Source organism: Taudactylus pleione, unplaced genomic scaffold, assembly GCF_031769625.1.
Source record: "Taudactylus pleione unplaced genomic scaffold, aTauple2 ptg000202l, whole genome shotgun sequence".
Taxonomy (NCBI): Eukaryota; Metazoa; Chordata; class Amphibia; order Anura; family Myobatrachidae; genus Taudactylus; species Taudactylus pleione.
The window spans coordinates 7,933,097-8,005,185 of NW_028284604.1; the positions used below are offsets into that span (position 1 = coordinate 7,933,097).

At 42.9% G+C, this 72,089-nt stretch overlaps 1 protein-coding gene across 1 annotated transcript; it reads left to right on the top strand.

Annotated features, from left to right (window-relative positions):
- Window positions 1-24,180: 24,180 nt before the first annotated feature.
- Window positions 24,181-46,742, top strand: DCP2 (decapping mRNA 2). Its single transcript, XM_088477724.1, has 11 exons — window positions 24,181-24,352; window positions 28,239-28,390; window positions 29,566-29,693; window positions 32,913-33,011; window positions 35,852-36,004; window positions 36,263-36,375; window positions 37,347-37,454; window positions 41,639-41,768; window positions 44,662-44,772; window positions 45,113-45,164; window positions 46,224-46,742. Exons 1-11 carry the CDS (start codon window positions 24,300-24,302, stop codon window positions 46,379-46,381), a joined length of 1,257 nt encoding a protein of 418 aa, XP_088333850.1. The 5' UTR covers window positions 24,181-24,299; the 3' UTR covers window positions 46,382-46,742.
- The last annotated feature ends 25,347 nt before the right edge of the window (window positions 46,743-72,089 follow it).

Genomic DNA, 72,089 nt, shown 5'->3' on the forward strand with positions numbered 1-72,089 from the left:
ACTTACAAATCCCATGGAGCCACAGGAGGGACAAAAGGAGGTTGTATTCGTAGAACACCCTGCATGATGGTGTGAACATCTGGTATAGGAGCAATTCTGCGCTGTAACCAGATAGACAAAGCAGAGACCTGCACTTTCAGAGATGCTAGGCGGAGGCCAAGATCCAATCCAGCTTGAAGAAAGGCAAGAATTCTAGAAACCTTAAAGACTTGAGGGTCATAGTTTCTTGGCGCATACCATTGGGAATATGTATGTCATATTTTGTGGTAAATCCTGGCTGAGGCTGATTTACGTGCTTTTAGCATGGTCTGGCCACAGATCTGGAAAAACCCTTAGCCATTAGGATGGAAGAGCCAAGCCATTAAAGACAGACAGGCTAGGTCCGGAAGTAGACATGGACCCTGAGACAACAGGTCTACTTGTAGAGGAAGCTGAAGAGGAACATCTATGGAGAGCCTTTGAGGGTCGGAGTACCAGTGATGTCTGGGCCAGGCCAGAGCTATTAATATGACTGTGCATCTCTCCTGTCTGAATTTTCGAAGCACTCGAGGAAGCAGGGATATTGGAGGGAAGAGATATGCTAAATGGATGTACCATTTCACCAACAATGCACCTATGAAGACCGCGTCTGAGTATTTTGTTCTGGCTCCATAAATTGGAAGTTTGTTGTTGTGTCTGGAGGCCATGAGATCCACCTCTGGAAGACTCCATTTGTCCATTAGAAGCTGAAAGACTTCTAGATGTAGAGACCATTCTCCTGCATGCACGTCATGATGGCTGAGAAAATCTGCTTCCCAATTGAGAATCCCCGGGATGAACACTGCGGAGATGGCTGGGAGACTGCGTTCAGCCCAGGTGAGAATGCGGGACACTTCTGTCATTGCTGACTGATGTCGAGTGCCCCCTTGGTGATTGAGGTAGGCCACAGCCGTGGCATTGTCAGACTGCACTTGTACTGGCCTGTTTTTCAGAATATTCTGAGCCAGAGTGAGAGCTCTGTAGATGGCTCAAAGTTCCAGGATGTTGATTGGCAACACTGCCTCGACTGGGGCTCATCGGGCATGGAAGGAGTGCTGGCTGGTTACTGCACCCCATCCTCAGATTCTTGCATCCGCAGGGATGTAGCTACGGTCAGGGTAAGTTGCAGACAGTGCATCTCCAGGGACATAGCGGAGGTCGGGCCGGTGGCAGACAGCACTTCTCCTGGGATGTAGCCGAGGTTGGAGCAGGCAACAGACAGTATATCTCCAGGAACGTAGCCGAGGTTGAGCCAGGTGGCAGACAGTGCATCTCCTGGGGCGTAGCTGAGGTCAGGGCAAGTGGCAGACAGTGCATCTCCAGGCATTTGGCTGAGGTTGGGGTAGGCGGCAGATAATGCATCCCCAGGGACATAACCGAGGTCAGGACAGGCTGCAGACAGTGCATCTCCAGGGATTTAGCCAAGGTTGGGGCAGGCAGCAGACAGTGCATCTCCAGGGACATAGCCGAGGTCGGGGTAGGCGTCAGACAGTGCATCTCCAAGGACATAGCCGAGATCGGAGCAGGTGGCAGACAGTGCATCTCCAGAGATGTAGCCAAGGTTAGGGCAAGCGGCAGACAGTGCATCTCCTGGGGCACAGCCAAGGTCTGGGCAGAAAACAGACAGTGAATCTCCAGGGACGTAGTCAAGAACAAGGCAGGTGGCAAACAGTGCATCTCCTGAGATGTAGCCAAGGTAGGGGCTGGCAGCAGAGAGTGCATTTCAAGCGGTGTAGCTGAGGTAGAGGCAGGCGGCAGACAGTGCATTTCCAATGACATAGCTGAGGTCAGAGCAGACGGCAGACAGTGCATCTCCAGGGATGTACCCGAGGTTGCGGTAAGCGCAGACAGTGCATCTCCTGGGATGTAGCCAAGGTCAGGGGAGGAGGCAGATGGTGAATCTCCAGGGACATAGCTGAGGCCTGGGCAAGCAACAGACAGTGCATCTCCTGGGATATGGCCGAGGTCGGGGCAGGCTACAGACAGTGCATCTCCTGGGATGTAGCCAAAGTTGGGGCAGGCAGCAGACTGTGCATTCTGGTTCGTGGTAGTAATCGGTTCTTTAAAAACTTTACTATAGGACAAAGGAATTTACTGTTTTTCATCTAGATCCATGGAGCATTTGTGCAGCATAACTGGAAATGCTATTTTTCAGTCTCTGTGGCTGCACAGTTAATTAAAGAGCAAAAGGGGTGTTCTCCACGAGCAGGATGGACTGTTCCTTACATAGGAACTTCGTTAAAATGTATTTTGTTATAGGATCAGTAAGCCCTGAATATGTTGGTTCTTGTGTAAAGATCATTGGGCCTGATTCAGACCCACTCGCGAGCGGCTGTCCGCTCGCAAGTGGGTCGATGGTCTGCACTGAGCATGCGCACGACGGAGGGAGCTCCGTCGTGCGCATGCGCCAGACACGACGAGCGAAGGACTTTCCTTCGCTCGTTGTGTCCGATCAAACAGGGCGTGCTGTCAATGTTGATTGACAGCACGCCCCCTTTGGTGGGCGTGCCGGGGGCGTGCCTCCCTGACGGGGGCGTTCCCACGGGAACGCCTCCCGTCAGAAGCCGGCCCACTGACATCACTAGTGATGTCAGTGGGAGTGATTTTGGCTCTGATAGAGCCAAAATCACTCCGGAGCTTGCGGTTGAAAACGACCATCGCGGCCATCAAAATGCACGCTCGTATAGCCTGTGGGTGGTGACCCACAGCTATACGAATGTCCAGGAGGACGCTCCATGAAAATGGAGCCCGGCCCTCATTCAGAGCGTGCGCTCTGCTCAGAGCGTACGGCTCTGAATGAGGGCCATTGTGTTTACCACTGACTAGCTGACTGGCCATTAAAAGGGTATTATCATAGTGTGAGTAGATATAAAATAACACCAAATGCTAACCAGTCCACACCAGCACTGTATGGCAAGTAATAAATTCTGGAGCATTATAGCCATTAGTCTCACCAAGTATTTGGCTTTGGTTTCTCCATATGCATTCAATAGAGCCAGACCAAAGTCTGTGATCTTAACATGACCTTCCTAGGTTAGCAAAATGTTCTCCAATTTTAGGTCTTGGTGAATAATTCCACTTGAATGCATGTACTGCAATCCACAAACCAGTTCAGCGGCTATAAATTTTATTGTGGTTGGGTGCACCAATGAGGTCTCTTTCACAAAATCGAACAGATCCCTCCGCCGGCCAGTTCTATTACACAGTATAGATAGCTCTGTTTGGAAAGCTGCATAACCATGGTTAATAAAAATGCTCTCATGTGCCATTTCAAGGACCTGACACTCAACCAAACTGTTCTCATGTTCTAAGATTTTAATTGCCACTCTTTCCCTACAAATAGCATGTTGCCAACATCACTATGCCATAACCCCCCTTTCCAAGCAGTGAGTGGAAAGTAAATTGTTCCACTGTTAAAGGGACAGTGTCTGTGCTTTGGTATCTGGTGGACATAGTGCAGCTCTCTTTTGCAGTTTTCTGTACTGGTGGGATGCCCGGGTGTCCTCTGCTAATTGCTGTTATGAATTGATTTTTCTTATTTTTTAGAAATCCAGCAAACCTGTCCCAGCATCTCTGTATAGCTGCTTTGCATGATCTCTCTTTTGTCATCTCTTTTTTTGAAAGGTTTGTCTGGCCTGCTCATTGACTGCATCCTACCCCTGAATCTTCAGCAATGTCAAAGTTTCTCCTGGGTCTCACTCGCCAAAATCTGGGACATCTGCTGCATGCTCTTATGAACTGATCTCTTTTCTTTTTTAGAAACCCAGAAAACCTGTCCCATCCTCTCTGTACACCTGCTACAAATGTGTTGTTTATTCTCACCTCTCTCTTCGCTAATTTTGCTTGGCCTGCCTTGTATCCTATGCATCTCTCTGCTTTTTTGGTCTATTTTCCTTGTTTTTTCTGTCTCCCTGCTTTGGAGGTTTTTTTCTGTTAATAGTTCCCATGTTATGTCAAAAGACAACAATAGGGCTCTTAAAGAATAAAACAAACTTGCAATATCACAAGATGTAACTGCGCAGTTTGGAGTTTCTGAAAACAGAGATTCAGCGGTTTCAGCAGCTGTACAAGTAGATGTGTGATGTCACAAGCAGCTACAGTGTGCAGCTCAGCTTAGTCCTAAAGGTCACATACATTATGGCAGTTAATGAGTTTCAACCTGTCCAAACTCTAAACAGTATAAGATATAGAGAAAGAGTCCTTATTTCTCCTATCTAGAATATACTTTTGCCCATATTAAGACATTAAAATTAATAATCTATAAGAAAGAAGGCATTTTGTAGGTGGGATTAGACTGTATTACTGTCAGTATTTATCAGAATAGAGAAGCATTTGAAAGAGCCTTTTCTCTCAATTTTAGACAGTGGGTTCCAGTCAGAAATACCACAGACTGATCTTTGTGATACTTCCTACTATGTATTACAGAACAAATGACCAGTAACCTACCAGGCTTCATTTTAACTTTGACAATTTGGGGCCTATTTTCATAAACAGCCCTTTTGTAGCGATATGTGAGCCTTTATGTCAGTAAGCGTAAGATGTCTGCCAGATAGAGATGTGACCCCACAGACCAATAGGAAGCTGCAGAGAGATGATTGGTCTGCGCAGTCACAGTTCCACTGGGTGCATATGCAGCACATTACTGCCTATCATATGTATCCTCCTAGATGTCACAACGCTTCTGAAAATCATATTTGTAAAACCTGGACTGTTTTATAGAAGTAAAATAATAATGATGTTAACATATAACCTGGTGTGAAGTGAACTAAGGGCCTGATTCAGACCCGCTCGCGAGCACTGAGCGCTCGCAAGCGGGTCGATGGTGGCCCAGTGTGCATGCGCACGATGGAGCCGGCTCCATCGTGCGCATGCGCGAGACCCGGATAGCGACGGGCAAACCGTTGCTCCGGGTCTCGTACCAAAGGGGGCGTGCTGTCGATGTTGAGTGACAGCACGCCCCCTTTGGTGGGCGGGCCAGGGGAGTGGCTGCCCAAACGGAGGCGTTCCCATGGGAACGCCTACCATCTGGGGCCGGCCCCACTGACATCACAAGTGATGTCGGGAGTGCTTTCGGCTCTGTTTGAGCCGAAAGCACTCTAGGGCTTGCGGCAACGAGACCCTACCACAAGCCTGATGGTTGCGATGGTCTTGACCATCGCGACCATCTTCCTGGCCGCTCGCTATAGCTGTGGGTGGTCACCCACAGCTATGCGAGCTGCCAGGAGGCCGCTCTAAAAAAACAGAAGGCCGGCCGTGATTCAGAGCGAGCGCTCTGTCAGAGCGTCCGGCTCTGAATCAGGCCCTAATTGACTAATACTTAGTAACAGTATGCCCTTACTTTCCACACTTATTTTACAATTTTCTTAAACTGGCTGAATAAAATATTGATGGTAATTTTGCTTTTAGTTAACAATACTGTTATCGGAATAAAGTGTAAAATGATGGAGCATATTATCACCACTCACGCATGCAGTGGGGGTTTCTGAGTACCTAGAAACCACCCCTGGCTGCCGATTTATCACAGCTTACTATTTAAATTTGTAATATTTTAGTTTAGGACATCGCCGCTGGAGCAGCGCAGCCACTGCAGTACAGTATGTCACTCACTCACTGCGTGGCTGCAGAGCTCCGGTGTGTGAGAGGCTGGCTGCAGCTGGCAGGTAGGGGGAGCTGCCCTCAGCAGCTCCTCTCAGGCTGCTCTGTCACGTGGGACAAGCGGCGAGTGTCCTGTGTCCTCTGAGGTGGCTACTCAGTGCAGGCGCAGGTAAATTTGTTCACTCACGCCTGTATGGGGTGAGCGGGCGGGTGCCAGTAAAAGCTATCCATCAGCATGATAGTCGGGAGGCAGGGAGGGGGGGGGGGGCAAGGCAGATTATGGTGGTAGTACTGTTTGTCTTTGTATGGGTGGTGCTGGACATGGTGGCTGTGCTGTCTGTGTATGGGGGTTGGGGGTGCTGTCTGTCTATGTAGGCGTGGTGCTGGGGTGGGAAGGACATGGTGGCTGTGATATCTTGTATGGGGGTCGGGGGTGCTGTCTGTGTATAGGTGGTGCTGGGGTGGGAATTGACATGGTGGCTGTGCTGTGTATGGGGGGCTGGGGTTACCATCTGTCTATGGAGAGGGGGGGGTGAAGCCACATACTTTAATTTCTGATGGCAGCTCTAGTTAATGCACTTTTTTTCCTAGCGTTTGCCTTTGGCTTCGCTCACGCGGATGTCTATTATTGCTCAGCAGAACTAATTTTATTGTTATTTATATTAAAACACTTGAAGTACACAATAAAGTGTATGTTGCAGTCTTATTCTGGTTAGACTTTTTTTGTCATTGGTTCTGTAACCAATTATTTGTAAACCCCCCTTTCAAAATCCTGCGTTTGCCATTGATCACTATGGATAGGAACTGCTGGATCATCTTGTTCTACACAGCGACCGATAGGCAGTGGCTGGCGTAGACTGGATGGGCCTCTAGTGATCAGCCTGCCTGAATATGCGCAGCATGAGACAGGTTTATGAGGAAAACTTTGTGCATCACTTACCAGTTATGTGTACTCAAATATCCCCCAATTCTGCAGCAATGTATTCCTTTGTCCGAGGTGTGCACTTGTGGCTTCTCAGCTGCTGCAGAACTACAACTCCCAGTATGGTGCATTATGTATATTCATGAATTAGCAGGTCTAGCCAGGGTAACAATTGCTGAAATATAATGCCAGTACTTTTAGTTCCATAGCAGCTGGAGAATCTTAACAAGAACCAGAATGCAAGGCGCTAGATAGATGCACTCGCAAATAATTTGTTATACAATTTCACAACCTAGTGCAGCAGCTGTTAGGGACTACTGCAATAATCCCAATATGAGGAAACCACAAAAAGAAGAAATGTAGAGCACCGCTTAAACTAAGTAGTGGTCAACTTGAATCTTAGGTAAATTGTAATTAAATGTATTCTATAGATTATAAAACATATAGTGGGTAAAAAGAAACATAAGTTAATGTAACAACATGTTATATAGGAATACTTATGTTTCAATATAAAATAAACTTAATCCAAAATAACAGTGGCATAACTAGGATCTTTGGAGCCCAAAGGCAAGATGAAAAATGGTGCCTCGCCCCACTTTGTGTGTGTGGCATAGGCACAGACATGGCCACATGCCACAAGGAGCGTGGCCACGAAAAATGGGGGCATGACACGCCACCATTTCTTGTCACTCTGGGAAGATTCCTTTCCATTCCATATGCACCTTAATGCTCCCGGTAGTAGTGTCCCCAGTAGTAGTGCCCTTTATGTAGTGCCGCCAGTAGTAGTGCCCTTTATGCAGTGCCCCCAGTAGTAGTACCTCTTATGCAATGCCCCCAGTAGAAGTACCCCTTATGCAATGCCCCCAGTAGTAGTGCCCCTTATGCAATGCTCCATGTAGAAGTGCCCCTTATACAATGCCCCCAGTAGTGCCTATTAAACAGTGCTGCCAGTAGTGCCCCTTATACAATGCTCCTTATGCAATGCCCCCAATAGTGCCCCTTACATATAAAACATACAGACACACACAACACATAACAAAACAAAATACTTACCCAAATCCCCGCTCCTGCGCCCACCACCGTCCGCTCCTCCTGCTTGGCGTCTTCACGTCTCTCCCTTCACCCACTGTGGGAGTCGGAAGGTGGAGCTCATGAGTGAGCTCCAGACCGGCTACGGCCATGAGTGCAGCAGCCAATAAGAGTCTGTCTGACGCTCATTGGTTGCTAAAACAAACACACCACCGAGTGTACTACCCGGCGCTGGCGGCGGTGTGTTTGTTTTACTGTGTAGAGTGGATCGCACTGAGAGTGTGGTACGCACTACACACTAAAACCACTGACCTGGACGGCGGCCGGCAGCATCCCCTCGTGCCAACGGGTCCAACAGCACTCAGGGCATGTGCCTTGCTCGACCTCCATTAGTTACGCCACTGCAAAAAAACACATCCACTGTGCAGTTGATTGTATTATTAAAAAAGAAAAAAAGAAAACTTCCAGTAAACTAGCAATCAGAGTTAATGTGCTCTATTTTACCTAAACTTCAATTGCACAGTATAAAATGTTATATTTTTTATGTCTTCCAACGTAGATATGGTAATTGGCCGATGTATATATATATATATATATATGGAAATAATGGTCTCAGAATCTTTTTTATCCTGATAAGTGTGAGTACATTTAGTAGAAAGAGATTCTGGTGGTGTCCCTTGTAAAACTGAAGGCAGCTAATATGTAAGGGGCTAATTCAGCAGTGCACGCAAATGCACTGCTGAACACAGATTCCCAATTATTGGGAACCTGTGCATGAGCAGGACCCATTCTGTGAGTGTGCAGAATGGGTCCTACTAACACGCACGCTAGCCCTTGAATGCCTCTGCCTGATTTACAGGCAGAGGCATTTAAGGGACGGTGCAGGGGCAGGGCGGCTGGCGTTCCAGAAATGGGGCATGTCCGCCTCATTTTCCCGGAGTAGCCAGCACTGAGACTGCGTGGACATACGCAATCTGCTGGGCTCGCAAGCCAGCTGTCAAGATGTGGACTGGGATCGGCCGCTACTCACCTCCGTGCTGGTGTCCTTGGGCTTAAGTGCTCAGTTACTGGGAGTGGAGGTGAGTGGTGACTGAGTATTCTCCCCAGGGTCTGCTAGGGCTTCCGTGTGTGTGTCCTGGTTTCCGGGGAGCCGGGAATGGGTGCAGCCTTTTTAGTCCATATCACCTGACTAGTTTCTCCCAATGGTAGTCCTGCAGTCAATCAGCTGATGCTCTGACCAGCTACCTAAGGGTATTTAAGTCTGACTCCAGGAACAGGAAGCTGCTGTTCAACTTCGCTGTTCCAGTGACTGTGATACTCATCAGTGATTCTCCGTGTTAATTCCTCAGTGTGTTGCTTCAGCCTTCTCACTGTTCTCTAGTGTTATTTGCATAAGCTCCCAGGCTGACTTCTAGTGTGTGATTTCAGTTCTCTCACTGAACTCCAGTTCTTTTCATAACAGCTCTTGTGTTGTTATTAGTGTGCTGTTTAGTTCCCCAGTGGCCCCCCTGTGTTACTGGTGTCTGCTTTCATGCTTTTTACTAGTTAGCTCTCAGCTGGATCCTTAACAATTCTCAGTGCATTCCTGTGTTACATTTCCCTGTGTTCTCAGTGCAAGTCAGCGACTAGTTCCTTTACCATTCTCAGTGCATTTCTGTGTTACATTTCTCTGTGTTCAAGTATTCAATTCATACGCTGTTCTCCTGTGTTCAAGTATTCAGTTCACACGCTGATCTCCTGTGTTCAAGTTTTCAGTTCATAAGCTGATCTCCTGTGTTCAAATATTCAGTTCATATGCTGATCTCTTGTGTTCAAGTATTCAGTTTACACGCTCATCTCCTGTGTTCAAGTACTCAGTTCATACACTGATCTCCTGTGGTCAAGTATTCAGCTCACTAGCTGATCCCATGTGTCCTAGTTATTTAGTTCTTACGCTGGCCTCTAGTGTTATACCTTTATTGTCCGTGCTGGTTTCCTGTGAAATAACTCTCATAAATATAGTTACTCATCTTCCTGCCACTCCTAGATACCTGTCCAGAGGGCCGCGACCTGCTCACTTGGTGTAGCGAAACCCATATCCCCTCTGCAGGGGTCACTGGTGAAGACCACCAAGTGAGTTAGACTTCACGCCTCTGGGCAGGTCTAGCCAATATGGAGACCTAGTACTGTCACTCACCTGCTTGTTCCCTAGCTACCCTAACCCCCTGGCTTCTATCCTCACCTGAAGAACTTCCCATATGGTTCCTGACAGTTTGAACAGCCCAAAACATGCAAGCCGCTAGGTTACAGGATCAAGCAAGTTTTCTGGGATTACTTTCCTGAGTGGAAGCTCATGAGACCAGTCTGCAACTCATGAAACAACAACTACAAGAATTTTCTGGTCAAATAAAAAAATTTCTTCCGTTCTTGCTGCTTTGACTCCAGTCACATCACAAGTTCCGCCTGTGAATTCTCCTGTGTCTTCTTCTCCGGAGTTTTGTTCTCAAGTTTCAACTACTCCTATGGAAGAAAATTTTTCTGTGTCTACTAGTCAATCTCTCAAGTGTCCTCTGGCCTCCAAGTTATATGATATTTGTGACCTAGAACAGTTCAAGAGTTTCTACGGGCTTCTTGAACAACTACTAAGTCTCCTCCCCAAATTTTTTCAAGTTATTCCCAAACTTTCTAGTGCTACTTCTGACTCAATTAACATCTCTTCAAAGCAAACTAAAGTAAGGCATTAAAGTAACCTGCACCTTAAACTTACTGAGATTGAACATCACCAGTGCTGGGAACTACATCTTTGCTTTATGTTGTGGTTATGACAATCACTTTCTTAAAGACTGTGCTCTGTGCTCTGCGCCCACTGAGAAGTGGTGGCAAGTGTGATACTCCCAACGTATGAGCTTTTGGTTCTTCCCATCAGCCATCGGTGGTTCCTGTTTCTTCAGTTTTAGACAAGGAAGTGATGTCCACCAAGCAAAGAAAGTTCAAGTTTTCGATTAGAGCCCTGTTACGAGATGCTTCTACCCTCATCTAGGGAATTTTGGGAGAATAGTTCAACCACCTAAAGTCAGAGACACATCACACACTGTTTCTTCCGGTCATAGCCCGGAGTTTGCCTTTGCCGGTCTCAGCCCGGATATTTCCTGTTCTACTGGAAGTCCCCAAATGGCCATCGCTGGAGAACCATCTGAACTTCCAGATCTAGGCTCTTCAGTTTCGAGTTTCATACCCCAGGAGGGGGTTACAAGTTTCATGCCTGAGGAAGGGGTTTTTGTTTTGAGTTTTATGCCCCATGAGGGGGGCTCCATTTCGAGTTTCAGACCCCAGGAGAGGGTCTCAGTTTTGAGTTTTATACCCTAGGAGGGGGTCTCCATTTTTAGTTTCACACCCCAAGAGAGGATTTAAAGTCTCATACCCCGAGAGGGGGCTTCAAGTCCGGTACCCCGGGAGGGGGTTTCAAGTCCCATACATCAGGAGGAGAGTTCAAGTCTTGTACCCGAGGAGGGGTTTTCAAGTTCCAAGCCCCAAGAGGGGGTTTCAAGTCTCGTACCCCAAGAGGGGTTTTCAAGTTCCATGCCCCAGGGGGGGTCTCTGTTTCAAGTTTTGCACCCCAAGAAGGGATTTCAAGTCTTGTACCCCAGGAGGGGGTTTCAAGTCTCATACACCAAGAGGGGTTTTCAAGTTCCACGCCCCAGGAGGGGGTCTCCATTTTAAGTTTCATATCCCAACAGGGAGTTTCCAGTGTTATTTCAGAAAAGGAAGTCTCAAGTGACTTGTCCATCCCAGTCAGAATGACTATTTCGTCTGAGGTATCCTTATTTCAAGAAGGAAAGGGTTCTAAGTTAAAGACTAAGAAAACTTCATGTTCACTGTCAGATCTTTCATCTTCTTCTGAAAACAAGATCTGTCCTGCCGCTAAAGCTCTTAACGCTAAGCAGATTCCCCAGGGAGCAAATAATTGCATGAAATTTTGTAATCACAGGGGTTTTGGAATCCATTAAGAATGATGAAGCCAAGTTATTAATCAAGAGCTATGGGGGCATAGTTACCGAAAATATCAGCAGAAAGACCAACTACCTTATCCTGGGTCATGATGGTGGAGAATCCAAACGAGTGAAAGCAGCGAGTCTTGGGGGTAAATTTACTAAAGTGAGAGTTTTTAGAAGTGAGTTTTAAAAGTGATGTTGCCCATAGCAACCAATCAGATTCTACTTAACATTTATCTACCTTCTAGTAGATAATAGCTAGAATCTGATTGGTTGCTATGGGCAACATCACTTTTAAAACTCACTTCTAAAAACTCTCACTTTAGTAAATTTACCCCAAGGAGTCAAGATTATTGATGTGGATGGCTTGTTTAGATTAATTGATGCCTCGTCTGACAAGAAATCTCAGGATAGTTCTATTCCTGCTCCTGAGCATAATCCTACTTCCCAGGATTCATCGAACACTCCTGCGCACATTCTTTTTGATGGAGACATGACTCAATATTATGCACTACTTGAACAATATATGGCCTTAATGTGAGCTGATCCTTCATGCAGCATTACAACCTCCAACCTTGTTAAATTCCTTCTTCTTAACTTCAGAGGAAAGGTGTTAGAGTGTGCTAATCCACTCATAGAGTCCAGAGACCCTATACTTTGAAATCTGAGGGCTTCTAGTGTGGCTCTCTATAAAGAATTTTCTTCCTCGTGTCTGCCTTCTTGTGCCTCGTCTGACGAAGTTTCTAATGCAAGTTTACCATCCTATTCTACAAAATAACAACTAAGATTGGTAAATCTACAAGTTCCTCATACCAAGTTTTTCTTTGGTTTTCTCAGTTTTTCTGGTGTCTCAAGTTTCGAGTTCTTCAAGTTTTACTGAAGATTGGTGTATCTATAAGTTCCTCATACCAAGTTTGACATTTTTTCCAATGTTTCAAGTTTTGAGTTCTTGAAGTTTTTCTGAAGACTGGGAAATCTACAAGTTCCTCATATTATTATTATTATCCTTTATTTATATGGTGCCACAAGGGTTCCGCAGCGCCTTACATAGTGCACAAACATAGTACATAAACATAGTACATAAACAGTTGAGCAGAACAAGAAAACAGTGTCATACAGTTTAAGACACTACAAGACAAGTACATGGTATATAAACACTGCTGCAACAGAAGCAGGATTGCAAAAGTCACGGGTTAGGTGCTTTTGAGTATAGAGCAGATAGTATAAGTAAAGAAAGGATAAGCACAAGAGGATAGAGGGCCCTGCTTGTGAGAGTTTACATTCTAAAGGGGATGGGCAGACAGACAGGGGTGACACAGATGGGGTAGACAGTGAGCATGGGACAGAGGGTTAGGATGACAGATGGCTGGATTCCTATTTTACAGTATGTGAGGAAGTCATTTGAATTAAGATTTACGCCACTGACATTCTACTTTAAGAGGCAGTATTTGTAGGTGTCTGTGGAAAGCCATGGCTGTTATATCAGTTTACGTGAAGTCTGACGGGTGGCTGAAGCGACTTCATGAAGGGCTATTTAGAGAGTTTGGTTAATGTGTGAACCAGCAGTCTCAGGTAAATGTAGAAATTGGTGAAAGTAGTTACTGTAAAGAGATGTTCAGATGTAAAATAATAATTGTGAATTCTATAAGGCACATTTATTGATTTGGAGGGTGATGGGAGACATGTGAGGTTTGCAGGATATTTATTCCATAGTAAATCCGCCGTATGTGTGTGGGGCCTGGATTTGGTGATATGTCACCAGATAATAAAAGCAGGAGGATGGAGAAGTAGATATAGTTGTAGGTGTGTAAAAGTTTTTTATAGTGACACAATGAGGCTGTAATTGTAAATTTTTGATGAAAAGAAAGCTCATTAGTTTTTAGAGGAGGTGAGTGACTCAATAGGGCGGCAGTGTGCCCAGAGAGGGGAGATGCAGGGAGAGTTAGGGATGTTATATCCTTAGAGAAAATACAAAGGAGGGACTTGATAAAAAGAAATGTGTAGTACATGGTGAGTTTTAGGTTTGTTATTTTTAGACAAATTTTAAAGCAATCAGTTTCTTAATCTGAAATTACCTTAGATGTTGGTCAATGTTTGTTTAACTGTTTGATTAACTGTTATGTTAGTACACTTTGTGCATTTAACACTTGGTGCTTTTAACCTCAGCTGCAAACAGCCCCAGCTGCCCCTAGACTGAATATAAGGAGTGGTATCCCTTGATTAGGACAGGCTACAGCTGACTCAATTGGTTTGCTGATCAAAGGAGATAACTTGCTCTGAGTTGAAGCATAAACCAGGCCAGATATATACCATAACTATGATTCACTGACCAATACAGACTATACAGGAAAAAATAAAAATAAAATAAAAATCTATGCAAGAGAGACAGTCACGTACATTAAATCCACACACAATTGCAAGCCTGAAGTTCTATGCAGAATATAGGTGCAATAAGCAGGATGGGACAGTCACGTACATTAAACCACACACAATTGCAAGCATGAAGTTCTATGCAGAATATAGGTACAATAAGCAGGATGGGACAGTCACGTACATTAAATCCACACACAATTGCAAGCTTGAAGTTCTATGCAGAATATAGGTGCAATAAGCCAAGTTGAATTTTTTTTCTGGTGTCGTAAGTTTCAAGTTCTTGAAGTTTTTCTAGTACATTTTCTAGGTGTATAGAGTCCACCCTGAAAGGGGGGGGGGTACTGTCAGGATGCGGCATGTGATCAGCCACTACTCACTTTCGCGCTGGTATCCTTGGGCTTAGGTGTTCAGTTGCTGTGAGTGGTGGCAGAGTATTCTTCCCAGGGTCTGATAGGGCTTCCCTGCATGCGTCCTGGTTTTCAGGGTGCCGAGAATGGGTGCAGCCATGTTGGTCCATATCACCTGACTAGTCACTCCCAATGGTAGTCCTGCGGTCACTCAGCTGATCCAATGACCAGCTACCTAAGGGTATTTAAGTCTGACTCCAGGAACAGGAAGCTGAGGTTCAACTTCGCTGTTCCAGTGACTGTGATACCAGGCTGACTTCCAGTGTGTCATTTCAGTTCTCTCACTGAACTCCAGTTCTTTTCATAACAGCTCTTGTGTTGTTATTATTGTGCTGTTCAGTTCCCCAGCTGCCACCACCTTACTGGTGTCTGCTTTCATGCTAATTACTAGTTAGCTCTCAGCTGGATCCTTAACAATTCTCAGTGCATTCCTGTGTTACATTTCCCTGTGTTCTCAGTCCAAGTCAGCGACTAGTTCCTTTACCATTCTCAGTGCATTTCTGTGTTACATTTCTCTGTGTTCAAGTATTCAATTCATACGCTGTTCTCCTGTGTTCAAGTATTCAGTTCACACGCTGATCTCCTGTGTTCAAGTTTTCAGTTCATAAGCTGATCTCCTGTGTTCAAATATTATGTTCACATGCTGATCTCCGGTGTTCAAGTATTGAGTTCCTATGCTGATCTCCTGTGTTCAAGTATTCAGTTCACATGCTGATCTCCTGCATTCAAGTATTCAGTTCATACACTGATCTCCTGCATTCAAGTACTCAGTTCATATGCTGATCTCCTGTGGTCAAGTATTCATCTCACTAGCTACGCTGGCCTCTAGTGTTATACCTTTATTGTCTCCGTGCTGGTTTTGTGTGAATTAACTCTCATAAATATAGTTACCGGTCTTACTGCCACTCCCAGGTACCTCTCCAGCGGGCTGAAGACCTGCTCAATTGGTGCAGCGAAACCCATATCTCACCTGGAGGGGTCACTGGTGAAGACCACCAAGTGAGTTAGACTCCGCACATCTGGGCAGTTCTAGACAAACCTGGGTTTGGCCGCAATAGGGAGATCTAGTACTGTCACTCACCTGCTTGTTCCCTATCCACCCTAACCCCCTGGCTTCTATCCTCACCAGAAGAACTTCCCATATGCAGGGCTGGTGCAATGTTTCCCTGCACCCTAGGCAAAACTTAAGCCTACCGCCCCCCCATCACTACCACTAAATATAAACTTATTTACAAGACTAAATGATTGTCCTAAAGATTGTATTTGCAAGTCAAATGGAATAAACATAACTTCAAAAATAAAAAAATAAATAAAAAACAAGTTGATTTGGAATAGAAAACCCAGACAAAATTTTAGGCATGAAGTATCGCTACAACACTCTGCACCTAGAGTGAACACTACATATGTGTGTGTATACTTGTGTATATTATATATGTGGTCACGTTCCCTCTGAGTGACGTAATGCACAGGGTGCATTGTGCCCTGTTAAGGCTCTGTATACAGAGCCATAACAGGGCACAATGCACCCTTCGCATTACGTCACTCAGAGGGAGCGTGACCGGCAGCTCCAATTAGTGCAGTGCTGACCGTGCATCCACAGGATGCCCGATTGGCTGCATATACTGTGAAGGGTGCCAGTCTGTATAATGTACTGTATATAAATGTGCCAGTATATAAATACTGTATGATTATATATATATATATATATAAATATAAATATATTTATATATAGACATATACATACAAATACAGTATATACACATATTTACATACATATATACACACACATAGTATAATGTGCCAGTATATAAATACTGTATGATTATATATATATATATATATATACACATATACATACAAATACAGTATATACACATATTTACATACATATATACACACACACATTATATATATATATATATATATATATACAGTCAGGTGCATAAATATTGGGACATTGACATAATTTTAATATTTTGGCCTCTATTCACCACCGCAATGGTTTTGAAATGAAACAAACAAGATGTACTTTAATTGCAGACTTTCAGATTTAATTTGAGGGTAATTACATCCAAATCAGGTGAACGGTGTAGGAATTACAACGGTTTCTATATGTGCCTCCCACCTTTTAAGGGGCCAAAAGTAATGGGACTATCAACTCAAAAGCTATTTCATGGACAGGTGTGGGCTATTCCCTCATTATTTCATTAATTAAGCAGGTAAAAGGTCTGGAGTTGATTCTAGGTGTGACATTTGCATTTGGAATCAGTTGCTGTCGACTCTCAATGTGAGATCCAAAGAGCTGTCACTATCAGTGAAGCAAGCCATCATTAGGCTGAAAAATCAAAACAAACCCATCAGAGACACAGCAAAAACATTAGGTGTGGCCAAATCAACTGTTTGGAACATTCTTAAAATGAAAGAACGCACCGGAGAGCTCAGCAACACCAAAAGACCCAGAAGACCACGGAAAACAACTGTGGTGGCTGACAGAAGAATTATTTCCCTGGTGAAGAAAAACCCCTTCACAACAGTTGGACAAATCAAGAAAACTCTCCAGGAGATAGGTGTATATGTGTCAAAGTCAACAATCAAGAGAAGACTTCACAAGAGTGAATATAGAGGGTTCACCACAAGATGTAAACCATTGGTGAGCCACAAAAACAGGAAGACCAGATTAGAGTTTGCCAAACAACATCTAAAAAAGCCATTACAGTTCAGGAACAACATCCTATGGACAGATGAGACAAAGATCAACTTGTACCAGAGTGATGGGAAGAGAAGAGTATGGAGAAGGAAAGGAACTGCTCATGATCCAAAACATACCACCTCATCAGTGAAGTATGGTGGTGGTAGTGTCATGGCGTGGGCATGTATGGCTTCCAATGGAACTGGTTCCCTTGTATTTATTGATGATGTGACTGCTGACAAAAGCAGCAGAATGAATTCTGAAGTGTTTCGGGCATTAATATATTCAGTCAAATGCTTCAGAACTCATTGGACGGCGCTTCACAGTGCAGATGGACAATGACCCGAAGCATACTGCAAAAGCAACCAAAGTTTTTTTTAAGGCTAAAAAGTGGAATGTTCTGCAATGGCCAAGTCAATCCCCTGACCTGAATCCGATTGAGCATGCATTTCACTTGATGAAGACAAAACTGAAGGGAAAATGCCCCAAGAACAAGCAGGACCTGAAGACATTTGCAGTAGAGGCCTGGCAGAGCATCACCAGGGATGAAACCCAGCGTCTGGTGATGTCTATGCGTTCCAGACTTCAGGCTGTAATTACCTGCAAAGGATTTGCAACAAAGTATTAAAAAGTGAAAGTTAGATTTAGGATTGTTTAGTTTGTCCCATTACTTTTGGCCCCTTAAAAAGTGGGAGGCACAAATAGAAACCGTTGTAATTCCTACACCGCTCACCTGATTTGGATGTAATTACCCTCAAATTAAACCTGAAAGTCTGCAGTTAAAGCACATCTTGTTTGTTTCATTTCAAAGCCATTGTGGTGGTGAATAGAGGCCAAAATATGAAAATTATGTCAATGTCCCAATATTTATGCACCTGACTGTATATATATATATATATTATAGAAGTAAGGTTTGGAAAGGACATGCGCCTGATAGTGTAGTCATTTATAAAAAATTAGCACGTGCTCAAATATAAATGTGCGTACCAGAAAAAAAACTTTTTCGCTTATCTGTGGTGCTTTTACTGGGACTCCATGTGGTGAAATGGACCAGGAACTCCAAGGTGTCCAGAAACCTTAAATAGGATAGGCTCAAACAGAGCCAGAAAAAAACACATATAGTGTAGTATTTTCTTTGAAAATAAATAGCGTAATTAATATATAGACATGCGTACCAGAACGATACTTGAATCTCTGCATATAGTGCTATGTGTCTTGGTGACTCCTTCAACATCCCATAATGGACCCAATGGTTCACATGTAGATAGAGTAGGTCAGCTTCAAATAATCAGAGAATGACCCTTACTCAGAAAGATTTTTTCACAAGGGGTTTTTAATAATACTTAATACAAAGGGTGTACAGGATACACAAAGAGTTAACAAAACATATAAATAAGATAATGTGCCTAACCTAAGTCCCCCCCGGGTGTGCTAAACCTAACCCTCCCCCTCGCGGCTGTCAGCTCACGGCGCCCGGCATCCCTTCGATCAGGATGCCGGGCGCCTGTCTCCCGGCGTCGGGAAAATGACAGGCGTCTAGATATAGACACCTGTCATTTAACCCACGCCGGGATAAAGCAGTAGGGAAGCCGGCTGTCGGGATCATGTCAGCCGGTTTCCCGATTGCATCCCATATATACACAATCTTGTCAGTACCTGGTGATCAGCAGTAAGCAGCCAGCATCACGTGTTGCTGGCAATCTGAAAAATGTCCTATTCTCTGTGGCCCCAATCAGCAGCAGTCAGCAGACTTTTTCCACAGTTTGGCAGGGCAGGTGGGCAGCAGCCATTCTTTGCGCTGATGACCGGCGGTGGGGTGACACACGTGACGCCGCACATTGTGACACACGTGGTGCTGAGAAACTGTGTATGCCGCACAGGGAGGGCTAGTGAAGCCCTCTTCTGAGCCGCAGTTTTTTGTTATTATGCTGGCCGGAAATTTGATCCACCACACGGGAGAGGGGAAGCGATGTCACGGCACGTGGTTGGGAAGGAGACGGCTTCAGATGGAAAAAAAATGGGTATAGCAGGAGCATCTAAGGCTCTCTTCATTTTTCTCCCAGCCTCAGAGACCCGGTTCCCATAGGTCCTGAGTGCAAGTCAGTGACTGGTTCCTTTACTATTCTCAGTGCATTCCTGTGTTACATTTCCCTGTGTTCAAGTATTCAGTTCATACGCTGATCTCCTCACCCTAACCCCCTGGCTTCTATCCTCACCTGAAGAACTTCTCATACGGTTCCTGTCTCCGGCCAGCCTGAGTAAGCTGAGGCTTACTCAGCTGACCGGCCGCCTGGTGCTGTACACCATCACGACCATTGACATCCGATGGTTGCAATGGTGATCCCAGCACTGTGACCTCCTGCTGCATTTGCATTATTGCAAGGATCACATTGCAAAGCTTCCAGCTTTGCAATTGCGATCCTTGCTGAATCAGGCACTAAGTCTTCTAATAGTTTCAATCCAGCCTGAAAGTATTATAATGTGCTGGAGACTGTCCTTATATAAGTAGATCAAAGCAAGTGTATACAAACTCGCAGCAATGGTCGCAGATCCTTCAACAGTCAACCATCTCAGGAACCCTATGATCAATCAATCAAAATGTATTCTCACATCCACATTACAAATGTATCAGCAAAATTGCGATGCAAAGTGGCTAGAAGCAACAACAATCTTTTGCTTTTACTATACACCTTTTCAGCATAAATTTCTTCTAATCTAGGCAAGGATTGGCCGATGGTTCTTTCAGATGCGTTAAACACCCTAACTAACGAACCACAGTCATTTGGAGTACCCATACCATACAGTGATAGAATATGTTAAAAGACTCAATTACACAACAGTAAAAATTTCCAGTAACGACCTTGATAAACCACGTGCTCTAAGTTTTCTTAGGAAAAAAAGGCATTGCTGAGCCTTTCTAATTACTGATGAGGTATGTGAAGACCACGATAGGTCATTAGAAAAGTTAACTCTCAAGAACTTGAAACCACTAACCCTCTCTACCTCAACCATTTAAAAATAGGGGAAGGGGGGCAATTTTCCTAGTCCTCCTAAAATCTACCACGACCTCCTAGGCTTTCTTACTATTCAGCAGCAGATTGTTATCCTCACGGCAATTTACAAGTTGATCCACCTCTACCCTGTAACTGTCCTCATCCCCATCACTTATAAAACCCATTATCGTGGTGTCATCTGCAAATTTTAGAATTATATTCTGTACTAGACACACAATCCGATGACTACAAGGAGTAGAGATTTTTCCCTGCCAAAAATCGGGTCTCAGAAAGAGTCTTCTTTCATGGACAAACATCATCTTTCATGGACTGTTGTTTGCCGGGCATGGTAAGGGAAGAAAAGCATCATGGTCCAGATTCTAAGTCGGACATAGTGTCAATGGCACTTGCTGTTGGCTGATATTTTAAGTCTGCCCACAATTCCCGATTTTACTGCTCAGAGATGCACTACAGAACGGGACACAGGATCTGTGAATTTTAGTCAACTTTTCTGGGCGGTAACGGGGGTGTTCAGCCGACGTAGGTGTGTCGCTGAAAGTTGCTGCCTCCAAAGACGCTGAACTGCTCACACAGGAGTCCATATTTAGATGGAGAAAATGCACCTACGATAGGGCTGGTGCAACCAATGGTGCCTCGAAAGATGTACAAAGGCGGACATGCACTTTCCCAAGACACTGCAAGTGGGCGTCTCAGTTTGTTAATATCGGTTGCAGCATTATGTTGTGAGGGGCGGACCTAATGATGCAAAATGTCAGACAATGCCCTAGTCAACAACCTACTGTGCTACATAAAAAATCTATAAGGCTATGTACACAATACAATCGTCTGACAGATGATCCGATTTCAGACTCGTTTGTGAGATATCTTAAGAGTGTGTATGCACTTACATTCATGTTTTATCAGAAGGTAATATATTGCATCTGAAGATATGGAGCTTGATTCAAAGATGTACGTTCATCTGACGATGAACGTACATCTCCGATTGTTAGGGGTCTGCGTCTACGCAGGACCTGTTCTGCGCATATGCAGAATGGGTCCTGTGATCTCGCTCGTAGATCCCCCAAGCCGCAGCATGATTGACAAGTTGCAGCATTTGGGGGGCAAAGTGTGCCTGGTCATCAATCCAGTAAACGAGGTCATGTTGCCCCCATTTTCCTGGAGGGATGAGGCTAGGGTTTTTCATCTACGAACGCATATTCCGCTTGTGTGCGGCTCTGCAAATCCGTCCATCTCTGAATCAGGCCCATAGTTTTATGGGCGTCTAATATTCATCAGATGCGATGGTATGTGCCCTTTTTAAAGGCACAGACTTACGAAATAATGTCTTTGAAGTTCTTACTAATTAGGCTGCTGTCTTTTAAGAAGCAAATGACCCCCTCCTGTTTGTAGTGCCCATGATGATGTCATAAATGATCTTTTAATCCATCCAAATAAGCAACACCTCCTGCTGGCAGTAAAAAATCAAATATCTATTGATTCTTGCACAGTAGTAAACAAATGTTCCTTGTGTTTGCCTACCAGGTAGCAGTGGCTGCCTTGTGGTGCTGACAGTAAAGTTATAGGCGCTCGCTTGCCGCTCAACCGTACGCAGCGGCACCACGTACAATGCAGACACAGGCAGACCTAAGAACGGCACAAACTGCGTTACCCATTTAATCCATATGGGAATCAGTATGTCTCTTGCAATTAAGGGACGATCCTGTATGATACAGGATGGGTGGCAACCCTACTGGTGTCGGTCTAGGGATGGACATCAGAAACCGATGGCTAGCAACAATCAATGTTCTCGATTCAATTGGAAGTACTTTTCCGGACAAATTGCAGGTATTCAATGGTTGCCAGCCAATGTTGCTTTCCGAGGGCTGAAAGCTTGAAGTAGCTGCGTACACCAGGAAGTGACGTCCACAGCTTAGTTTGCCTTATATGCGCATTTGTTCGAAGCTCCGACTGCTTCTGTGTGTGCGCACTTGGTAACTATAGATTGTTACACGATATTAGGGGCCAAAATTTAACAACAAACCTAAATACCAGTGGCATATTTTGTTTAGTATTGCAGTGATACAAACTAATATGTCACTTGTATTCATCATTTACCTCGCCAGCAAGGTCCAGACATATATCCCTCATCGCCGGAATCCTCCACTCAGTCACTGCCAGCGACAGGCTACCATGTCATGCGTGACGGTCAGTCTGAGCATGCACATCCATGCGGTTTCACCAGGTGGGGACCCAGCAATGCCTGTAAGGTTTTGCTGAAGCTGTAAAGGCTGCTGCCTTTGCTAAAGATGGCGAAAGTGATACAGTGACAAACAGCAGGGACAATACAGAAATGTTGACATAACCCATTTAGCGAGTACTAAAGGGCTTATGTATAGACTTACCATATCATCCCTTTAAACCGGTACACACTCATGAATTACACAGGTTCTGTGGCTCATTAAAATCAGGTGATATCCAGACTTGTAGTCAGCCAGCCACAGAACCTGTGTAATTCATGAGTGTCCCGGTTTAAAGGCATAGGGCTCTATTTAGCAACATTATTATTAACATTATTTTTACTAAAATAAAGTGAAAAAGGGTGTTTTCACACCCTTTTCACACTATTTTAGTTTACCTAAAGTTACTAAAGGGCAATTGGAGTAGAATTCGTAAAATTCTACTCCAAGCCCTAATTATCACTTATTTTTAGTAAGCAGATCACAATTCCCATATTTGTAATGGGAAATGACATCTGGCCAAAGTTACTAAAAATAAATTGTGAATAAAATACAGAGGAAAGTCCTGTGATAATAACGCCACCTGGAGGGTCTTCCCTGGTTACCGGACTCCTACTCTGCTCTAACAGGCAGAGCAGAGCCCGGAGCCGGCCCCAGTGATCAGCTGTGTGGTCTAAACAGACCACACAGTGATACACTGCAAACAAACAAAAAAAAACTTACCAGAGTCCAGGGCCAGTGATCGGTGCTCCGGTGATGTCCTCCCTCCAGTCAGTTAGTCTCCCATCCTGCACTGGGGCCCGGTCGTCACCTGACCGGGTCCCAGTGCAGGATGGGCTGTCAGCTGACCGGAGCCACGGAGACATCACCGAAGCACCGATCACAAAAAGTAAGTGTAATTTAGGGAGGGGTCGTGATCGTAGGGGGCGGGGCAGCATAGCAGTGGGGGCGGGTCTTATCAGCAGCCGGTTGGCGCATGCTCGGGCACTTGTCACGGTATTTTTTCGAAAATACTTTGATAAGTGTGCGGAGGGGATTCGCAGGGACAGAGCTTTATCGCAATGAGAATTCAATCGGTAATATCACACTGCAATCTGCATTCAAAATGCGGATTGTAGTAAATAGAGCCCATAGTATGGTAAGCCTAGTTATGTATCGTTGATAAATGGGGACCTAGATCATTAGATGCCGGGCATCCGATGTCCATCCCTATGAGTTATGGCAAAAGGTATATTTCCCCTTCTGTATTTGTACCTGTAAGTGACGTGCAGTGAGGAAGTGCGGTTCCCTGCCCACAAAGTTCACTAAAAAAAGAAAATTGTCCCCTTGTGGGCTCGCTTCGCTCGCCACGCTTCGGGCTCAGTTGCTCGCTACAAGATTATATTCACCCTCTATGTCCACTTGGATGGTAGGGAATGGAATGAGATAGATCTCCTTCCGTTTATGTACGATGACGTCATCAGCCAGTGTCCGTCATTCCTTACCATCCAAGTGGGCATAAAGGGGGCCGAATTTATTTTCCTGGAAAGTGTGGGCAGAAACCTCCACTTCTGCCCTCACTCACGTCACTTCCAGGTACAGCTACTGAAGGGGTTTTATACTCGTAGGGAATGACGTTGTACTGTAACTGATGACGTCAGGGTATAGAAACCGAAGGGGATCTAGCCGTAATGAATGATTCTCCGTCTCTCCTAGTCACATCACTATAACGCCACACCTCCCTGCGCGGCTTCTCCAATCATTATGCGACTTGTTGCCAAGGGCAGCCAAGGGATTTCCTGAATGCGGGGCTGTGATTGGTTAGAGTGTTCCCTCTGCGTCACTGTGTGAGTCCCTCTCTCCAGAGCTGATTGGTGGACGGCGCCGGTGTCTAGCGATGCTGGTAGAGCTGATTGGTGGACAGCGGCATTGGCTGGCTGGCTGCGGCTGGCAGCGGAGGTGACGCAGCGCGGGTGATGTTATTGTTGTTGTTTCGTTTCCTCCCCCGACTCCTCCTCCTATCGTCTCCCGCTGCTGCCTGCAGGCTCCTGGGTCTTGCTGTCTCCGGGATGTGCCTGTGTACAACATGGAGAACAAGCGAGTGGAGGTTCCCGATGGGGTGTTGGACGATCTGTGCAGGTTGTCACTCAGTACTTTATATAGACAGATGCACCTTTGTAAGCTAACGATCTGTGGCTACCCCTCACCTGTGCAACTAGCAGTGTCAGCATACCCTGACTTCCTGCTGGGACTTGTAGTTCTACAACTGAGGAGCCAGAGGCGTATATTTATATCACACAATGGGCTGCTACATGACCTGTGCCCAATTACATGTCACTTTTATGTAGCATAATAACAGTAGTGGGCACAACATGCCAGCATTGGAGCATCATTGTACCCATACATGCACCAGTAACATGCATTTGTCTGGTTGGTCAGTTTTTGTATGTTTTATGTTTCGTTTCGATTCTTAATCTGGGCTGGAAGGGCTTTATTTTTTCTTAAACTGGGTACACACTTGACTACTTTTTAAATGCCCCAACCAATAACGACCAATCGTTAAGACAAATTCTTTAAATCATTCAGTGTGTAAGCACTATATAGCTAGCGATGTGTACTCGCGTTTCGCTGGCAACGTCGTCTGTACATGCAACTCAATATCGTAAAAAAGCAGCTAACGACTAGGGGCCTGATTCAGAGCCGGTCGCTATTTGCGCTCACTCGTCCAGAAAATAGGGGTGGCTATTCAAATGAACCGTTCGCTGTTTGCGGTCTGTTCACGCCTCTAGGTCTGAACGAGCGAACAAAACTTGCGGTCGTTTTTTGGGAAACTACGCCCCCTGTCCGCTCGCATCCTACGTCATGTCCGCTATTTATTAGATTAATCGAGTACATCGAACAGGGTATGAGCTGCTCGCTATTCTTGTGGTTGGTTTTTGCTACCACAATTTTGCGAGCAGTTCTGGCTATAAAATAACCCAGTAACGTGGTCAGTGACGCTGCTGTTTTAAATATGCACACCCATAAAACGCCCGTTTTGACCTTTAAGCACGCCTGCGATCGGATCTCCACTCCCCGTTTTCAAGCACCTTCCCCTGTTACCACCCACATACGCCTCATCCTGTCACTCAAATTAGCAGGCATTCGCTATTTTGCGAGCACATGAATTTCGGCCGCACTGACTGGTTCGCGCATGCGTATAACGATCCGTACGCATGCGCAGTTGGGCAAACATCGCTTGGAGCGAACGAGCTGCCACTTACGAGTGGCTCTGAATCAGGCCCTAGGAGCAAATTGTGCAGTGTGTAGCTAGCAACAAACGATATGTCTTATCAGCCAGAAATCCAACAATTTGGTATTGTCGAACGTCTCGCGTATATCGTTTGGTCATTTGTAAAATCGACTCGCATATATCGGTGGTCCGGGAGTTCCAGGGAAATTGTGAGTGACATTGAATCGTTTACATATCGTCTAATGTGTTACCCGGTTTTAAACTAATAGAGCACCAGCTAAGTTACCCCCCCCCCCACCCCTGCATTTCATTTAACTCTAATGTCGCTGTGTAGGGCAGTGGTTTCCAAACTGTTTCGAATCACAGCGCCCCAAAGTATCAGTATTTGTTCCAAGGCACCCTGAGCCAAAAGTTTCTTATTGAGAAATTGTGCTTATATGTCACCCTAAATCTGTGTACACACTGACAGATATATTGGCCAATATATCTGGTGCCCGTTGGCCAGTGTGTACCAGCATCGTTCACAGACATATCACGTCCGCTGTGCTGCACAGCCGATGGACAGATATATCTGTCCATCGGTGAGTGTGTACGGACGATCAGCCAATCGCCCGTACATATGCAGCGGGGTCGCTGTTCGACTTCCGGCCAGCGGGACCCGCGGCTGCCTGGAAGATGATGGTCATTCAGTGTATATGAATGGCCATCATCTACAGATACAGTGGGTAAAATAAGTATTGAACACATCAACATTTTTCTCAGTAAATATCATTGTAATGGAGCTATTGTAATGACATTTTCACCAAATGTCAGCAACCCATGCAATCCACACATGCAAAGAAATCAAACCATAGATGTCCATAAATTGTTATGTGTAATAATAATCTGAAGTGAAACAGGGAAAAAGTATTGAACACATGAACAAAGGGATGTGCAAAAAGGAATGGAAAGCCAAGACACCAGCTGAAATCTATCAGTAATTAGAAAGCATTCCTGCCACTTGTCAGTGCAAATTAATAGAAGATGGTTCAGTCCCAACTGATGTTGATGTGTTCAATACTTATTTTACCCGCTGTATATCTGCAGATCACTCGATCTGCAGATATATCTTTGCAGTGTGTACCCACAGCTCAGTTATGTGATGATTGACAGGGCTGCGCTTTTTTTCATCACGTATTTTTTGATTGGCAGCCGTTAGCACTGGTTTACCCTGGTGTATGGCTCAGTATGCATGGCCTTTTCAGCAATGGTAAATGTGTATATGGCAGTGGTTCCCAAACTGGGTGACATGCCTCAGGGCACTTGCAGGGGTGCCTCGGGTTGGTGGTCCAGTACCAAATAAAATTATATTTAGTCAGTGTGCTAGGCATAATGGCTGCCAATCAAAAAATGTGTGGATAAAAAAAAGAGCAGTTTTGTTAACCAAAACATAACTGAACCTCAGGGTGACATATAAGCACAATTTACTTTATTTAATTTGTGCTGAATTTCTCAATAAGAAACTTTTGGCCCAGGGGTGCCGCGGATAATGCTGATTCTCTAGGGCGCCGTGATTCAAAAAAGTTTGGGAACCACTGGTATATGGAAAGTATAATGAGTGCTACTGGTGGTATTAATATGGGTCGTTGGTCTCTCTTTGAAATTCATTTTGCATATGTATAGAATTACTTATTTCCGATATACGCATATGCCAAATTCTACCCTGTGTGTGTTTTTGCTAAATGACCGCTGGGAAATGTTCAGATGAAAGCTATGTATTATACAGTATGTGGTAGTTCTGGATAAGGAATTTAATAGTTCCCTTAGCTTTTTTTAGCTGGGTGCCATCATTGCCATAGAGCCACACCGCCGAGCAGCTTTGATGTCACTTGGCTTTCCGCACCAAGAGAGCTCTGACACAGCACCACTAATGGAAAGCCTTAAAGCTGTTGTGGACCTCTTCTTCTTTTTTTTTTTTTTTTTTTAAAGTTAGAAAAACCCTTTAAAGACAAATATACTAACGTGCCAGCTCTTCTTCATAACCGTTGGATCAATGTGCATGTTCATTTTTATTTTCATGCATCTGCATTGTGTATATATATTTGAGTTGTGGAAAGCAATTGTAAAACATGAATTCCTCTATAAAGATGTTGCAATCAATTGTTTTCATGCAACACTTAGTAGATATTTCTCAAATAATATTTGTTGGTACTATGGGCCTGATTCAGACCCACTCGCGAGCGGCTGTACGCTCGCAAGTGGGTCGATGGTCTGCACTGAGCATGCGCACGACGGAGGGAGCTCCGTCGTGCGCATGCGCCAGACACGACGAGCGAAGGACTTTCCTTCGCTCGTTGTGTCCGATCAAAGGGGGAGTGCTGTCAATGTTGATTGACAGCACGCCCCCTTTGGTGGGCGTGCCGGGGGCCTGCCTCCCTGACGGGGGCGTTCCCACGGGAACGCCTCCCGTCAGAAGCCGGCCCACTGACATCACTAGTGATGTCAGTGGGAGTGATTTTGGCTCTGATAGAGCCAAAATCACTCCGGAGCTTGCGGTTGAAAACCTCAACCGCAGGCTCCGGCTCGCAATTTCGATGGTCTCGACCATCGCGGCCATCAAAATGCACGCTCGTATAGCCTGTGGGTGGTGACCCATAGCTATACGAGCGTCCAGGAGGACGCTCCATGAAAATGGAGCCCGGCCCTCATGCAGAGCGTGCGCTCTGCTCAGAGCGTACGGCTCTGAATGAGGGCCTATGTTCTTTAAATCATCCTGTTTATTTCCATGCTGATAACATGCATTTCTTTTGACAGCCGATTTATCTTACACATTCCCAGTGAAGAAAGAGACAATGCAATCAGAGTTTGCTTTCAGATTGAACTGGCCCATTGGTTTTACTTGGACTTCTGTATGCAGAACTTTCCAGGCCTGCCTCAGTGTGGGATAAGAGACTTTGCTAAAGCAGATATCCTTTTTTTTTTCTGTGTTTATTAGAAATGTCACTGCTCTATTGTTGTCTTATGGCGCATATCCACTAGGCGATATTAATGTGCGACATCGTAATCCGTGCAATCACTCATTAATCGTTCACTATAATGTCGGAAACGACCTGCGATGCGCTCTCCCGCTGGTCGTTTCCGACATCAATCACCGCCCGAAATGCCGGTCAATCTGCCGACAAGGACAGATTGGCCATGTTCGGGGATGAGGGAGGGTGCCTGCACTGAACAACTAATCGTTCAGTGTAGGCACTGCAGGGGATGGGGAACAACGGTACGATTACGATGTTGTAATCGTACTGTCTTTCCCTTGTCGGCTAGTGGATGTGCGCCTTTAGATTGCCGTCTGGCTGTGTTTGCTCTAGTTGCACCTCAATGGCTTTTGAGCCTTTGGGTATTTATTTGATCCCAATTGATTGATCTAAACTATTGTTTTGTTTTTTTCCTCACTGACTCTTCTGAACTAAAAAAAAAGCATTTATATACAAAATGTAGTCATTTGGAATTGTTTTTTTAATAAGCATGTTCCATATGCTGGGTACACACTGGCCGATATTTCGTTTGCGTACATGCGACAAACGATATAGCTTCCTGACCATCGGTCAGCGTGCACGGCAGATGCAATATATTCACATTGTTCGAAGTGTACAACATCAAACAACCGAACCATATATCAGGTGCATAATGCATTGAATTTCATGTCACAAGTGGGTAGGCATATTGAAATTAAATCTACTGGGCCAACATATAGGGCGGGCGATAGGTAAGTGTGTATGCACGTTTGTGCATAAACCTTACCAATTGTTGGATCGGTCGCCCGGTGTGGTGCAGGGGTCAGACTTAATTTTTTCAATATTGAAATACTTCTTTGGTCATCAAACATGACTAACAATATGACAGTAACTTGTAGTGAAGGCAGATAACAAGGTTACCTGCTTTCCCAGATATGCTAATTATTGTAGCCGTGTGGGATTTTTACAGATCTGTTTTTTTAAATGATGCCGTGGGTCTAATGCTAGATTTAAGGCGTAGTAGTCATTTTAACTCACAGGTTCCTTGTCTGTGATTGTGATCGAAACGGGAAGGATCCTGTCACCTTTTTCAGTGACACTGCTATACTTCTCCTTTACAATAGTTGCACTTTTTCAGCATTGCCCATTTTTACTTCCCAATGGTGAAGATGTACAAAGGGTTTTGGATGAATGGAAGGAATACAAAATGGGAGTACCCACCTATGGTGCCATTATTCTCGATGAGACACTTGAAAATGTAAGTAATTTCTACAATGTTACAATAATGGGAGTTGAAATAAATTTGTCTTTTTTTTTTTTGTATATGTTCAAGCTGATCTTTTGCTAATCTGCTGTTTACTAACTACAATAAATACAAAATAGTTTTTAAATGATTATTATGCATAAAATACAAAGCTGTTCTGGAGTACAGGCACAGTGTAGCATTGGCTGCTGCTTTTGACAGAATTCCATGGTTTCACTGTAGTATTACTGCTGGTCCAGGGAGCAGTCAATGCTGAGATTTGTTGAAATGCTGGCTGCAGATCTAACCATTCCCCAGTAGCCAATCAGCATTAAGTGTGCAGGTCATTTGCTGGTTCAGAGGTCCCTACTTGGTTAAATGGATTTTGCTTTGCATCTAAAGGCCCCCATACATCAGAGATTGATTGCAGCAATCGTGCAATTTGCAATCAATTGTGTATAAAAATCTTTCCCTTTTTCAGTCGATTGTGGCAATTCTGCAATCAGTTGAAAAAGGGAAAGTTTTTATACACAGTCGGTTGCTGAGTTATGGGGGCCTTTACTGTTATTTGGCCAATTTATTGCTGCATCAATGATGCATTGTTTTCGCCAACTCATATCTATGTTGTCACCTCTTTAGCAGAGTGTGAGAAGTCTGTTTGCTCACACGTCTTCCCTGCAGCATAGTGTAGTATATACTTCAGTGAGTAATCTCATAGAATTACAATATGTTGTACCAAGCACTAATGCCTATAAACCCTACAAGCAACATCAACATTGATGCAAAGTGCACACGTGCAGGAAAGTGTCTCTGGGCCTGATTCAGACCCGGTCGCAAGCGCTGAGCGCTCGCAACCAGGTCGATGGTGGCCCAGAGCGCATGCGCACGACGGAGCCAGCTCCGTCGTGCGCATGCACGAGACCTGGATAGCGAAGGGCAAGCCGTCGCTCCATGTCTCGTACCAAAGGGGGCGTGCTGTCGATGTTGAGTGACAGCACGCCCCCTTTGGTGGGCGGGCTGGGGGGTTGGCTGCCCAGACGAGGGGTTCCCATGAGAACGTCTACCGTCTGGGGGCGGCCCCACTGACATCACAAGTGATGTCAGTGGGAGAGCTTTCGGCTCTGTTTGAGCCGAAAGCTCTCTGGGGCTTGCGGCAACAAGACCCTACCACAAGGGTCTCGTCGCAAGCCCGATGGTCGCAATGGTCAAGACCATCGCAACCATCTTCCTGGCCGCTCGCTATAGCTGTGGGTTGCCACCCACAGCTATGCGAGCGGCCGGGAGGCCGATCTAAAGAAAAAAAAAAGACCGGCCCTGATTCAGAGCGACCGGCTCTGAATCAGGGCCTCTGTGTGCACAAGTCCATATCTTACATTATTATTTGGCTGTTGGTGAGTGTTTAACAGGCTTAAAGAATACGTGTTTAACGCTTCTGTATATGAGGGGCGTTTATGCAGTGTTGTTAGGGCTATCCTTCCATGATGCAGAAATAAAAAGACCTTTGTGTTATTTACATATGAGCTTATTAAATAACATAGCACTATTGTCCTGTAACCAATGACAACTAACTTGGTGGTTGCTTCATTTACGTTAAAAGACAGAATTTGTTTACTGTTGTTTAAAACAGGATGTTTGCAAATTTCCTTTGCACAAGATAGAGCTAATTACTGATTATTTAGGTTAATTGCTTGTATGTACATTGTGCTGTAATTCTTATTAACCAATAATTTTAGTGTACGTTAGGTCACGAAAGCCAGAACTTGTTTCTGACCTTTATTGCCTACCTAAAATTATGATGATTACGCACTATGAGTTACTGCAGAAGTAAATAGTCCCCACCTGTCAAGTGAAGGCCTAATTTGCACATAAGCAAATAATTGGATAAATATATATTTCTATACAGTATGACATGAAAAAAGTACATCAGTAAATCTGTTAGACCTGTGGTTCCCAAGCTCGGACCTCAGGCCAGCATAACAGTACAGATTTTAAGGATATCCATGCTTGAGCACAGGTGACTTAATTAGTACCTCATTCAATTAATCCATCTGTGATAAACCATGGCTATCCTTAAAACTTGGACTGTTATAGTGCCTTACCTAGTTTGGGAACCACTGTTATACCCCTTTTACACCGGAGCTAAAACCCGGGTTTTTGAAGGGTTAACCCGGGCAGCTCCCTGGTGTAAAAGGGGAGAGAGTTGGATCGCCGGGTCGAGTGACCCGGCGATCCAATCCAGGTAACTAGTAGGGTGTACCACGGGCGTAACCTGTGAAACCCTGCTGTGAGAACAGCGCACTCCGGGTCACGATGATTTGGAGTACGCTGCTAGCCGGCCGATTGGTCCGGCTTCAGTGGCGCTTGGAGATGACGTCATCTCCAAGCGACCACTTTCACTCCGCAAAAGCCGGGTCTATGCAGACCCGACTGCGGGGTGAGCGGCGCTGACTCGGGAATATCCCGAGTCGGCGCCGGCAAAATTCCGGGTCTGATCCGGATAGGAACTTTGGCCCTCATTCAGAGCCACTCGTAAGCAGCAGCTCGTTCGCTCCGAGCGATGTTTGCCAAACTGCGCATGCGTACGGATCGTTATACGCATGCGCGAACCAGTCAGTGCGGCCGAAATTCATGTGCTCGCAAAATAGCGAATGCCTGCTAATTTGAGTGACAGGATGAGGCGTATGTGGGTGGTAACAGGGGAAGGTGCTTGAAAACGGGGAGTGGAAATCAACGCAGGCGTGCTTAAAGGTCAAAACGGGCGTTTCATGGGTGTGCATATTTAAAACAGCAGCGTCATTGACCACGTCACTAGGTTTTTTTTAGCCAGAACTGCTCGCAAAATTGTGGTAGCAAAAACCAACCACAAGAATAGCGAGCAGTTCATACCCTGTTCGATGTACTCGATTAATCTAAAAAATAGCGGACATGACGTCGGATGCGAGCGGCCAGGGGGCGTAGTTTCCCAAAAAACGACCGCAAGTTTTGTTCGCTCGTTCAGACCTAGAGGCGTGAACAGACCGCAAACAGCGAACGGTTCATTTGAATAGCCACCCCTATTTTCTGGACGAGCGAGCGCAAATAGCGACCGGCTCTGAATCAGGGCCTTTGTTCCAACTCTGGGTCAGACCCGGAATTTAGGTGGAAAAGGGGTATAAGACACACAATTCTAAGCTTGATTTTTTTTATTTTATTGTTTCATTCACAAAACTGAGCATTTTGTGCAATTGTTTGCAGGTGCTGCTTGTCCAAGGCTATTTAGCAAAGTCTGGTTGGGGATTTCCAAAAGGAAAAGTGAATAAAGAGGAAGCTCCACATGATTGTGCTGCAAGAGAGGTGAGCATGTTTTTATTTACTGTCTGCTATGTAACTTGTTTATTCCTGTGTCCAGTGTAGAGCTGTTTAGCACATATGTTATGTAAAGAATGTTACTGCTTGGTTTTGTACCTTTTGTAAAATGAAGCCAATAGTCCTTTGCCAGGATGTTCTCCAATAGCTCGGCCTTCCCTTTGCAAATTCGCTCTATGGTGGATAATTCTGCAGAAAGTTGCAGCCTCTCAGCTTTCAAGTCCATTCCTGCAGATAGTTAGTGTGCTGATGATAAGTCGTGGTCGTGGCCGCAGTCGTGGTACTTGAGGTTAGCTTTTGAGATCAGCAACAGTTTGTCAGAGTGAATAAGGAAAAAAGAGACATTAAAGTGTTTCCAGCCATCATTATATATTGAGCTGGATTCAAGAGGCCCTTATAAACTAGGGATGGTTTAGGATTTACTTGGTTCAAAATTTATGTCCACAAACAAGTGGTGCAGTATGCGTGGCTGTGTAAGAGATTTCCTCCATATGCCTACTGAGATTAATTCTTGTGATCCATTGGAGATGCTGGGAACCACGGGCGTCTTAAAGTTTTACAATTATAGGTTTTATCCATTTCAGAAGGTGGATGATAATTAATTAATTTTTTTTAATTTTGCTTATTTATGTAACATGATGGTCCATGGGGATGGAAATACAAAACTCTGATGATGAGACGAGAACTAAATGTGAGTCATTGTGCTTACTGCTTTGTCGCTCTTACAGCCAGAGGGGAAACAAGGTTATAAACCTCATGGGTGACCTGTGGCATATAGTGTAGAGCCTGTAGATCAGGGCACAACAAAGCTTTCTAAAATCTAGGTGGCAGCTTGAAAGTTTAGGAGCCAGACTACACCAAGCAAAATATATGAAAACTTCTATAGATCAACACACATGCCCTTTTATTACCCATCAGACCCAGTCACATACTCCTCTCTGGCCCCCAATTTATAGTGCGCCATACAGCAGCGCCCGTAATTTATAATATCTCACGCAGCAGCGCCCCAATTCATAGTACGCCACACAGCAGCACCCCTAATTTATAGTATGCCACGCAGCAGCACCCCCAATTTATAGTATGCCACACAGCAGGGACCCTAATTCATAATATTCCACGCAGCAGCACCCCCAATTTATAGTATGCCACACAGCAGGGCCCCTAATTCATAATATGCCACGCAGCAGCACCCCCAATTTATAGTATGCCACACAGCAGGGCCCCTAATTCATAGTGCACCACACAGCAGAGCCCCCAATTTATAGTATGCCACACAGCAGGGCCCCTAATTCATAGTGCACCACACAGCAGTGCCCCCAGTTCATAATATGCTATATAAAAGTGACCCCAATGTGCAATTTACAGTAATCCGGGATCCATGGGGATGGAATTACACAACTCTGATGATGAGACGAGCACTAAATGTGAGTTGTGCTTACTGCTGTGTTGCTCCTATAGCTAAATGGAAAAGGTTTATAAACTTTATGGCAGGGCTTGACAAATCTTTGTAAAATCTAAGAGCCAGCTTAAAAGTTTAGGAGCCAGACCATCATCCGTGACCAAAATATATAACTTGTATAAACTACCACACGTGACGCTTCAATGCTCCTCAACCTCCCCACATGCCATCAGACCACCACACATGCCCTTTCAATGGTTATCAGATTCTGCCACATGCCTATACCTGCCTTCAATTCATATTATGCCACATCCTAGGGCTCAAATATCTAGTATGTCACACAGTATGACCCATATACAAAGTACACCACACAGTATGACCAAAATACATAGTATTCCACACAGTATGACCAAAATACATAGTATTCCACACAGTATGACCAAATTCATTCACATGTGCGTTGATGAGTGATATAAGTACGTATTATGAAACGTGTAAGTTGGGGAGGGATGGTGGGAGGGGCACACTGCTGCACTTTAAAGGAACAAGGTGCAGGAGTTTTATTAATTTAATTACAGTGGGGCAGTACTGGGGGCAAGGAGGGGGTTAGGAGCAGGCAGTACTGAGCACAGTATTCACCTCCTTCTTCCTGCTGGGAGCCCCAGCATAAGCTGCAGCCTCAGGTTGTCCTTCAGCATCAGGGTGTAGAACTTCCAGCTCCCTCCTGGCCTTGGCAGTGTTCACCTCTCCAGCTTCCTGTGTGCGGAGAGCTGGCTCAAGGTGTCAGAGTTGGAGCTCAGGCAGGTGGAGAGTGCCGGCACCAACAACATGATGGGGGCAACAAAGCTGATGCTGCAGCCGAGAGAGTCCTAAGGTGGCTGGCAGGGAAAGGGTGGAGAGCCTGAGGAGGAGGATGCAGAGGTGCTGCTGAAGAGCTGCTGGATTCAAATAGCAGAGTGGCACACTGGCAGGGAGGGAGGGAGACACTGCAGGTGGCATGACAATTGGTTGGTAAGAAAACTGAAGGCAGCATGGCGATTGGCTGGGGAGACACTGCAAGTGCTGATTGGCTGCGGGTTGGGCACCCAGCACAGTGCACACAGCTGGATCATAGTGTGCCCTGTGGACGGACCAGCTCATTTACTAAAAGTGGGTCCTGCCTCCCTGGATTATCTGGTCGCCAGGCAGCAATATCTGGTCGCCATGGCGACCTGGACCTCGGGATTTGTCGAGCCCTGGTTTAGAGCCTGTAGATCAGGGCTCAACAAATGTTTCTAAAATCTATTTGATGGCTTCAATGTTTAGGCACCAAACCATTGTCCACTAAGCAAAATATAACGAAACTTGTATAGATCACCACACATGCCCCTTAAATATATAAAATGTAAGACTTGTACTGTAGCTTGATGAACTGGAATTACTTTTTCAGGTACTTGAAGAGACAGGCTTTGATATCAAAGATCGCATGTGCAATAATGATTACATTGAACTGAAGATTAATGACCAGTTAGCCCGTTTGTATATCATTCCTGGAGTCCCAAAGGACACCAAGTTTAACCCAAAAACAAGACGAGAAATCAGAGTAAGTATGCTCATTTGGTAATGTTTTCCAATTACTTTGATTAGGGCATAAAATAGGGACTTGAGTAATGACTTTTTGGATGGCTACAGTAACCACCTCTTTCTCTACACCATTGTCTGTAGAACAGTGTTCATAAATACAAAACTATTCAAACAATGTTTAGTAAAATTATATATGTTCTCAATGATTTCATCAGTAATGCATCCTATGTTTTGAAATTAGATCTATATATGTAATTTTTTTCTTTTTTTTTTGCAGAACATTGAGTGGTTTTCAATTGAAAAACTGCCTTGCCATAAAAATGATATGACTCCTAAGTCAAAGCTAGGATTGGCTCCAAACAAGTTTTTCATGGTCATACCTTTTGTAAGGTTGGTATCAGAACAATCCTATTTTTTTTAAGTACATAAAAGGACACACTTACCTCATTTAATAAAGCTGTCCAATAGGATTTCTCTTACAGAGTTATAAACAAATATATTTTCGCAGACAGACTCTCATGGTGAATGTTACAGACAGCAGTTAAAACAGTCAATCTGAAGTGTACCACCTTTGTATAGTGTATATTTTCATGTAACACCTTGTATGTGTGTGCTAAAAATGCCATCCTCCACCCTCTATCTACACCAATTCCTAACTGGGAGTAGAAATAACTTATACCCCATTTTACACCGGAGCTAAAACCCGGGTTATTGCAGGGTTAACCCGGGTAGCCCCTTGGTGTAAAAGGGGAGAGGGTTGGATTGCCGGGTCGAGTGACCCGGCAATCCAACCCAGGTAACTTGTAAGGTTTAACGAGGGAGTAACCCGTGAAACCCTGCAGTGTGAACGGCGTGCTCCGTGTCACGATGACCTGGAGCGCGCCGCATGCTGGCCGATTGGCCTGGCTTCAGTGGCGCTATGGATATGACGTAATCTCCAAGCGTCCACTTCAACGCCAATGCACCCCCGGCTCCAGTGTGAATGGCGCTGACTCAGGAATATCCTGGGTCGGCGCCGGGGAAATTCCGGGTCTGATCCAGATTGGAACTGGTCAGACCCGGAATTTAGGTGTAAAAGCGGTATTATATTCTTAATAGATATATTTTTCCAATAGGGAGGAGGTGGAAGAGGGGGAGGTAATGTGACTTCAGTAACCCTCTCCTAATCACCAGCTGTGCGTGAATTAATGCCGTCTTTTACAGAAACATTTTTACCTGATAGAACATAAACACCTTAAATATATGTTGACATTTTTCTTTCCTACACTCAACACATAGAAGTAAATTGAGGTTATTGTCTTTTTAATACCTTTATTTATATTCGAAAGCAAGCTTAATATTTTCTGCTTATTCTTCCTCAGACCATTGCGGGACTGGCTGCACCGGAGACTAGGTGACTCGTCAGACAGTGACAATGGCTTCACCTCTGCTGGAAGTACACCATCAAAACCTAATGTGGAGAAATCAAAGTAAGATCAAGTTGTAGTGGAGAAACTACAGAACTCTAGATTAAGATGCCAGGTTTCAGGAATATGACTAAATCCACAACAAAATGATGGAATCATGAAATCGCTCGCCCAACCATCTTTCTTTCATACAAATTCTGAAGTGTGTGGTGCATTATTTAACCCTTTCGCCACTGGGCCTATTTTGGAACTTTTTGGACTGTAACATTCCAACTTCAACATCCATATTTATTTATGCAGTACCCACAAAAGCCAAAAATATATATGTATATTTTTTTGAAATTCAATCGTTTTTATTGAAATTATAGATTCGAAACTTAAAATCAATACAATATATAAAATTAAAAAATATATATAAACATGCCATAGGATGTATAACTAAACCCTAAACCCAACCTAGTTATACTTTGGATCCCCTAACCATCAACCCTCCCCAATCTATACTAGTCTACCTACAGTATAAACCCCCCCCTAAACCCAAATTCCGGATAGCAAGTTTACATGGATAATTGGATATTAAGGGCAGTAAACTGAATGACCTAAGCTAGACTCGACCTAGCTCTCCCGCATTCTATAAAGCTGGCGCTCCTCCCATATAGAATCAGCAAAAATACAGATAGAGATACATATAACGCGGTGGACATGAAATAAAATAGATAATAAAACAGGATATACAGAATACACTTTAAAATTAGTAAGGCCTGATATTGGGCTTCCAAACATTAGACATTAGTCTGGTCAGGCCTCTGTCCCTTGAGAGGATAAAAATAAAGGAACAGTCCTGTACCAACTCACTCGAGGAGAAACCGGAAAACTCAATACATTTACAGGCATACATAAAACATGTCTGCTATAAAAGAAAATAAAAAGATAAAACAGGATATGCAGATTACACATTTTAAGTAACAATTAGTAAGGCCTGATGTTGGGCTGCAAATCATTAGACATTAGTCTGGCCAGGCCTCAGTTCCTTGAGAAATTAAAAATAAAGGAACAGTCACGTACCATCTTGTAAGAGGAGAAACAGGAAAACTCTCAATGTACTTAAAGAATAGATCTCGTATTTTCAGTGCATCAAATAGGATTATGGAGGGAATCTTGCGAAGACCCACATTCACATCAAACAACTCCAGGATGCAGGTAGTCATATCCACTGTGAGAAGTGCAAATTCAGACATCAGGTGAGTATCCAGCTTAACCTATTCACAGGACTCCCGAGGGGCACAACAGGGAGAAACAACATCCAATGACATGGTGTCAAACTTACTGAGAAGTCTCTGTGCAGAGGAATGATTAGCATGGAGGATTGACTGTAGAGAATTAGACATCGTTGATAGAAATGACCACATCAATTATAAAATCTCTGTAATCAAAGCCAGCAAACTAACAGGAGTAGTTGACCCAATGCAGCAATTTCAACACAGCAGAGAGATCAATCCAGCGGCTATGAGGAAGCCCCGCGGCAAGATGGCGGCGGCAAGCACACCACCAGAGCACGCCAGCAGAATCCACAAAGGAGACAAGCAATCAACGCCAGGGACACTATGGCAGTCGCCGATCCACAGCATGTCTCGACCACCAATACTAGCCTCAGAGATCTCTGAGGAACAGCGGACAGCAAGTAGCACAGCCAGACCACCAGAGATCGCCGCCAGGTAACAGGAGGGAGATCAGCCGCCAGAGCCAGGACCGCCACGCCGCGGGACCCAGCCACGAAGATCAGCGGGCTATGGCGAGTAGGTACTGGATAATTATCCCACCGCCATCCCTCAGGAGATGCAGGAGAGTGTACCACACCACCACACCAAAGTTGGAGAGGATTCGTCCAGGCAAACAGGCGCATTAAACAGGATGTAAGCGGGAGAGCTGGCAAACACGTCCTGCACCATGCTACTCCAGGCCACGCCCCCCCCCAAAAAGTACTTTTTAGTGAAACTGCAATGTAGTGGTCTTACAACAAATCTTTTTTGTTCTTTCTATTCATCAACAGCAAATACTTTGTGGTTCTTGCTTCAGCAATAATCCACCTTTCCAAAACAGTGAAAAAAAAAAATATTCTATACAGGTTTTCACTTGAAAACACACTAAATGAGTAGGAATAATATTGTAGGCCAACAAGGCATACCATTTTGAATACAAGAAAACCTACTGCATTAAATGAGGGGGACCTTTGTGTTTATTGATGCTAGGATGAGGGAGGTCTAGCCTCTAAAACCTCTTTTTTTTAACACTTTCTTTAGTATAGGTGATCGCCCAATTATAACTAGTAAGCGGGCACATTGTTTCAAACAAGTATGCCTCCTGACTGTGTAGGTTCTAGGATGGGGGAACGTTGTTATTGTTACATTGCTTCATTCCCAGAAACAGTTTCAGTTGTGCTAGCACAGTGAGATTATTAGCATTACATATGGGTTTGTATATGTGAACTTTTTTTATTGCATTTCACATGAATTTTAATAAATATGTTTATACACTATACTGGTTTTTATATATACTTCTCTTAATTAGGATACACCATCACAGTTAATTGTCAGTTTATGTAGCTAGGTTGGGGGAGATCATAAAGGTTAAGGGCCCTCCCTAATCTTCCCCTCAACTGGTATTTCTCCAGGAAGGTGGATACTGTCTATTGATCAGAGGTTATAACCAGAAGATAACGACTAAGGGGCCGTAGCATTTGAAAGGGGAACTTCACTCTTTCAATTGAGGCCAGAGTGGGGGACTATAATTATTTCTATTTCAGTGCAGGAGTGTTCTCTGTTGATAACAACTGATCACCAGAGAATAACTTCTCAGGGGACACCTAATTCGAGTCTGTGGGTGCCAGGATGGGGGAGGTTAGAGTATTTTTAATGCTTTCTCCCCTGTTTCTTGGCATGTTAAAATTAATGCAGTGAAATGAGTGGGATTTTATTACCTAATCATGTTCTCAAGGTTTGTCACAGCAACCAGTTTTCTGGAAATAAAACCAGAAAACTGTTTGCTGTGACAAAGATCTAGATCAGGTGAGCCTACTGAATGACACCTTAAGTTTGCATTTGTACTTGAACATATTACACAATTATATATTAATTCCATTTTCGGTCTCTGCACGAAGGTAGGAACATTTCTATCTATTCAGTTCCTCACTGAGGAACTAAGCGATACCTCTCCCACCTCCAGGCTGCAAAACTGTTCTGCTTACTGGGACCTGTTCATTCAGAATGTGGCTCGCTCCTACCCCGGTCCACGCAGACTAATTCATGAACATCGGGAACTGCCATCATTTCCGTTCATAATAATATGTAGCAAACTTGAAGCTTCAAAATATCAAATGTACATTATTAACTCTCTTTAAGAAACATTTAAACAATTTATTATGTATTAAAGTTTTATAAATAATATAATGGGTATTGTGTAGAACAAACTGACAACAACACAGCAGTATGAGTACAGGCAAACCTGTCTGATCAGCTTTAGTAAAGATACAGACATTCTTAACAAAAAAATTATTTTGGGGAACTATGATTAAGTAACTATTTGCAAATCTGCTGTGATGTTTCAAAGGAATTGGTTAGTATCTGGGAATAGCTCTACGCTCAGGGAACAATGATTTATCACCTGTTATTTCCAAATACCTCCAGTACTAATCTCTCTTGTACAGAGAGACTCCCCTTCATGTAATCAAAAGAATGTTGTGGTCACATCAGCACCATCCTCCAATGAGAACCAGGATAGAACACTTACAGTATACTGATCTTTTCGCATGTTCGGTATTAGGTCTTTGCTATTACAAAGGTGCTTACCATATGTTTTTTTCATCATGCTGTGTAACCATAACATTGCATAGACAGCTTAAGGGGCCTATCCATTACCTGACTTTGTGAACAATCCGACCAAAACCAGGAGGTTTTGGTCACATTGTTCACAAAGTCGGGTAATGGATAGCCGGCAAGGACCAGCAATGCGCGACTATCTACTGAACCTGACGCTCGTCAGGTTCAGCATGTTCAGAGATAGGAGGTCGGGCTTCTGCACTGAATGACGTTCAGTAAACGCCGTTCAATGTGAGCACCGCACCTCGGCCACCTGAAAGTCTGAATGCTAGATGTTCAGTCTTCAGGTCGCCTAGTGGAGAGAGACTAGAATGTTAGACATGTATGCATGACATGTTAAAATAAAAAAAATCATTGTTTGTTTCTTGGCAGACCTAATATGCGCTGTATGCCTCAGTTTTCTGAGCCTTCTCCATCCGAGCAGTGGACAAAGCCCAAGATACAACAAAAGCCATATAGTCATTTCAATCCAGTTGAGATGTCAGAAATTCTGAAGATCAAGGTGATTATCTTTCAGATGTGTGTGGGAGCAATTTCATGCTCATTTCCCATAATACTGTAACAAATATACATATTGATTGATAAGCAGGGTACACACTAGCAAATAAATACTGCAGATTCAATAAACACTCTGACCTGACAGAGCAATTGCTGGAACTATGTGCACCCAGACACTCTGAACTATTTGTATCTCAGTGTGTGCTGTCTACGGATGTCTTCAACAGAATCGGGAGGACGGGAACCAGATAGCGTGTGCAGCACATCACATCCCGAGCTCCCGATCCGACCGTTGCAGGAGCGTTTGAAGTTGTTTATCGGATAACGCTCCAGGCATACACACTATGCAATTCATTCTACAAATCTAGACGTTCATACAATTACTGGATGATCAGCCCAATAATGTATATTGTGTGTCTGACTTCGGTGTTGTGAGGCATATCCAGTACATCACCACTTGCCTGGCATGGTCGCATCAGATGCGACCACACCAGGCTGGGCTTTCCCTGACATGGTCTCATCTGATGCGACCAGTCAGAAATGCCCAGTGGGCGGCTGCCAGAAGACCATTTTCCGGCAGCCGTCAGTCTCAGAGGGACCTTCCGGCCTCTCTGCATCCTTGGATACCCCCCCCCCCCCTTCTGGCAGGAAGTGAGGAGATCAGTGCCCTCTCCCCTGCGATTACCCAGCGGCTGCAGAGTGAAGGAACTGCTGGGGGAAGTGAAGGCCAGTGTGTTTGCCGGCCCCCCTGTGATTACCTGGTGGCTGCAGAGTGAAGCATCTGCCAGGTAGTGAGACCATTTAGCGCCTGCTCCCCTGTGAGTAACCAGTGGCTGCAGAGTGAAGCAGTCGCCGGGTAGTGATGTCAGCACCTTCCTCTGTGAGTACCTGGTGGAAGCAGCCGCCGGGACATATTCTGTATGGCCATCGATAGTAAACATCGATGGTTAACTTTTGGTGGCCGATGGTTTTGCCATCAACGGCAGAGAGCCAATGGTTCTCCGCCATCAATGGATGAGTGTAAGCCGAAAATTAATTTGTTTAGTTTTTTTGGGGGGGGGGACGGAGCTTAGCCTCGCCCCTGTTGGCCACTAAGCCCCCCCCACGCGATTGTTTTATCGGCATGCACTGGCCATCGAGTCATGGAAACCATTGATGTTTTTTGTGCCGTCTATGGTATTCATCGATGGACAACCCACCGATGGCCTTCCATAGGACATATATAACAGCGCCCTGGCTGTCTGCGATCGTATTGATTATCAATACTTATTGATTTTGACATATTGGGGGAAATTTCTTTTGTTTTTTTTGAAGAAAGTTAATGTGCAGTATACTAGGGACAGCCATCAACCATTGATGGCGTGTGCCTGATGGCAAGTATTGATGCCGCCCCATCAATGGCAGCACCAGATGTTAGCAAAACATGGGTGGTCTAGGCTCGGTGGTCACGCTCTGCAAATGTGCAAAACCCAACCATCGATGTACTGTCCGCTCAGATAGTCACATTGTCACAGCAATGTTGATTGGGCAGAGCTGCACAGTACAGATGGGCAGTGACCCAAAGCATACTGCGAAAGCAACCTAGGAGTTTTAAGGCAAAGAAGTGGTATATTTGCAATGCCCAAATCAATCGCCTGCTCTCAACCCGATCAAACATTAATGTCACTTCCCGAAGACAAAACTAAAGGCAGAAGGATCCACAAACAAACAGCAACAGGAAAACCACTGCAGTAAAGGCCTGACAAAGCATAATAAAGGAGGAAACCCAGCATTTGGAGATATTCCAGACTTAAGGCAATTCATTGACTGCAAAGGATTCTCGACAAAGTATTAAAAATTCAAATTGTATTTATGATTTTGTTAATTTGTCCAATTGTATTTGAGCCCATGAAAATAGGGGACTGTGTATAAAAATGTTTGCAATTTGTCCAACCCCTTAAATGAAAACTGAAAGCCTGCACTTCAATTTGTTTAATTTCTAATCCATTGTGGTGGCATACAGAGCCATAATTATTAAAATTGTGCCAATATCCAAATATATATGGACCGAACTGTACATTCTACATCACAGGTTCTCAAACTTGGTCCTCAGGACCCCAAACAGTGCTTGTTTTCCAGGTCTCCTCACTGATCACAAGTGAAATGATTATCTCCACCTGTGGATCTTTTAAAATGTGTCAGTGAGTAATGAAAACACCTGTGCACCTGCTAGGTGACCTTCGAAACGTGACCTGTTTGGGAGTACTGAGGACCGAGTGTGAGAACCACTGTTCTACATGATTAGTAATGCAGACATCTCAGTTAAATACATTTGCAAACTTATGGTAAGCCACCAGCAATAGCAAGGGATCTCTGCTCTGGTGGTCCTACACTACATGATAATAGCACCAACTTTGGGTCATACATTTATGTATTTCGAAATTGAGAGCCAACTCAGCTGTAGGCACCCCAATTGTTTTTCGATGTGGCACTACAATGATGGGCATACGCTTTATGCTTTAACTAGTGATCAAATCCGTGCCACTCACAACAGTGATACGCAGAATGGTAGTGCTATATTGGAGGACCACCAAAGCAGAAATGCCCTGCCGTGGCTGGTAGCTTACCATGTGTTTACAAATGTATGTAACTGTCCCCTTGCTGGTCCATTATAGTGTGCTGGGGAAATGTATTTTTTTTTTCTGTAATAACGGAATCAGCTAATCGTGTGAGCAGGAGGGCCAATCACAGTTGCAGTCTTTTTAAATGTGACTTGTGATTGGTTCTCCCATTGATTTTGAACTGATTTTAAGTGGATGGTTGTAAATGCGACGATGACCCATTGCTGCTATCATTATTTCTTGCAAAATGGAACAGATGTCATACTAACGTCAGAAGGTTTGTTGTTTGTTTGGTAGAATCAAAACCTGAGGAGTAACGGTAAAAAACCGCATCAAGACTCTCCAATCCAAAAGAAGAAGGCAAATGGGGTCCACAATACACAAGCCAAGCAGCAGAATAGCGTTTTGGTAAGAAGCAACATTATTTATGACCATAAATGTTATCCTGTTGCAAAATCTTCCCTTCATATAAAAACAGTATGTCTTTCTGAATACATTGGTATTTCTTATAGTTACATCAGTATTGAATAACTTATGTAGCCAGTTATAGCACATTTAATATTTCCAGTAAACCAAATGAAGAAAATTTATGTAGAAGTCCTCCAAGCTATTCAAAAAGCCCAAACTATAATAATATATATAATAAATCCGTACATTGATTCTGTCTGTGCAAAGTCCGTATAACAATGTGCTGTACATGTTTCCAATGCAGCATTATGTGCAATAAAATGTCATCGTATTTTTGTAGAAATCTGAGCGAAAACTAACCCCTAAGAGGCTCCATGACACATTTGAAGTGGGTAAGTTTCTTGTGTTTGGTTCTGAATGCATTCTTACTAGATATGAGGAAATGAGCATCATTTATTACCCATCTCTCCATCATCCAGCAGCATAACCGAATGTTAGAGTTATAATAAAACTATATTGAAATGATGGAGGATGATAACACTCAGGGGACAGTTCAATTAGATGCGAGGGTGGCGAGTTGCCATTGGAACGGCGTGGAAGTACCAACGGCACTGCAACTCTCCTCCATTATGGCCCGACCTTGCCCCGCTCTCGTGTATTCTTGTATCCAGCCCCAAACCAAAATCTGTGAGTCTGGAGGTACCATAAGTGCAGCATTAAGCTACACTTACTCGCGGCCGCAAGTAATTTGCCCCTTTTGAATTGACCCCTTAGTAGGTTATTGTTCTAAAATGGCTCTTAATGAATCTAATCTAATCCAACTGGGGGTTAAACGCAATGAGAAAGTATAAGATTCCTCAGACATGAAAGTGGAGAACTCAGCTCAGGACAGAGTAGGGCCGAAATGAAACCGTTGAATGATATTTGCTTATTATATTTAATAAAAAATTGGGTTTAGGAGATCCAAGTAGTGGAGATGTCTATACAGGCTCTTGCTTGCACATGTTTTCTGGAAGTCTTTCTAGCATGCTTTTTTGTATTCATTTTATATACATAGTCAGGATTATTTAGCAGTGCTCGTTATAGTTAAGGTAGGAAGGAAAACTTCTAAACTGTTTAATGACGCTGCCTATTGTGGGGTGAGATCGGATGCTGACAAAAAGAGAATTTAGTTTGTTCGTCTTGGTGCTTCGAATTAGAGTGATTCTGTAATTCTGAGCACCAGGACTAAAATAATTTACATGTAATGTAGTACAACATATGGTTTGCACAATATATAGATATATATTTATAAATCAGTAATGAGGATGCCCTATCTGATAACCGGATACCCCTGTAAAGCTCCACAGTGAAGTCTAGCATGGGTGTTCTAAAGGGAATGTGCGCATCACAAAGCCAGCTCAGTGCAAAACAACAACAAGCCTAATAATGATCATGCATCTATTTGCCAGACTCTGCGTTTGAAGCATGCTACCCCTCTGAAGAACAGCAGTACATCCACTCTGAGGATGAAGCTTGCAACGAGATCGTGCCATACCCCTTCTCTTCAAAGGCCTTCTTGGGTTTCCGGTTTGACAGGGATGCCATCATGAAATCCTTGGATCTCTGATCCACCAGCGTCTGCACAAGGTTCACAAGTGCTGCGTTGTGTTGCAGCCAAGAGCGAGTTTTAATCCAGCCTTACCTTCCTCAGGTGTTTTTCAGGATGTGCAGGGATTTACTGGTGGTTTGGAAAAGGTCTGTCCTATGGACATGGCTTGCTACCTGGTTTTGTTCCCTATGTGATTGTGAATGACTGATGGGGTAGGGGCGTCTTTTTTGTTTTTCCTTCTTCTTGCACTGTTTTTGCAATATCGACTTTTATACACACTAGTACCTTCTCAGTGTTTTACTCTCCTGTCATATGTATTCAGTGGGCATTGTCTAGATGTAGTTTGTATTTACAAACTGTCTTTTCTCCTCTTCTCCCTGACATAGATGTGACATTTGGTTTACTATATACAGTATATATAATTTTTTATTTTTATGTTGTAGCTTGAATGTAATCTGGATGCATTGTCAAAGAGGACTTCGGCCTTGCTGCAACCACATGTGCTTATGTTGCCTTGTATAATATCTACTGCGGATTAGCAGATATTTACCTCTTCATGTCTGAAGTAGGCACATTTTATTCAGGGTTCAACTGTCCTCAGTGTTTCCTTTACTGTCTGTCCCTGTAAATGCAGAACCTGTTATCTTCTATACAAATTATGCCGAAACAGTGACTGTAAGTGTGGGACTCAAGTTGGGTCTTCCCATTGACCCTATGCTGTATTTACACACTTTACGGTAATGTTAAAGCACATTAGTCCACTTTGTCTTCTGCAAGTTCATTCTTCTGATGTTTTTATGAGAATTGGAAAAGACTTAGGAGGAATGTATCTGTTTTATGTGAGGATTGTATGTCCTTTGCCTTAGGTTATCTAAGTTCCTTCCCTTTGTGGGTAGCAGCCATTATGTATTATTCATGTTCACCCATATAACCATCACAAGAGATTCCAATCCTGTGCTCTGACCTGTCACCAATCAGCTTGGTTCTACTGTAACAGAAGCAGGTGCAGATCTGTCTTCCTCCTAACTGTTATGTTGAAATATTTCACACGTCAAGGTAAAGAGAAGACTGGAAGAACGTTGATGTGGCCGAACCACTTTCCTTTGTGATCATTTAGAGACCGAGACGCTAAACTCAGCCAAGCTCTGTCTTTTTGTACTGTATGGACTACTTGCCATGTGAAATAATTAGCGTATTTTCAAGGGTTATTCTCCCAGGAACACCCAGATCCTTCTGTGCACTGATGTACTTGTCCATTATTCATACATATAATTCTGAGAGTAGCAGTGTTTCTATGATCATGACTTTGAGTGCAGCTATTGGCAGTCACTTGTATTCTGGTAGGTGATGCTATTTATTTTCTGAACATATTTCCTAGTTGATATGTAGCACAACTCTTTGCTAGCTATTCAATTCTTTCAGGTTTGGGGATGGTGATGCTGGACGATGAAAAACCTCAAAAAACCCTAGACACTTATTTTATTTGTTTTCTACAGCGTGTTATTTGTGATATTTACATGTTTTAATGGTAATTCAAGCACAACAGGACATAGATACTGATCTCCAATTAAACTAACATAAGTTTCCTCTTGGAAAAGATCAAATGGTAACATTCAGGAGCATGTGGGTATAATGTTTGAGTAGTTAAGCTGCGATGGTGCGGTTCCTTATGCACACTAGATTGCACAGCAAATGTGAACACCATATCAAATCCCCTGTATAGAAGTATGGGACACTTTCTTTTTAATATACACTTTATGAATGTTATACGATGTCTTATTGGATAAACATATTTTGATTTGTGTTTTTTTTTTTTTTTTTCCATTTTTCTAAAGCAATAATATTTATTTTACTTTAGAAAGAGAATAAAAATGCTACTAATTTACTCTCTATTTTAACGTAGCTGATGTGTTTGGTTGTTGCTGGGTTTGTGGAGATAAAGCTGCAGCCTCTACCCAGCATTGCCCGAGCTTGTGCAGATTTGCATGTCTGTAAAGTAACAATCAGATATTTGCTAGATGCGCTCTATGTTAGTCCACAGATGTATAATAAAAGCTTGGTTGTGGCTTCCTACTTCAGTATTGATCTCTGCCTTTGACACTGATCAGCCTGTATTCAGTGATTGGTTGTGAGTTTCGGATGTTGCTCTCATTGGCACTGAACACTCCCTCCCCTTTTCATGCTTCTCCAGGCTGGCCAATAGGATTAGCAGTGATTGGAATTTAAAAGGATAGGAGACTTTCCCCCTGATGAATAGCGCCATTTACCTCCTGGGAATCGTGATGTAATAGAGAGATTACCTATTCAGTCAGGCATGTCCTGCTGCCGGACAGCCCCCTGCCACCTTGTAATAAATGTTATGTGAGAATACCCACTCCTTTAAAAGCAGGAAGAGAGCGTACAAGCCCTTTAAATTCCTATCTGCATTGGTAGCCGCGAGCCATATAAGTACCTAGGTTGTTTCTTAACCCTCTCCCTTTTTGTTACCGATACTGTGAAGTTCCTACATCCCAAAGACTATATTATACTTGTCTTCTTTTCTACATGAACGTTGGTTTAGTACCCGATGAGTGCTGCTCTGAAAACTTGTATTTAGAATGTTTCCAAGTAACGGGGCATCGCAATAATTGAAAGCAGTTTACGCGATTACATCTTATTGGCCAAAGAGTCAATTACAGTTGAGTGGAAGAGTCTCGTTTGTGCTGGCTGGGAAACCTGTACTAGTGAGCTCACTTCGACTGGTTTCCATGATTATCTAATGGGTGGTTTCCTGTGAATCTTGCCACAAAACCCATTATTGTCAGTCTTGTTTCTGACTACTCGTGGGGCATCCATCCTCTGAGGGGAGCTCGTTCTTGTAGTCCGTCACTAGGCATTGTTGCCATTGATGATTTTTGTCTGTTGTTGTATTGTATCCGTCTATAAATTCCGTATTACTAAACAGCAATAAACCAAATGTGTGAAACCACCCTTTTTCTTTAAGTCTTTTTTATTTTTTCTCTTCATGTTTTATGTTGGTGTGTGATGATTTAAACATCCTTTACCAAAGCAGCTACTTTCACCCCTTCATTAGCATCATATGCTAATTTTACATCTTTACCAAGGAAGTGTAATGTTTAACATATCTCTGTAATTTGTATGTTCCAAACATTTATATTTTTACAACAATGTAAACTACTAACTGAACTTGATTAGTATGCTGAATAACAGACTAGTTTTGTTTGTGGCTTTGGGAACAACTAATTCAAGATTTAAAATAAAATGAGTAGCATGACTTTTATAGGCCTATTCATCATCAGGGGCCAGATGGTGAGTGGTGGCGGAAACTACAGAAGCAATTTAGCATTGCTCTCGTGCGGGGACAACTGCTCCGAAAAGCAGCTGTCCCTGTGATCCCTAACATTGCTGATCTGGCTGACTGGGCTGAAGTTACATATGCACACGGCATGCAATGAGGAGGTGTCAGAGGGATCGGATCCAGCTTCGCAAACCTGGACCTGGAGCTCTGGGAATCAGCGCCATCAGAAGATGATGTTGGTTCCTGCAGGCAAGCTCCCAAAACGTACAGAATACTAGGCTGCCTAATCGGGCCCCTAATGGTGAAGGGTTCTGTTTGTAATGGGCCCGTAACGAATGATGAACAGACCCCTTAAAGAGCTCATGCAACTGGAATGATTCTCAGATTTCACAGCCACTTTCAGAGCATCCGTAGCTGTGTCATCTTTTGTGTACATAACGAGAAAGCCGTTTAAAAAAGCGCTTTGTGTAAAAAAGTACTCCTGTTTTTTTTTGGGGTGGGGGGGTTGTGTTGTGTTAAAATAGCTTTTGGTTAGTCAAGTGAAACAGCAAGTGCCCCTTAACACACTAGGTGCCATCTGATGCCACACTCTGTGGTATAGTTAGTAGAAATAGGCAAAGGTGGTCGTCTTACGAAGTGTGAGATGCCCTATGCTATGTGTAAGTTCACTTTTGGTCCTGGTGTGTGCCTCCATTTTTGAAAGGATCCATTGATTTAGTGAATAAGATGGTGGTGTTTGTCCAGGGAGAGGTGAGGTGTTTGCAAGGAATAACATCTGACAAACGCCTCAACGTCTCCCTAGACAAAGTATGAAGTAGGGAAATGCATCTAGTTTTGCAGAGTGTTGCAGACATGAGATTTCCTTTTACAAAGTAAATTATTGAAGTAAGACAAAGGAGTGAAAATTGAGCATATTTAGGATTGCAGCCATTTTCATTCTACGGAAGACTTTAAAAGCTGGCGGTCTTCAGGGCTCATACTACACTTTTAACGGGACCCATTTTGGCACCTCCATGTTGAACTTCAATAGAGAAAACAGTCCTGATATTCCCTCACTCATTATAAGTTTAAGCCATAAATGAGGCTAAATCCAGCAGTATTTTTGTAGAAAGATCATCTTCAGGAAAGGGTTATATAATATATATAAAGCTGTAGTAGTTTGGACTGTTATTATATTTTTGCATGGTGTGCCTCTAATGATCTTTCGGCTCTTTGCTTACCTGATGTTTCCTTCTACCTTGCGGAGGCATCAGTGTAGAATAGTTGGTTGGGGTGCACTGGGCAGGCCATCCAGGTGCACTGGTGCAAAGACCAGGCATTTAGTGGTGCCCATACCCCAGAGGCACACAGTGGGGTTAGGATGCTGTTTTTAGAGTTACAGTAGTTCAACCTTTTGGGGTAATTTAAATAATTACATTTGTTAAAATTCTGTAAAATCTATATTTTCAGTATTGCAATATGCAGAGATTGGTTTGATTTCTATTCTCTGTTTTATAACCTTATTAACTTCTGGAATTTCTGCAGAATACATCTGTCATAAATAAATGAAAATGCCAATATACACAACAACTTCTTTTTTAAATGTCCTGGTTCCCAAATGAGGCGCTCCTGCAGATTGCTTTTGCATGTGTATGCAGTGCAAAGTGCGTTGTATCCCATGCTGTTGGCATTAATTGGACACACTAATCCATGTCCTTCCCCCATATAAATAAATAGGTGTAGTTGTACAGACATGGTTTGCTCTGAGCGTCTGCAGTTTTTTAGAGTTATGTAATATATTTCCTCAAATCAGAATGGTTAACATGCCATATTGCAAGGGTGGCCAACCCAGTCCTTGTGAGCCCCTAACATTACACGTTTTGCAGACCAACTGCTAAAGCCGGGTACACACTAGACGATATGTCGTCCGTTCCAGTGGATCAGATGACATTTCGTCCACATTGGGCAGTGTGTACCCACATTGCCCGAAGGACCTGCATGCAGGTCCGATGGCAGATATCATCAGCGGGGGCCATGCTGCCGAATGCAGCATGGCCCCCGGTGTCGTTCTATCTCTGCCGGCATCTGCAAGCGTGTTTGCACTTGTCGATGTCTGAATCCATGCCGCGGATGACATCGTGCTGGGTACACATCGTTAAGTGTGTACCCAGCATATCAGTCACACATGCGGTGCCTTCATTGCCAACACACTCTAGAGATCAACACTTTAAACTGTAAGGGGTCCTTGAGGACCGGTTTGGCCACCCCTGCCATATTAGATTGTAGAAGTTGATCTATCAGTGTGACTGGGTGGAAAATTCAGAATCCAAGCTTTGGACAATATGTAGCATATGTGGAATCTGGCTGGACTTGCCATGTTTTCTGTTCAACTGCTGCCATGCAGTATACTTTTCCGGATACTTGATTTGTTGAGTTTAGTCCAACAGTGTTAATGGCTCTCTACAAATATTAAACAGTTAGTAGAATGCTTTCTCATCCATCATTAAACAAAGGACAATACAAGTAGTTGGCTTTTACTGTTAAAATAGTTAACAAAGGACTGTAGTAAAACTTATTTTAATGTTTTTTTTGCGCTCTATGTTATGCTCATTAGTGTATGTGCGGGATGTAGTCAGGAAGCCGGTGGTCGAAATGCGGATCGCCGGCTTCCCGACAGTAAAAGCCCGGCATGGGACTAATGATAGGTGTCTAAATACCGATGCCTATCATTAGTCCCATGCCGAAATTCCGACGCCCGGCATACCAATCATAGGTAAGACGGGCGTCGGGAGCTCATAGCCACGGGGGGAGGGGGAGGTTTAGGTTTGGGGGGGTTAGGTTTAGGGACTCCCGGGGGGACATGAGGTTAGGCAGGGTTAAGCTAGGGGAGGGGGGGTTAGGGTCAGGCACCACCGGGGGGAGTGAAATTGAAATATTGGTGGAATCAGCACTAGCATTCACATAACTTTAAGATTTGAATAAGTATATGTTTGATCCATTAGAAAACCAGCATTATTGCGCTATTGCATGATAAATCAATCTGTATATATATATCTGTATAAAGAATGATGAAAGAGATGAGAAGAAAATAAAACTTTGTCTTCTGCTTCTTCGTGAAATATTACCACCGGGGGGGAGGGTTAGGGTTAGGCACCCCTCGGGAGGGTTAGGTTTATTGTGTGGGGAGGGGGGGTTCGGTTTAGGCACTTCTGGGGGGAGGTTAGGGTTAGGCACACCAAAGAGAGTGTTAGGGGGGGGAGAGGGGAGGGTTTGGGTAAATACTCACCTCAGTTGGGATCTTCATCTGCCGGCCTTCTGGCGTCGGTATTTCATCTGCCGGGCTTAGGTCCGGCGGTAATACATACTAATCCCATATGTGTATGTGCTGAGTTATCCTGCAAGATTCATGCAGGAAATTTGGTTAGAGCAAAATTAACATGTGCTGACGTTATTACTAAACGTTCTATCCTGGTGTGTGTACCAGGCCTCTGTCCACTAATGTATTTAGTGATGCCAAAGCCTGTAAAAGTCCGCTTTTACGTTACTTGCATGTTTCTTAATATATACTGTACTGTGTGCCTGGGCTGGTCCCTGCCATACTGCTTTTCAGTATGTCATAAAATATTAATGGCTTATTTAAGAAAAAGTTGTCACCTAATACCTAATATAGACAATACAATGACTTCTCAAATTGATGTAGGTGTCATTTAGAGACAGGACTGTTATCTGTGAATTGTACAGAAAGCTTCTGTGGAATTGGGTCTACTTACATAGAGTGCACGGGTAGGAACAGGAGGATACGTCTGCATGTTTTGTGTTTTTCCTGTTTGTGACGTGTATATCGGTGCCTCCTGTGCCATACACAGCTTGGCATAGACATCAGTACACGTCTGCTTTGCATCATTGCACTGTGTGTTTCCTATCCTTGTAGTCAACTTGGTGGAAAGTGCCATATGATTTGAGTCCTTACTATGACTATCCCAAAATGTTATCTGGAACCACTTGGTAAGCTTAGCTACCTGTGTACTTACTAATATAAACTAATAGCTCCATCTCTACCAGAAGAGATATCATTACTGGTCAGTCACTCTATATAATATAATGTAGAAGACTGGCCAGTAATATACCCCATCTTACAGGAGCATGTGGTCTCTACCTCCAATGATTTGGCAGGGACTTTGCAGCACTCTTGCAGTAATGATTCTTATACAGTAAATAGTTTATTGCCTGTATTACACTACCTGTGTTGATCTGAGTTCTTTATGACGTGCTTGGTGACTAGAGTTCAGTGGATTTCTAGCAGTGCTAGGCAGATATATCTTCCTCTGCAGAACTGGTTTGCCAGGTCTGATTGGTTGAAAATTGTTGCTGAGTTTTATTGTTTATATGTTTTGATTTATACAGGAAGGGTTACTACTTACAGACAGTTACCAATCTGCACTAATACCATAGCCACCAATCAATTAACAGCTTTTCTGTCTGCTGTAGGTTATATAAAGGAAACCATTGTCTGGTTGGTGTGATTTTTGTGCAGGTATCCCAACCCCCCCCTGTGGTATATCTACCAACATTGCTTAATTAATAACAAGCAACATGTCTATCCTGTGTGATCTTAGCAAGCACTTAAGCTTTGTACCCACCTTTTCGGTCAGCGGCTGATCGGGTTAAGCTCTCCCCCTGTCAGCTGCCTGCATGCACCTTACACACTGTGCAGACATAGCACAGTGTGTACAGACTTCTATGGGATTGGGAAATCGGCCCGACAAATATTAAACAGCCCATAAGATGCGACCTCCTGATCCCGAACGTTACAGGTACGTTGTAAGCCGTTTGTCACCTAACCTACTGCATACACACCTATACAATTGTGGGCCTAATCACCCTATATCCGGTGATCCAGCCAATGATTGTATAGGCATCTACCAAGCTTTACTCTGACTGTTCTGAACATGTCAGCCCTATACCACCTATGATTCCTGCTTCAATGGTTACTTTAGTATGATGTCATGTGTGTGACACAGTTTAGGGGAAGCCATAGACAGACACCTCAGTGAATATAGCAGTAGCTTTAAGACTGATGCTGCATATAGTCTATTAGAGGCTATATAGAGGAAAGGCTTACCGATAGGACAGGAGGAGTTTTTGTAAATAATTTCTTAGGGCCTGCTGAACACAATTATCCGCTAATAGATATCGATTCTATTAGGATAACTCTTAATTTAATTGGATTGAATGGACAACTGTAAACATACAAAGTCTGAATTAATGCATGCATCTGGTTGCAATGTAATAACACTTTACCAATTATACACTTTTATAAGTATATAAAGTACATCATTTACATGAACACTAGCCCTTTATTTTTTTCAGTAGGTTTAAATATCAATTGTCAGATCTAATGTATGTACTATGGATGCGCTAGATCTATCTATCTCTTTGCGCCAGTCAGCCTTAAGATACAGTAAACAATATTACTGGACTACTGCTGGCCACACGTTAGGATATCTGTGTACTATTTGAATTAACTTCAATTGGATTATTATCAGGTATTTTGGTGAAACCGATCAGAAGGCAACTGCTGCAGTTATATGGGAAGAGACGTCCATATGTGTCTAAATTAGTCCTTTGGGCTCAGAGCTTTCCTGCACACTTTGAAGTGAGTTGTACTAGGGAAATTAGGAGAGAGATAGATATCTAGCCATTATATGCAAAGTTCTATACAAGGAATATGTCAGGAATGGGCATATAGATATAGGAATGCAATACTTGGCACTGTGCATTAAATCTGTGTATGCATGTATAGACATATAATCTTCTCTTCTGTGGAGAAATGTGTTCATTTGAATTATGGACACTATTAACTCTCTTGCTGAATGTATATTCTATTTTGTATACCAGTTTCAGTACAACACTGAGTACAATGTAATGTCTCGTTGATTGATGCTAGAGCTCTCCCTGGAGTATTCTCAGATTAGGACCCATACAGATGTGTAAATGTTTCCTGTGTTTTTCTTATATCATATTAAATGCACTGATAGCACAAAACTGAATTCTGCTAATAAACGTGTGTACACACTTTATGACAAACATTCGTCAACGCTTTACAACAAATTCAACATAGCCTAAAACATTCAGAGGTGCTAACACGCTGTTAATACAGTGGCACTATTAAGTTCATAGTACACTATGCCACAGGGAAGTTTTGTGACGCATTAATGAGAGGACACAAGATGTGTTATTTTTCCCTGGCCGGTTGTACGTTCCCTTTTGTATTGCTCAGCTTCATCATTGTAAAGAGGGCTGCATTTTACAGTTCTGTAATTTGCTTTATACTATGATAATACTATATAATCTTCTAATTCTCTGTAATATAAAGCCATATTTGTTTGTATATTTGAGATTGCGGTTTATGAATTGCATGTCGGGCTAGGTTATTATTCCCCACTGAGACCAGTACTTATGAGTAACCCTAGAACAAGAGAAACAAAAGGGGAAAGCGCTGGCTTGTTGGTTGCACAGACTATAACTAGATACATTTACTCCAAACTCAGTATGACGTTTTCCACTTTCTATGCCCACCCAGCAAAGAACATTTGCATGTATCACTGTAATGTATATGCATGCACAGTACTGCTTGGCCCGTGAGAGATCTCATCAGTATAAGTAGCTGGAGTGTTGTATATGGTAGATGATACCCGCGCTTACTGTTTAGATGCCTCAGCCACTATGGACTCATTTTCCTACTGGTGATAACATATTTGTTACATATACAGATTTAAAGTTAGATGCAAATTGAAAGACTTAATCCAAAGTAACCAGAATATGTGCAGAGCAGCCACTTTATGTACTTTATTATTTCATTAGTAACACAGTTTGCTATCCAACACTTTGTTGCAGTTGCAAACTGAGTAGAAGTAAAATTAAGAAATGGCTTATACTTTTCTGTATACCTAGGGCTGGGGGATCTTAAGTGATTCCAAACAAGTAATAGTGTCTGCTACCAGTTGACCAGTTGGGAAATCCGTCCCTATACTGTGGGTGGTACGGAATACAGCCGCTGCACTTGTGTGACTTTGTGATGGCATATACAGCCGAGCAACCACTTAAGGTGGCACACCCAGCTATGAGGATCACTTTGTAAAATCAACCTTTTTAATTAATATGAAACTTACATGACTGAGATCATTGGGCATTTACATTTGACAAGTCTTGGAATGCCTGGTAAACTTTAGATACTTGATAAAAAAAATTAAACTAATTTAACATAAAAAATAAAACGTGTTCTATTTTCCATAACTCCATCTGCAGCTGCAGTGTAAGCTTTTCTAAAGGGTTGATAGCAGCGCTGGCCAGGGTCCTCTATGCTGATGTCAGTGAGTATGTATGCTCCCTGGCTTATTAAGGGAAGTTTGACTCCTGGAGATGACTGTTATGCTCCTGAACTCTACACTATCCACCAATATAACTAGAATATGAATTGTATTTTCTGGTTCATCATCCCCACAATCCTTCTTTATAAAGCTTGTCTTTATAATGCTCTGCATGCAAAGTTTGAGATAATGAATCTCCTGTGTTCATTCTATATTCCTCTAGCTGTCTATACCTACAAATAGTGATGGAAGTGTGTGGCGTATAATAGAAGTAGGCGTAGTTTGCTTTTGCTAAAATTGGTTGATGGATATTTCTCTAACTTACAGGGGTTTCATTATATAAAAATCTGCTATTGTCAATTTCTTACAATTTAGAATGCGTTTCAGACACCATGGTATCTCGGGTGTTTATATTATGTATAGCACATTTATATGGTATACAACCGGGAAGCCGGCTGCCTTAATACCGGCAGCCGGCTTCCCAACTGTCATATTCTGGTGTGGGATGAAATGCCAGGCGTCTAGATGTAGACGCCTGACATTTCCCCGACGCCGGGAGACAGGCGCCATGGCAACCCGATCGAAGGGATGCTGGGCGCCGCAAGCGGACAGCCGCGGGGGTGGAGGGTTAGATTTAGGGCACCCGGGGGGGACTTAGGGTTAGGCTAGGGGGAGGGAGGGTTAGGCACCCCCGGGGGGGACTTAGGGTTAGGCAGCGGGGAAGGGGGGGTTAGGCACTTAGAGGGGGGATTAGGGTTAGGCACTTGGGGGGAAGGTTAGAGTTAGGCACCCCTAAGGAGGGTTAGGGTTAGGGGGTCAGGTTGTTTTAGTTAGTACTTACCTATCCACGATCGGGATTTCCAGCGCTGTCTGGCTTCCGCTGCCGGGAACTCTGCTGTTGTCGGCCAGGCGCTGCCAGGAATCGAACCGCCGGCCATGCAGCCGGCGGTATTTAGAACCGATTCCATCCATTCTCAGGAATATGAGCTCACTTGTGCTTTCAGGTTCTTTCTGTTAGCAAACTCATTTGTATGCTGATGTTCCGTATAACCTTTTAGTGAGGCAGGTACAAGTCAGAGCTGTCAGTCATGCTAGTGCCTCCCACCCACTTAAATCAAATTTACTACGCGGCCACATTTTCATAGTCACTGGTTTTGGCTGCAGGATTTAAAAGGGCTATGATATAAATTGCAAAACCATGACTGTTGTGCATTTAATATTATTGTCTTTTTAAATTCTGTAGCCAGAATGGCCAACCACCTAGTAAATATACCACACAGGATTTGAACGGGGAAGTGAGCAGTGGTTCCTGAAACAGGGAGGAGAGATACAAGATTACGAAGTCGGTATGTATGATGTCCGGCGGTTGAAATCCCGACGCCGGCAGCCCGATGGGTGAAGATCCCGACAGCGGAGGTAAGTCGGCTATCCCTACTCCTTCCCCCCCTAACCCTAACCCTCCCTTAGGGGTGTTTAACCCTAACCTCCCCGCAGGGGTGCTTAAAACCTAACAACCCCCCCCCCCCCCTTCCCGCACCCTAAATCTAACCCTCCCGGGGGGTGCCTGGCCTCCCCCGGGAGTCCCCAGCCCTAAGTCCCCCCCCCCGGGAGTCACTAAACCTAACCCCCTCCCCCCACCTACAACGGCTAAGAAGTCCCGACGCCCTGGCTTACCTTCGCTTGGTATGCCTGCGTCAGGTTTTCGGCAGGTGGATAATAACAGGCATCGACATTAGTCCTATGCTGGGTCTTGACAGTCGGGGGAAGCTGGCGGTCGGCATTTTGACCGCCGGCTTCCTGACTACATACCCAAGATTACATGATGATGTTTGGCGCATGCATTTCAATCTCATTTAATTTTTTCATGGTACAACCCTTTTAAGTTGTCCACACATGGCTGGATTGAGTTGCAGGATCTGTGAATTTGTCATTTTAAGTGAAATGACAAGATTACAAGGTGCCAACAAATTGCTTTATCATAATCATTGGCATCTCAAACCAAAATCCGAAACCTGTTCATTTTGATTTTACACATGGTGTGATGTCTGGGTAATTGTTTGAGTGCTGGATTACTGAATCTGACAGATGGGTGCTATGTATGTATGTATGTATGTATGTATGAGCAGTTTTAGGAATAGCCATCCAATCAATGCTTAGCACCACTAGTCACTATCATTTTAGCGTTCAGGACTGATTTTTCCAACAACCTCAGAAATTATGGCTGTCATTACATAATGCTTAGCGATTTAAGGATAGAGGAGAGAACCCTTCCACTTGTTTTAGGAACACTTGAGGATTGTAGTAGAGGAACCCTGATCTAAAGCCTCCTATTTCCTATACAACATGGTGAGACTGAGGACAGGAGTCTGTTATTGTTATGTATAATTTGCTTGTTCTTCCTGTACTTGGCTTCAATAGCTCCAATTGAAAATGTATTTCATTCAACAAGACATACCACATTACAATAGACTAAACACTCCTACAGCAGACCCAAGTTACACTAAACCTATCCATATACAGTACATGTTAATTTCCTGCCCAAGTATTGTGTCTAGTGCTGCTTTAGACTGGGGCATTTGTCATGTCACGCTTCGTGTGCAGTGTCTGAGTGTATGGAGTTTTGTTTATTCCGCCCAACATGTGTTGCTGCCCTTAGTAAAGTCACCTGTGTATTTAACAACATTGGATGCAATGATAGAAAGCATGTGATCTATACTCTTCGTTCTTCGACAGTGGCGCTGAATTGCAGATATTCCATAAATGTTTTATTTTATTCAAACCTCATTATGTTACACACATTACGGAAAGGAAATCTATCGTAGTTGGTATACATTTGCACCTATTATAAATGTGTACACCTACAGTTCTGTACACAAAAATGGGACCGCATGGTGGCACAGTGGTTCTCCCCATGTTCAAATACAATGGCTGGTTAGTCAGATTCTGATGAAAATGACCTTGATATATGCATTTGTGTGGTAGGGAATGTAGACTGTAAGCCCCACCAGGGCAGGGACTGATGGAATAAGTGTTCTCTGATGTGTTGGTGCTATATAAATAAATGTGTCCAACTAACTCCATAGATGTACGGATCTGATTGGGATTGAACAGGAAAGTCATCTGCTATTGTTTGTGCTTATGGATCATCTTTATTCTCCAACTTTGATTGTCCACGTTACAAATCCCCCTGTACACGCTGTAACACACTCCCTGCAGTGCAGCTCAGATACATTATATGCATCTTACTTTTAAACTACAATAACAGCATTAAAGGACTACTAAACCTAAAATACATGTCCTAAGTACAAGGTCTACTAATATTTAGCATTATATGTGTAATGTCACAGGACTGCCTAGTAAATTCTGTGTTATTAGATGATAGTAAAGTGTTGATTGTGCAGGGGATATGTTTGTACATACAGCAGCCCTGCTGTCACTATTCCTACCAGCTTCCTTCCTGACAGTAACTGAGAGAGAACAATAATCTTGCAGTCACCTATGACAATTACATATCTGTGAATGTTATTAGTAGCTCTTTTATGAAAGGCAAAGAGTATTTTATGTTTAGTAGTCCTCATCTGAATTGTTTATTCCATAAACGTATTCTCCACCCCACCCAAATGAAGCCCCTGTCTAGCTGTAGTAACAGGCTTGGGGAGCCACTTACAGCCAGGCAGCTGTTGCAGTTAGCAAGCGGCCTCTCCTCCAGCAACTGTGAAATGAATGAATGATGCATATTATTCTGGTTTTCTGTGGGTTGTGGACTGTTCCATAAGCGTGTTTATATGAAGTTGCCTTACCCATGGTTACTGGTCTCTTGCATTTCTCTTACGTAGCTGTAGAATAGCTGTTTGACAATCATAATGATGTTCTACTTCTTTAATCGACTATACCACATGTTAATACTCTTTGGATAATTTAACTGTGTGATCATTTTATAAACCAAATAAAGTGAAATACAATGATGTAGTGGACTTTGTGGTGTGTGTGAGCAGCATGGGAAACTTTAGTTTAACTTTGACATCTTTTTATTTTATTTTGCATTCACTACAGCATTTTAATTGTAAGGTAAGTTGGAGTGTTTTACATAATAATTAACAACAACGAAATAAAAAAAAGCCAGTGCCACAGTTGTTACACAGTGGTGGCCGTCACACATTGGCTGAAGGTGTACGGATAAAGGGCAAAATGTTGAAATGACAAAACATACTGTGCCATAGATTCTTTGGGAAAACATTATTTTTTTTTAGTTTAAACAAACAATTTTTGTATTTATTGACATAAACAATACACAATATAGTGCGAACACCATCATAGGTTAAAAAAAAAAACCCATATACAATATACACTGAGAATCACAATATGAAAGGTGAGAACAATACAGAATAACAGTGTAATATAAGGTGAACTGGATTCGCGCATATTATGAAAATACAGAGTAATCTGTCTACAGAAAGGGAAAGAAAAAAAATGCACTAAAGTTCAAAATCTTAAAGAGAAAGACTATTCATGTGACAAAAAATGGTAAACAATAGAAAAGCTAAAAAGAAAAAATGAAATAAAATAAAATAAATCGCACCTGCCCCCCAAAGTTAATGGCCATAACTGTAATAGAAGATAACCCATTCAATATAAACACATCAATTAGAAATACGCTACAAAAAGAAAATGGGTTTAATCTTAGTCTCCAGCCCTCCCTCTCCCCCCACATCAGAAATACTGCAATAAAACAAATACACCGCATGAGAAATGAAGACGTTATGAAAGTTGTCTATAAAGACACCACATAGTTGTTTCATATAATTTCGGAATATGATTTTGAGTAGATATGTCTAGAGTATCAATGTAAATCCCCCATTTTTTATCAAATCAGACGATCCCCTTTTCTAGATCCGGTAAAGTGGCTCTACGATCGAAATAGTGAGTCTGGAGTAACATAGATTTTAATGTACCCAGAAAAGGTGGAGTGGCTACAGTCTAAGGTTTTTAAAACAACCGTCTTGGCTATTGTCAAAACCAAGGTAAGAAAAGGGATAATTCAGCACGCCTAGGGCCTAATTCCCAATTATCGAAATTACAGCAAAGGATCACGCCCAAGATGGAGACATGTAACTGAGCCAATGAACGAGAGTATCTTATCCCAAAATTTGTGGATTTTCCTACACCCCCATAATTGATGATAACAATCAGCAGTCAGATGTTTACATTTAAGACATGCTCCAAGTTCAGTTGCTACCGTGTATTTCCTCTGCCCCTGGGATATAAAGGCTCTATGTAAGGTTTTAAAATGCACCTCCTGTAGCATAGCCGAATGCTACATTTTCATAGTACTCTCATAGTGCAATGTTAATTGGGAGGGAGTTATTGTCATAGCCAAATCAGATTGCCATTTAGAAGCCAGTACTTTCCATGGTTTATCAGCAGAATGAGATAATAGATAGTCAGATACATAACGAGTTCTGTAAGTAATAGTGCCTAGGGAACGTAGAAGTGCCATCAATTTATCCACGTCAGGAGAAGGGGAAATTGAAAGGGACTGAATATAGTGTCTGGCTTGCAGATACATATAAAAATGGGAGTGTGGAAGAAGATATTTCTCACGTAATAGAGAGAAGCAGGTAAAACATTTTAAATGTCAGAATGTTACCTTTACCTAGGAGATTGCAGGCCAGTTACTCAGGCCTAGTCATTTGCACTGCCCCTACCTTTCAAACAGCTTCCTATTCAAGGTGACTTAGCCAGCAAATCGGCTATAAGAGATATCCGGTGTAGGAACCAGTACTCTCCATTTGCACACGAACCAGCGCAAACCCCGGTACTGTGGACAGGTCTCAGTTGGACATAAGCTGGCTATGTACTCGCAGATCCAGGATTACCACAGCAAGAGTAAGGTGACTTTACATGTGGGCAACCTGCAATATCCTGCGTGACTGCTAGTCTGTTATTTGTGCAATCAGTGGATTCACAAGTTGATACAATTACCTATTGGCTATGGTGGGAAATAGCTACTGTTTCGCCAGCTGTTATCAAGTTTCCAGTGAAAGATACAAACTGTTGCTTTATTATCTGAGTTCAGGAGTGCTAATTAGGTGTACAATATACCAAGATTGGTAGTTACACCCACACCGTTACACTTAGCCTTTATCATAGGCTGTTTTTCCATGCACCGATTAGTGTTTCCCTTTTTTATTGAGCCTGATCAGCTCTTATTACTGTTTTTTAGACTATGTATATGTTAGTATAGATGTATGTGGTTTCTTTTTATCTATGGATAGAATTTATCATTGCTTTAAGCACTGTTTAATACATGGTGTTTGTTTTCCATGTCCCGATAAGGGTATTTTCAGCGCATTCACCTATTCTTTTTTGCCAAAATATAGGGAAGACAGATCTAGTATCATTACTAAGGTGTCTTAGAAGATAATGTTTTGTATGAACTCACTGGGTAAGAGGAGTGTGATAACAACTAAAGCCTTATATCCGTGGGAACGGCATCACCCAAAGTCTGACTAGAGACTGAGATGCATTACGAGTAGACCATGAGAAGAAATCCTTAGACAGTCCTACAAGACATGAAGCTGTTTTTTTTCGTCAGAGCCATGACCTCCAGCAGGTCACCGAGATTAAGGGAAACATCCTGTGGAGAAGATACCAACATGTAAGTATCTTATATTGGGTACCACGGACTGTGATACATACTGAGCTGGAATGGACTTTAAGAAAAATCTTCTGCCAATAAGAAGCTGTCTGATAGTCCTAAATCCCTTTCCCAAGCAGAGTGTACTGTGGAAGAGTAATATGAAGATTTTCCACAAGATGTTTTTAAAGCAAGGAGATTGTATGTGAGGGTGATAGGAGACACACACAGCTTCTCATAGAAGAGCATTCCCTCACAGCATGGTATAAACTATGAGTCATTGATACAAATTGTCAGTGTGTAGATACTTCCAAATTTCAGTACGAAGAATACCCTATTTGTAGTGGTTATCAGGAAATTGACGTATCTATGATGAAGTCACCAACTGACTGACCCGAAAGGTCTCAACCTTGAACCAAAGTCTGAAGTTACTGGAGTCATATCTAGTGGGAAGTGTTTGTAAGGAGCAAAATAAGAGGGGAAAATTCAGATCTATGCAGGAGGTTATGTAAGCGCTTCCAGCATGCGAGAGTGGGGGTGATAGTTGGATGGTTATATGAGGCCTGGAGTGATGCGGGGAAACCAAGGGACTATCGTGGGGTGATGATATAGAGAAAGCCCATCTATGGAGACCTACTATTTGGAGTAACCATTACTTATCCTATCAAGAATTCTATTTAATATGATCGACTTGTGGTAATTTTTAATATCTGGCAATTGAAGGTCTCCCATATGTTTGGGGTGAGACAAGACGTCCCTCTGAACTCCTAGAGGTTTTTTTGAATCCACATGAACATCTGAATCAAGAATTGTATTGTATGGCACCAGGAAACCGGTAGAGAGATCTGAAGTGCCTCAAAGTTATACAACCGCTTAGGAAGTGTGTTCATTTCACAACATGAATTCACCAACCAGGAGAGTTGTTACGGGTGCCAATTGCTATAGTCAGAGTGGAGTGAGGAAATCAAGGGTAGAAAGTTTGTACAGAACAGGTCTCTAGTCATTTTAGTCCCGAGGTATTTAATATGGGTTGGATGCCAGGAAAAAGGAATAGTCTGTTAGACTCCAAGAACTGTGGAGAACAAAATATTGAGGGTCATAGATTTAGAAGAATTAATTTTAAAATGAAAGAACTTTCAAAATCTCTCAAATTCAAGCATCAAATTTGGGAGGTAAGTAACTGGATTAGAAATGGATGACAACAAATCATTGACAAATAGCGTGTTATAGTAACTACGGAAAGCGGAGGCAATGTGTCAACTCGAGTAAGAAAATAGTCCTTAATTTGAACAAAGATGATGGACGACTCTTAGGGGTATATTTACTAAATTAAGAGTTTTTAGAAGTGGAGATGTTGCCCATAGCAACCAATCAGGTTGTAGCTATTATCTTGTAGAAGGTGCTAGTTAAATGTTAAGTAGAATCTGATTGGTTGCTATGGGCAACAACTCGACTTTAAAAACTCTCACTTGTTAGTAAATTTACCCCCTATGAACCTTAGCTAATACCTTACCAAGCTTATTGCCCAATTGGTAATTCAGGCAGCATCTAACAGCATAATATGATCTACCAATAATTTATTTAGCTCTGATCTTGCCTCACCAAGTGCAAGTAGATCTTCCCGAAAGTGTTTCATCTTTTGAAGAAAAGCGTGTCTATATGCAGTCTTTTTTTTTTTTTTCTTAAGATACAACACCAATACACTTTTCTCAAAGGATGCATGTATGTGTTTCCCACACGCAAAGTTTTGAGAGATCTGGAGTATCATCATGTTTAAGATAATTGTCAATAGACATATCTAGTTCTGCCTTACAGTAGACGTCATGCAACAAATTTGTCTTACTTCATGCTTTTCTTGATGGTCAATTCATTTGGCTGAAGGAGGATACCTGATAGCAGAAAAATGGTTAACAAGCAAGGGTTTAAGAGACACGTGGAAAATATCAGGAATTCTACGTTTAGAAGGAAGCTTTAACCTGAAAGTATTGGGAATGGTTCAATTAACCTGGGAGCAAATTTCATGGTTGGAACTTTTCCAGGCTTTAATGTGAGAACTTTCCTCCTCTTGTCAGAATTTATAGCAAGAAGCTTTCAGTAAAATATTTTTTTTTTACCTTGTTGCAAATATTAAGGATATTTTAGACACTGTGACAAACAGCTGGGAGTGGTATGGGAACTCTGGTATCCCAGGTTGAAACCCATACTAGACAAAGAAAGCAGAAAAACCTGAGGATTCGTGGAAAAAAAGATTGTGTAGACTCAAACCATGGTAACAAAGTCTTACAGTCAACTTGGTTGGCGGATACCTATATTTGAATTAACTTTTCTAAATCTTAGTAAACTTGTTTTGTTTGTCCAATACTGTTTGGATGGTTTGCAGAAGAAAAGTTTAATATTGAAACGCATGCAGAGAGCTCTCCAGTATTTAGAGGTAAATTGTGCTCCTCTGTTCGAGTATATGCTTTATGGGAATCCATGCACCCTGATAGACTTCTTTGATAATGATATTTGCTAGTTTAGGAGCAGCAGGGAAGTCTTTTTAAGGGAACAACATGGTCTGCTTTGGAGAATCTGTCCACTATCACCCAGACTTTATCATATCCCGTAATCAAGTCCATTGATATGTGTCCATGGTCAGACAGGGATGGAAAGTGGACGTAATGGTCCTAATGATGCACAAGACGCAATTTTATGTTGTGCAATTGCTGCCACCAATTCCTTTACATAAGAATCAAGTTGAGGGTTTTTTTTTTTTTTTTCCCCCACTCGTGCATGACCAGAAAAGCATGAGCGGCAATTTTGGGTCCAGCTCAGGAGATATAAAGGTCTTTCCAAGTGGGGCTTCTTTGTGAATTTCGGTGTATACGATACAGGAGGAGCCCAAAATAGATCTATTTCTTCTTTTTTGTAGCATGAAATGATCGGGACAGAGCGTCAGCTTTTGTGTTTTTGTCATCAGGCCGATAAGTGATAAAAAGGTTGAAACAATTGAAAAGCAATAACCACCTAGATTGGTTGGGATTTAAACATTGAGCTGTTTGTAAGTACACTGAATTTTTATGATCTGTGAAGACCGTAACAGTAAACTTTGCCCCTTTCTAGGAGGTGATGCCATTCCTGTCTAACAAGTTTAAATGCTAGATGGTCTTTGTCAACTATGGTGTAGTTCCTTTCAGAATCCAAAAACTTGCGGTAGAAGAAGCCATTTCCTAGGCGAATCCTTTTGTGGGTGCACAGTCCCGACCCCTACTGTGGAAGAGTCTAACCCCAAAGAAAAGGTGATTTGCAATCTGGTTACTTTAGTATCGGGGCTGATATGTAGAGTTGTTTCAAATGTAAAAATGCGTCTTCAGCCTCTAAAAGCCAGTTTTTGGTATTACCTGGTGAGAGCCCTGATAGGGGCTTCCAACGTGAAATAGTTCCTGATGACCTGTCATTAGTAGTTACACAATCCCAGGAATCATGAATGGCTTTTAAACTGAAAAGTTGGGACCAGTCATTAATAGCAGTAAGTTTTCCAGGATCAATACAAACACCAGAGCCTGAGATGTTGTAACCTAGTCAAGGTATTTCCTTTTGCTGAAAGGCACATTTTTCAAACTTGCAATATACATAATTGTCCCAAAGATTAGTCAAGACATCACGCTTGTCTACAATGGGCAGTTCAGTTCCTGGAGAAAACTAAAATATTGTCTAGATAATCTAATGATACCGGAGATGCAGAAAGATTTACAATACAATCATGGCCTGGGTCTCTGGAATGAGAGAAAAAAAATACTTGGCCCGAGGAGGTATATTCCAGGGAATTAAGTTAATGGGGCAATCTAGGTGGGCAGAAGTGTTTCTGCAGCTTGTTTACTGAATGTCACTCACCTCGGTCTGTTGTACCCTGGACTGCTTGGTGGCATTGGGGTCCCGGCCAGCATCGCTCATCGTCTGGGCCAGTCTCCTTGGAGACAACCTCTTCGATTTTGGCCGGGCTCCGGTCCTGTGCTAACATGTTGCCGATGGTTTCTGCTATTCTGCCTCTAGTGGCTGCCATCTTGTTGGAGCCCACCTTTGGTCTGTGCCTCTCTATCAGTTCTGCTCCAATGGGTTTCTCCTTCTCTGATTGGATTCCCTATTTAAACCCCTCTCCTGCAACACTGTGTCATGTGCTTGTCTGCACTTGTGCTTCACAGCATGGCTACTACAGTTTTTCTGCTATGGTTGTTATTATACAGTCTGCCACTTTCCTCAGATTTAGCATCTCTTCTGACACTTTAGTTGTTTGTCTTTGTATACCATGCTCCCTTCTAGTTGCACCTGGGTTCCGCCCAGGAAACTGTGACCTGTGGAAATACTGCAGCGAAGCCACTTAGACTCCGCACCCCTGGATTGCTCCTAGAGTGCAACAACAATAAATCCAGTCTACTCCAGTGAGCACTGACACTGAATACATCAGCGAAGACTTGATGAGGAGGCAGGAAATTACGTTAGACAGAGGTGATGAACCAGTTGATCCTACATAGGGATACCACTGTCTGTAGACAAATCTGATAACACTGTAATCCCCAGTAGAGATTTGCAGCTTGTGCTAGTCAAAAGTAGGGGAATATAAACGTAACCATGTTAACCTTAATATTATAGGGTTAATGGTATTTGGGAGGACAAGGTAGGCGTTGGATTCCATGGAGAGGTCCAACTTGCAGAGATAAGAGCAAGTTCTGACCGTGGCTAGATGAATTTTGCTACCGTCCACAGCAGTTATACTGGAGGGGAAATGGCAGATCCACTGTGGGAATTCCAAGTTTCTTAACTACCATGGTAGTGATGAAATTACCATTGGCTCCTGAATCCAAGAAGGCCATCAGAGATTCAGAAATTTTCAAGAGCAATAAAGTGTCTTCAGTATAAAACTGTGATGTATTATTTTGAGGAGTATTTTAGACTGTGCCTAATGTAACCTCCCCATAATCAGCTAAGCCTTCTCCCACATGTTTTAGGACAGGTGGTGAGTAGATTCCAATTTCCTGCAATACAGACATATTATTCTTGAACCTCCTTTCACTTTTTTCGGGAGACAGACGTGACCTCCCAATTTGCATAGGCTCTTCAGGTGATGTGAGAGGAACAGATACAGGGGGAACAAGTTTGATGATGGAATGGCGGTACCTTTCAATTCAATGAAGAGGGAAGCTCCCTCAATAGAAGGTGGCATCAAGAGCCTCATTATTCCAGAGAAGCTCAAAGGCAAGAGTCCTGAATACTGTCCTACAAACTGCATCTCTTGTTTAGGATGTAATATAGATGAAGCTTCAGAAGTTTACTCTTCCTGGCTTATCGAAAACCTTACTGAAAGCTTCCAAAGAAAGTAGCACTTTCATGAGAGGATTGTTTCTTTACCACAGATGAGATGCCCACACCAAAGCCTGCCCAAAAAAAAATATATTATATAGGCCACTTTCGCTTTTTTTATGGGAAATTGGCAACTTGTGGTTCAAACTGAATAGAACACTGTTTGAGGAATCCCCAGCAGTTCTTTAGGTCCCCATTCAGCCTCAAGTTCCTCCTACCACAGCTCCAGTTGATTAGGAATATGCAGTAGATATGAGGCATCAGCAGGAGGGACAGGAGCTGTGGTAGGAGGAACTTGAGGCTGAATGGTATCAATTTGCTGGGTTAAAGTCTGCAAGCAAATTTGAGCCTGAAATGCTAAAGCAATTAATTTCGCAAAAGATTACCAGCAGCATCCTCCATAATGATGGTGAGCGTATTCTGTCACAATTACTCAAAGCAGGGGCAAATGCAGGATTTTAATGGGGGCGTTTCCATATATATTATATAGGTACCAATAATAGCGGGACTCCAGGAGAAAGTTAGTGAAGCAACCTTGTGTTTAATATCAACGTTTTGGGGTGCGGCGACTCCTTCCTCAGGATACACAATAGTGATAATACTCAATAAGTGCATTTAAATACCTTACCCCTCCAGTGCCCTCAAGCAGCCTCCGACAGCAACCGCCCAGCGACCGGATTAACCACTTCCGGTCGCGTCATCCCCCGATGCCCGGAAGTGACGTCATCCGGCCCCAGTCGGTTGTTATAGGAGCGCTGTAAACAAAATAGTGCATAATCAGAAAATACATATAAAAACTAATACAAGCATGTAGATACAGTGCATGGATATGATGCAAACATCAAATGTGTAGTACCTTTGTTATAAATATAAAAACTTTAAAACATCGTATGTAAAAGCTATGTGAGACAGTGTATAAGGTAAAAAAAATTTAAAAAGGCACTTGTAAAAAAATCTGTCTGTTGAAAATACAATGATAATCATAATATGTGCCATTAATATATATATCTTACTATATAAAATTGAAAATTTGTCCTTCTGTCTTTCTATACAAATCCACAGTTTACAAGCCAAGATCGTGAAATTTTACATACGAGCGTATTAAAACACGGCGCAGGCAACTAAAAAAATTTGTAATCGAAATTAATTACTGGTCATTTTTGATTAATTAAAAAACAACAATTTTTGCATAGCATTCACCCTCTACAGGTCAGGTACAGAATTAGAAAAGGTTTTAGCTTATCTATTTTTTTCTTTTCTATCTCTACTATCTATTATATAAAAATGAAAATTTGTGTCATTCTGTCTTTCTATACAAATCCACAGTTTACAAGCCAAGATCGTGAAATTTTACATATGAGTGTATTAAACACAGCAGAGGCAACTAAAAAAAATTGAAATCAAAATGAATAACTGTTCATTTTTTTTTTTTTATTATTTTTTTATTGAAGAATAATCATCAAGTTTGACAAAAATAATGCAAACAACATGTAGAAAGGTGTACAGCAGTTATAATAATGGTGCAATCTCTCAAGCAGTTTGACACATGAGAAGACACATAACATGCAACATACAATAATAGATATCCACATAAGTAACAAGAGGGAAAACAAAGATGTAACAAATGGTTAGCACAGAGACATATTGTGATGCAATAATTCAAACGCCTCAATTTTCCACTTTTCCAAACCATTAAACGGGGGAGACGTGAGCCACCCCACTTTAGTGCAGCCCACGTCTGGAATATGACTTGGATTTAACTATAATATGACCCCAAAAGGGAAATATAGTGGTATAACTATCACTGATGAAAATAAAATAAAAGTAATATGGGCAGAGTCCATTATTGCTTAACTTTACCCATAAAAAATAGCTGTAGTTATACATACAGAATAACTGATGTGAGAATAGGACTGATAGTTCACAAGGACAAACTAGATAGAGTTGAAAAAAAAACAAAAAACAACACAGGTAACGGGGAGTAGGGGACAAGCATGAAAAAAGCTAATACCAGTAAAAATATTAGTAATCAATTGTCATAGTCAGACTAGCTAGTATAGGTGAGCGGTCTAATATTAAGAGGACAAAAAGGCATGAGTAAATAACATGTCATTTATGTAACATCACCTAGGGGGCCTTGAAACAGCGATGGTATATAGACAGCAGGGGGTAATCTTAGATTCCAAGTAATATTTGTGGCTTTTGAACAGTTTTCTTCCTAATAAACAAATGCAACAGCTTGTCAGGTAAATTAAACATTAGAGAGCAGAGACCGGTAAAGTTTGGATTATATCCACTGTCTCTATTCCCCTGGGATAAAGAGTGTACAGCATAGATTGTGCGCTGGGAACATCACCAATGTAAGTCTGAAAATGCAAAAGAATGGGAAGCAGGGCTCCTCTCAGAACTAAATATTGGGAAGTTGTAGAGATAGAAATAGCGATGGCATCTTCAGAGAGATGTGCGGGTAAGGAAGTAACAGACTCAAAGTTAAGACTAATTTGTGCTGGTACATTAATCTCAGAGTCGCTCTGCAACTGAGTTTTTATAATTGGGCTTGGTTCTTGGGCATTCAAAGGGACTGAGTCAGGGTCTAAAAGAGACAACAAGCGAATAAACCGGTCGTCTAGGTAGGGAATCAGGATCTTCGATAACTCCATTGCCAATTGAGTAGCAAAGACTTTAGTGTCTGATATGGAATATTTGAGTTCCATTGTTGTCAAAATAGGAAGGTAGTGGAGTGAGGGGGGAAAAATAGATCTCACAAAATGCCAAATACAGTATTATAGAACACTGAATATTCTACAGACTGCAAGTAAAGGTTTCTCCACTAGATGGCAATATGAAGCCTTACTTGTAATTTATAATATACGATTGAAGAGCATTGAGCTACGAAACAAAACAGAATCATGCAGTAAATTGTAAAAGAGCAGAATATCAGTTTAAAAAAAATAAAATAAAATGTCAACAATATATAATAATGATATAAACAAATAACAGTAATAAGATAAGCAAAGTTCTTGCTAAGGGAATTACTCGATTTCCTCACTGTGGTCCTGGAACCTCAGCTACCACAGACTGTCTCAGCGATAATTGAAGCAGCTT

Bases quoted from the DNA above. Each gene is read 5' to 3' on its own strand.
- DCP2 (XM_088477724.1), top strand. From the start codon at position 24,300: ATGGAGAACAAGCGAGTGGAGGTTCCCGATGGGGTGTTGGACGATCTG. The intron at 29,694-32,912 runs GTAAGTAATTTC...AATTGTTTGCAG, and splicing joins TCGATGAGACACTTGAAAAT to GTGCTGCTTGTCCAAGGCTA. The intron at 44,773-45,112 runs GTAAGAAGCAAC...GTATTTTTGTAG, and splicing joins AGCAGCAGAATAGCGTTTTG to AAATCTGAGCGAAAACTAAC.